Source organism: Triticum urartu, chromosome 7A (genome assembly GCF_056163025.1).
Source record: "Triticum urartu cultivar PI428250 chromosome 7A, HENAU_Tu73, whole genome shotgun sequence".
Lineage (NCBI taxonomy): Eukaryota > Viridiplantae > Streptophyta > Magnoliopsida > Poales > Poaceae > Triticum > Triticum urartu.
The window spans coordinates 165,391,987-165,464,075 of NC_141879.1; the positions used below are offsets into that span (position 1 = coordinate 165,391,987).

Consider the following 72,089-nt stretch of genomic DNA (forward strand, 5'->3'; position numbering starts at 1 on the left):
ATGGATCCTTTCTAGAGAAGGAGTTTCTCTCGAAAGAAGTAAGTGGGAGGAAAGTAGAACTTGATGAAGTATTACCTCTTGAACCGGAAAAGGGCACAACTCAAGAAAATGTTCCTGAGGTGTCTGCACCGACTAGAGAGGAAGTTAATGATGATGATCAAGATACTTCTGATCAAGCTCCTACTGAAATTCGTAGGTCCACAAGGACACGTTCCGCACCAGAGTGGTACGGCAACCCTGTCTTGGAAATCATGTTGTTAGACAACGGTGAACCTTCGAACTATGAAGAAGCGATGGCGGGCCTGGATTCCGACAAATGGCTAGAAGCCATGAAATCCGAGATAGGATCCATGTATGAAAACGAAGTATAGACTTTGACTGACTTGCCCGTTGAGTGGCGAGCCATAGAAAATAAATGGATCTTTAAGAAGAAGACAGACGTGGATGGTAATGTGACCATCTATAAAGCTCGGCTTGTCGCTAAGGGTTATAGACAAGTTCAAGGGGTTGACTACGATGAGACTTTCTCACCGGTAGCGAAGCTGAAGTCCGTCCGAATCATGTTAGCAATTGCCGCATTCTACGATTATGAGATATGGCAAATGGACGTCAAAACGGCATTCCTTAATGGTTTCCTTAAGGAAGAATTGTATATGATGCAGCCGGAAGGTTTTGTCGATCCTAAGAATGCTAACAAGGTGTGCAAGCTCCAACGCTCGATTTATGGGCTGGTGCAAGCATCTCGGAGTTGGAACATTCGCTTTGATGAGATGATCAAAGTGTTTGGGTTTACGCAGACTTATGGAGAAGCTTGCGTTTACAAGAAAGTGAGTGGGAGCTCTGTAGCATTTCTCATATTATATGTAGATGACATACTTTTGATGGGAAATGATATAGAGCTTTTGGACAGCATTAAGGCCTACTTGAATAAGAGTTTTTCAATGAAGGACCTTGGAGAAGTTGCTTATATATTAGGCATCAAGATCTATAGAGATAGATCGAGACGCCTCATAGGTCTTTCACAAAGCACATACCTTGATAAGATATTGAAGAAGTTCAATATGGATCAGTCTAAGAAGGGGTTCTTGCCTGTGCTGCAATGTGTGAAATTGAGCTCAGCTCAATGTCCGACCACGGCAGAAGATATAGAAGAGATGAGTGTCATCCCCTATGCCTTAGCCATAGGTTCTATTATGTATGCCATGCTGTGTACCAGACCTGATGTAAACCTTGCCGTAAGTTTGGTAGGTGGGTACCAAAGTAATCCCGGCAAGGAACACTGGACAACGGTCAAGAATATCCTGAAGTACCTGAAAAGGACTAAGGAAATGTTTCTCGTTTATGGAGGTGACGAAGAGCTCGTCGTAAAGGGTTACGTCGATGCTAGCTTCGACACAGATCTGGATGACTCAAAGTCACAAACCGGATACATGTATATTTTGAATGGTGGGGCAGTAAGCTGGTGCAGTTGCAAGCAGAGCGTTGTGGCGGGATCTACATGTGAAGCGGAGTACATGGCAGCCTCGGAGGCAGCACATGAAGCAATTTGGGTGAAGGAGTTCATCACCGACCTAGGAGTCATACCCAATGCGTCGGGGCCAATCAAACTCTTCTGTGACAACACTGGAGCTATTGCACTTGCCAAGGAGCCCAGGTTTCACAAGAAGACAAGGCACATCAAGTGTCGCTTCAACTCCATTCGTGAAAATGTTCAAGATGGAGACATAGATATTTGTAAAGTACATACGGACCTGAATGTAGCAGATCCGTTGACTAAACCTCTCCCTAGAGCAAAACATGATCAACACCAGAATTCCATGGGCGTTCGATTCATCACAATGTAACTAGATTATTGACTCTAGTGCAAGTGGGAGACTGTTGGAAATATGCCCTAGAGGCAATAATAAAAGCATTATTATTATATTTCCTTGTTCATGATAATTGTCTTTATTCATGCTATAATTGTGTTATCCGGAAATCGTAATACATGTGTGAATAATAGACACCAACATGTCCCTAGTAAGCCTCTAGTTGACTGGCTCGTTGATCAACAGATAGTCATGGTTTCCTGACTATGGACATTGGATGTCATTGATAACGGGATCACATCATTAGGAGAATGATGTGATGGACAAGACCCAATCCTAAACATAGCACAAGATCGTATAGTTCGTTTGCTAGAGTTTTCCAATGTCAAGTATTTTTTCCTTAGACCATGAGATCGTGTAACTCCCGGATACCGTAGGAGTGCTTTGGGTGTACCAAACGTCACAACGTAACTGGGTGACTATAAAGGTATACTACGGGTATCTCCGAAAGTGTCTGTTGGGTTGACATGGATCAAGACTGGGATTTGTCACTCCGTATGACGGAGAGGTATCACTGGGCCCACTCGGTAATGCATCATCATTATGAGCTCAAAGTGACCAAGTGTATGGTCACGGGATCATGCATTACGGTACGAGTAAAGTGACTTGCCAGTAACGAGATTGATCGAGGTATTGGGATACCGACGATTGAATCTCGGGCAAGTAACATACCGATTGACGAAGGGAATTGTATACGGGGTTGCTTGAATCCTCGACATCGTGGTTCATCCGATGAGATCATCGAGGAGCATGTGGGAGCTAACATGGGTATCCAGATCCCGCTGTTGGTTATTGACCGGAGAGCGATCTCGGTCATGTCTACATGTCTCCCGAACCCGTAGGGTCTACACACTTAAGGTTCGGTGACGCTAGGGTTGTAGGGATATGTATATGCAGTAACCCGAATGTTGTTCGGAGTCCTGGATGAGATCCCGGACGTCACGAGGAGTTCCGGAATGGTCCGGAGGTAAAGAATTATATATAGGAAGTGCTATTTCGGCCATCGGGACAAGTTTCGGGGTCACCGGTATTGTACCGGGACCACCGGAAGGGTCCCGGGGGTCCACCGGGTGGGGCCACCTGCCCCGGGGGGGCACATGGGCTGTAGGGGGTGCGCCTTGGCCTACATGGGCCAAGGGCACCAGCCCCAAGAGGCCCATGCGCCTAGGGTTCAAGGAAGGGAAGAGTCCCAAAGGGGGAAGGCACCTCCTAGGTGCCTTGGGGAGGAGGGATTCCTCCCTTGGCCGCACCCCCCGAGGAGATTGGATCTCCTAGGGCCGGCGCCCCCCTTGGACTCCCTATATATAGTGGGGAAGGAGGGCCTCTCATAACACATCTTTGGTGCCCCCCTCTCCCTCTCCAACACATCCTCCTCCTCCATAGTGCTTAGCGAAGCCCTGCCGGAGTACTGCAGCTCCATCACCACCACGCCGTCGTGCTGCTGCTAGAGCCATCTTCCTCAACCTCTCCTCCCCCTTGCTGGATCAAGAAGGAGGAGACGTTACGCTGACCGTACGTGTGTTGAACGCGGAGGTGCCGTCCGTTCGGCGCTAGGATCTTCGATGATTTGGATCACGTCGAGTACGCCTTCCTCATCCTCGTTCTTTGAATGCTTCCGCGCGTGATCTACAAAGGTATGTAGATGCAATCCAATCACTCGTTGCTAGATGAACTCATAGATGGATCTTGGTGAAACCGTAGGAAAATTTTTGTTTTCTGCAACGTTCCCCAACACCAAAATCATGTAAAAATATTATAAACATGGCATGAATACATCCAAAATTGTAGATACGTTGGAGACGTATCACTACAAAAGAAAAGAATATGTGATGAACATGTTAGGCAGCATTCCACATCAAAAATTATGTTTTTATCATTTACCTACTCGAGGACGAGCAGGAATTAAGCTTGAGATGTTGATACGTCTCCAACGTATCTATAATTTTTTTTATTGTTCCATGTTGTTATATTATCATTCATGGATGTTTTATAATTATTTTATAGGAACTTTACATCTTTTTTGGGACTAAACTATTGACATAGTGCCCAGTGCCAGTTGCTGTTTTTTGCTTGTTTTTTTCACAGAAAATCAATACCAAATAGAGTCCAAACGCAGCGAAACTTTTTGGAGAATTTTTTTGGACCAGGAGACACATGATGGGTCAAGGAAGTATCATAGGGGGCTTCGAGGGGAGAACAATCCATCTGGGCGCGCCTGGGGGCCCAGGCACGCCCTGGTGGGTTGTGCCCACCTCGACCGCCTCCCGCACCGCCTCTTTGCTCTATAAATACCCCGAAAATCCAAAATCCTAGGGGAGTCGACGAGACACAATTCTAACCGCCGCAAGTTTCAGAAACCACATATCCAATCTAGACACCATCATAAAGGGGTTCATCATCCTCATAGGTGCATCTTTAATGATGCGTGAGTAGTTCATTGTAGACCTACGGGTCCGTAGTTAGTAGCTAGATGGTTTCCTCTCTCTCTCTTGATTTTCAATACAATGGTCTCTTGGAGATCTATTTGATATAACTCTTTTTGCGGTGTGTTTGTTGGAATCCATGAATTTTGAGTTTATGATCAGATCTATTTTATCCATGAAAGTTATTTGAGTTTTGATCTCTTATATGCATGATTGCTTATAGCCTCGTACTTCTTCTTCGAAACTTTGATTTAGTTAGGCCAACTAGATCGATTTTTCTTGCCATGGGAAGAGGTGCTTTGTGATGGGTTCGATCTTACGATACTCAATCCCAGTGACAGGAGGGGACATGACACGTATGTATCGTTACTATTAAGGATAACAAGATGGGGTCTATTCCTACATGAATAGATCTTGTCTATATCATGTCATCGTTCTTATTGCATTACTCCATTTTTCCATGAACTAAATACACTAGATGCATGCTGGATAGCGGTCGATGTGTGAAGTAATAGTAGTAGATGCAGGCAGGAGTCGGTCTATTAATCTTGGACGTGATGCCTATATAATGATCATTGCCTGGATATCGTCATAATTATTTGAAGTTCTATCAATTGCCCAACAGTAATTTGTTTATCCGTCGTATGCTATTTTTCTCGAGAGAAGCCACTAGTAAAATCTACGCCCCCCAGGTCTATTCTTTATCATATTTGCCTTTAAGATATTTTTTATTCGCTTTTATTTTCAGATCTATTAATCCAAAAACCCAAAAATACATTGTTGCATTTTTTATTATTTATTTTATTTCACGTTCCCACGAGATCTATTTATCCAATCTACTACAAATTTATCTATCTTTTTATCCGGGAGGTATCGACAACCCCTCTTTCACGCCAAGTTGCAAGTATTTGTTCTTTGTGTGCAGGTACCGTTTACATAATGTTGCGTGGTTTTTCTACTGGTTCGATAACTTTGATCTCATTATTGAGGAAAATACCTACCGTAATTGTGCTGCATCATCCCTTCCTCTTTGGAAAAATACCGACGTAGTTCAAGCCGCATCATCTACCTCCACCGACGTAGCCAATTAGGATCTGTAATCCTAGGGCGCTTTTATGCTATATAAGTCATGATCCGAGCTATTCAACAATAAATTTACCAGTTTCATACCTTGTACCTTGTACATCCCTATCACAATAAACACAGATCATGAGTAGGTTTTTACCTCCATCAGAGGGCCCGAACATGTACAAAAACTTGTCTCTTTGTTACCATCCGACCTACTCACCTCTCCGGGATACCCAACCGAGGGATATGTCAGAATCGTCTTCGACAAAGGGCAAGCCTCTTCACATAGATACATGGTTGGATGAAGCTTAAGGGGTAGCCCATCTGGATGAACATGTGGCGATGAAGAAGATCAAGCTCGAGAAGAGAAAGCTTGAGATGAAGGCCACTTTTGTGGAGTATGGTTGAATTAAAAAAACTTATTGAACATTCGATGCTTTTGTTTAGGATTTAAGTGTATGCTTGAATTGCTATCAATTCAAAGTGAGCATGCATGACAGACATTTGGTTTGATATATTATATTATTATTTTGTAAAAGAGCGGACATCTTGTGTATAGAGTTAGATGGCCTACTCCGCTAACACTTTCAATGCACACGTCCAAATATGCCGGTGGATATTTGAGTGTTTGTTTTGATGGACAACTTCACATCCTAAACATCAAAAAAAAAAGGAGAGAAGCGAACTCCTTGTACAATTTTTGTTTCTCCTCTAAAATGCAACAGTTTTTCTTTTTAATAGAAATGTAACATGTTTTTTTTCTTGAACACAATACAAATGTAAGCGCTTATACATACGCATATACATTCACTTTTGTGACCGCACGCATGCATACTCTATCTTTATGAGCATTTTCGAAAAACTGAGTCGGTATATCATCTTGAAATTTATAAAGTCACGTAGACACCTCGTCGTCGATAAAAACATCTTCTTTCAATCAAAGCATGTTGCCAGAAATTTTAAAATAAAGTCAGGAATAATGCGACAGCCATAGCGCAATGTATTTGGCTCGGGTGTGCCTGAGCCTGTGTTTCACTCACAACTACTAATAGCGGATTGTTTTCCCGGAATTCGGGGGTTCAACCTCAACCCATGCCGCATGTCCAGCTCCGCCCCTAATCCATGGCGCCCCGCAGAGATCGAGGCGAGGCCAGCCATGGCCGCTCCACGTACTGCACCCTCTCCGCCCCACACCGCCTGCCTTCTACACATCCCCTTCCCCCTCCCCACTCCCCCGCTTTTGCACCGCACCACCACCTCTCCCTCCTCCGAGGCGCGCGGCGGCGACGACGGGACGACGAAGACGACGGCGTACGGAGGGGGTCCGGCGAGCACGAGCGCGGGGAAGAGGGATATGAGTTCGTCCGCCCCGTCGCCCACAGCGTCCAACTGATCATCCTCCACCGGCCGGCGAAATGGTAAACTCGCCTCGTGTGGTTTGCGACCGCTTGAGTAAAATGCAGTGGCAAAGCGGTGTTTAGCCAGGGTCGCGATTGTTCCCCTGTTTCCCCGGTCTGAATCGTGGTGATTGGTTGCATAGTTTTTACCCAAGGATTCGGTAGAGTTATGCCTAGCATTGCAATTGCATTGAATGGATGGAGACTAGATTCCTGATTGAGGCAATAGATTTCGGATCCAAGCGAATTCTTTCTTATTGTTATTACTTTCAGCTTTCGGCATTGTGAAATGCAAATGCATTGTCATCGTTTATTCAGAGGCTAGCATAATTGAGAGACGTATATTTTCATTTCCAGGGGACGAAAGTTAACATTATAGTAGGCTCACATGTGTGGGCTGAAGAGCCTGATGTTGCTTGGGTCGATGGAGAAGTTGTTAAGATCAATGGCGAAGAGGCTGAGATCCAAGTAGCCAATGGAAAAAAGGTAAGTTGTGCTGTATAATACTGGTACTTATGGGCATTCAGTTTGGTAAAATACCGATACTTATGTTTACTGTCACAATTTTAGATCGTTCAAAAATTGTCGAAATTATATCCCAAAGATATGGAAGCAGCTGCTGGTGGAGTTGATGACATGACAAAGCTCTCCTATCTCCATGAGCCAGGAGTTTTGCAGAATTTGGCCACCAGATATGAACTTAATGAAATCTATGTATGTTCATCTTTATTACTGCTTGCTGCTTGGCCACTTGCTCTAGATATGCCGTTATGTTAGCTGTACTGTCTTGAGTTTAATTTTTGGAACTCAGGTAATGTTTCTTATGACTGATATGTCTTTGTTTGGGCAGACATACACTGGAAATATTCTCATTGCTGTGAATCCTTTCCAAAGATTGCAACATTTATATGACTCACATATGATGCAACAGTACAAGGGTGCACCATTTGGTGAGTTAAGTCCGCATGTTTTTGCTGTCGCAGATGTTGCATACAGGTAAGTAAACATAGCCGAAAACTGTTTTAGTATTTCCTCAGAGGACTGGTTGATCTCATTGTTATATTTACATGTAATAGGGCTATGATTCATGAAGGAAGGAGCAACTCTATTCTCGTGAGTGGTGAGAGTGGTGCTGGTAAAACAGAAACAACAAAAATGCTTATGCAGTATCTTGCCTATTTGGGTGGCCGCGCTGCAACAGAAGGAAGAACAGTAGAACAACAAGTTCTTGAAGTAAGGCAGCCAGTACTTAGCCATGCAAGACAGTTGTAATGTTTAGTTATTAATGCATCAATTGAACTTTTCTATTTTAAATTCTTATATCTGCAGTCAAATCCAGTCCTTGAAGCTTTTGGCAATGCCAAGACTGTCAGAAATAACAATTCTAGGTAGGCCAGATTAGAAAAAAAAACTGCGTGTATAAGTTTACTTGCATGGTTCCAAATCATGGAGGTGTATATATATGTTCGGATCTCATTATTTGTCCCAATGTTTGGTGCAGTCGATTTGGTAAGTTTGTTGAGATTCAATTTGATAAGCATGGGAGGATCTCAGGTGCTGCTGTCAGAACATACCTGCTTGAAAGGTCACGAGTATGCCAAATTTCTGATCCTGAACGCAACTACCACTGCTTTTATCTCCTTTGTGCGGCACCACAGGAGGTAACGATCAATATTCTCCTTCGGTACTTCTTGTGGGTCTCAATGAACTCACTGTTGGTGTTTTCTTACACTAACTTGAGATTTGGTACCTAACACAAATAATCTGCACTGGCATTCAATTTTCAGGAACTTGATAAGTACAAATTAGAACATCCTAGGACTTATCATTATCTTAATAAATCAAATTGCTACGATTTGGTTGGGGTCAGTGATGCTCGTGAATATTTAGCTACCAGAAGAGCAATGGATATTGTTGGTATCAGTACCCAGGAACAGGTAACTCAATCCTATATGTTCTTTGATATGATTGGTGGCTGCCTGAACTGATTTTGTTTCTCACTTGCTTGCACTTAATTTGTCTTCAGGATGCTATTTTCAGGGTGGTTGCAGCTATTCTTCATATTGGCAACATTGAATTTGCCAAGGGGAAAGAAGCTGATTCCTCAGTTTTGAAAGATGACAAATCTAAGTTCCATCTTGAAACAGCTGCCGAACTCCTTATGTAACTACCTTTATTTAGTTCTTTCTCTAATGTATGGTATTAGTATTACTACGTGCAAGCTCCAATGATTGCCTTGTATTCTATGTCAGGTGTGATCCTGGAGCTTTGACAGATGCTCTCTGTAAGCGTGTCATGGTAACACCAGAGGAGGTTATAAAAAGGAGTCTTGATCCTTACAGCGCAACTATCAGCAGGGATGGTTTTGCAAAGACAATATATTCCCGCTTGTTCGATTGGTATAGAATAGTGTCCTTTTGTTCTTTATTACATATATATGTTACAAGTGTCCAAATTCCATTGCAACACAGGAGAAAGATTGCATTCATTGTTTCAACCCATCATTATATTGCAGGCTTGTTGATAAAATTAATAGTTCCATCGGGCAAGATGCTAACTCTAAATGTCTTATTGGTGTCCTGGATATCTATGGTTTTGAGAGCTTTAAGTCAAACAGGTAAAATTTACAGATTTACTGCTGTCCAGTATTGTATTTATAATCCACTAGATTGTTCTCACAAATTGGCAAATAATGTTTTCTGCAGTTTTGAACAGTTCTGTATTAATTATACAAATGAGAAATTACAGCAACATTTCAATCAGGTAACACTTGCTCACAAGAAATGGTTCATGTACACCAAACACCCATAGCCGTTTGACAACTAAAGAACATATATTTACTTGAAAGGTGCCTCTATGATCTTTTTCAGCACGTTTTTAAGATGGAGCAAGAGGAATACACTAAAGAACAAATTGATTGGAGCTATATTGAGTTTGTCGATAATCAAGATGTTCTTGATCTTATTGAGAAGGTATGTGTAACCATTGTACATGAATGGATAAAGGATTTGTAAGATCTTAATCAGTTTAATTGCATCCAGTATATTGATGGGAAATCTCAAGTATTGTAATAGGGTCGTGCTGCTGTAGAGTGCAATCCAATACTTCTCAGTTAGTGCCTATTTGGCCAAAGTTAAGCTTCACCTAATGGGCAAGGCTGGCAAGGTTAAAACAAGATCAATCATTTTTTCTCTCGATCAAATGAAGCACTCCATTTACAAACCAGTCATGCTGTCTTCGACCAAAAGACCAAAAATGAATAGAAGTTAAGAAAGAAACAATCGAGGCTAAACTAAGCAAGCCTAGAATAAGCAAAAGTAAGACCCCACATTGTCTGGAGGTCATGCATGCAGTGGCAGGGCTCGTAGAGCTTTAGTGCCGACTAGCCTCCACAAGTTTGCATAACCAGAGAAGCCCTATTTTAGGCAGGCAAATACACGTCTTTTTCTTGTGCTTATTTTACATCTTTTAAAATCAGTTTTGCAATTGATGCTCACTCATTTCTTTTGCATGTATTACTGAAATATCCCTCGGCAGAAACCTGGTGGCGTTATTGCACTTCTAGATGAGGCATGGTATGCTTACCATATCCTTGCTTTGTTCATTTAATCAATTCTATTTTACTGTGTATGTTTAGTTGAATATTTGAATTAATGTCTGTCGTTAAGATGCAAAACTATGTTATAATTGTTGTCTATTTAACTGTTCTTCAGTATGTTTCCCAAGTCAACACACGAGACCTTTGCCCAGAAGCTGTACCAGACTTTTCAAAAGCATAAACGGTTTGTCAAACCTAAGCTATCTCGCACAGATTTTGCAATCGCTCACTACGCTGGAGAGGTTAGCTTTTATTCATCAAATTCAATTGCTCCAGGATATTGTCGGGTTTTAACTGATACTTATACTTGCGGTATGCAGGTGATGTATCAGTCTGACCAATTCCTTGACAAAAACAAAGACTACGTTGTGGCAGAGCACCAGGAGCTACTGAGTGCTTCTAGATGCTCCTTTATCGCAGGATTATTTCCTCCTCCGCCAGAAGAAACATCAAAATCCTCGAAGTTTTCTTCGATTGGTGCACGCTTCAAGGTTTCCCCCCTCTTTCAGTTCTGCATGATTATCCTTTAGAATTTTCTGCCAGTTCTATATCTACCTATCAGCATCTCTATTTCTTCTTCAGTAATAATATTATGCATGACTAATTTTTACCAACCGCTGATTTTTTGTGTGGCAGCAACAACTTCAAGCTCTTATGGAAACATTAAATTCTACTGAACCTCATTATATCAGATGTGTTAAGCCAAACAATGTCCTAAAACCGGCAATTTTTGAGAATGTCAATGTTATGCAACAGTTGCGTTGTGGTGTAAGTGCCTCTGACCTAATATCTGTTTTTTTACTGTACTGCAATTTAATGGAGGTTTGATCTATCTCACAAAGTTACATTTAATTGCATGCCGTGTATCATCAGGGTGTACTTGAGGCAATCAGGATCAGTTGTGCCGGTTATCCTACACGTCGCACATTTTATGAGTTTTTGCATCGTTTTGGAATACTCGCTCCAGATACCATTGAAGGAAAGTAAGTTCTTATTAGTCATGCAGATTTGTAGTTAACATCACTGAATCATCATCAAGAGTTTTTATTTGCATATAAAAGTGACAATAGCTAAGATTTTTTTTTTGTATCTCAATAGTTGTGATGAAAAGGCTGCATGCAAGAGGATTCTGGAAAAGAAGGGTCTTGTAGGCTTTCAGGTAACTAACCTTAACTGTTCATCTCTGCCTTGGCACATTTCTTTCTATTAAATGTTCAATCTTCTGTTTCTTTTTTTGAACTGAAAATGTTCTATCTTCTTTGAATGCCTAGCATACATTGGATAAATATTAATGATCTGGTAAAGGAAATACTGTAACAAAACTGGTTTACTTGCTTCATTTGTAGCTTATATAGGTTTGAACTATCGGACTAATTTGTAGCTTATATAGGTTTGAACTGTCAGATTATCGCATGCAGGGTGGCCTTACAGTGCTAGCAGAAAAAAAGGGCAAATACAATATCGTCAGAATTTAATTATTTAGCTTACACTGTCACTTGTTTGTACTTTTCAGATAGGTAAAACAAAAGTTTTTCTGAGAGCCGGACAGATGGCTGAATTAGATGCTAGAAGAATTGAAGTTCTCAGTGTTGCTGCAAAAACAATTCAAGGGAAAATGCGAACACATATCATGCGGAAGAAGTTTGTTTCTTTGAGGAAGGCATCTGTATGTTTTCAGGCAGTTTGGAGAGGTCTGTTTGGCTTGTACTTAACTGTAGACCAGGTGAATTTTCATTTTACCAATAATGCTAAAACCACACTTTGTGTTTTAGGAACATTGGCTTGTAAACTCTATGATCGCATGCGGAGGCAAGCAGCTTCTGTCAAAATTCAGAAAAACCAACGTGGGCATCAGGCTAGGAGGTCCTACAAACTGCAAGTTTCTTCAGTTCTCGTAATACAAACAGCATTGCGTGCAATGGCAGCAAGGAATGGGTTCAGACATAAAAAGCGATCTAAGGCAGCGGTTACAATTCAGGTGCCCTTCAGTTCTTCCAAAATAATAAGACTACACAATTATGCAGCTCTTGTTTTTATCTGGGTTCGGTAAAATCCTAGGAGAACTGCTATGCAGCTTGTTACTGGCTCAACACATGATATATTCCTAAAGTCCTGATTCTCTGTTACAGGCTCGTTATAGGTGCCATCGAGCTCATTCATACCATAAGAAGTTAAAGGCTGCAGCCATTGTTGCACAATGCAGATGGCGGGGAAGGATTGCAAGGAAAGAACTCAGGAAACTTAAAATGGTATGTGTATTACCACAGTAAATTGAACTACGGAAAGGCTAAAAATCTGACTTCAGAATTTTAGACATGGCAAATCGAACGATTTTCTTTTCATGGCAATTTGTATTGGTGCGAGGATGGCAAATTCTCAGGGCATGTTTGGTTGCCATCCACACTTTGCCACACTTTTGTGCCAGAAGTGTGGCAAATTGAGGCAAATGTTTGGTTGCAGCCACAGTTGTGGCATGCCACACTTTTTCAGTCACATACCCCACTTGTCATAGACTCAGTTGCTAGCCAACTTTTGCCACAAGTGTGGCGACCAATTTGGCCACCACAAAAACTGTGGCATGCCACACTTGTGGCGCCGCAAGTGTGGCGACCAATTTGGCCACCACAAAAACTGTGGCATGCCACACTTGTGGCACACAAGTGTGGCAAAGTGTGGATGGCAACCAAACATTAAGTTTGCAAGCACGGCAGTTTCCTGGCAAAAAATGAACTGAGGCGGATTTGCCATGCTCGCCAACTAAAATTGCCATCCTCGGCGAACACAACTTGCCATGAAAAACATTTGTTTTGCCATGCCTAAAAATTTGGCGTTCGCTGGATATCCGGGTCCATGCACTATTGTTACATAGATATTAGTCATGATACAACATGAATAGCCAGTCCTTACTGGCGTGTCCACCTGGGACTGGTGCTGTGAATTTGATTCCTTTAATGGCTGGGCAGAGCGCCTATCATCAGATTTTTAAAGTTCCCTAGTCCTATTTATACCTGCTGTTTTTACGGTTTTATAACATTGTTATATAAGCCAACTCATGCTAATCCTATGTGATTATCCCTATGTGGCGTACTCATGCAACTGCCTTCTTCTTTTTGGGCATCAAATCATAATAGAACTTTTCCAAGAAAATTCTATTTGTGTTCTTGATGCCATGTACCTACGTATAAAATTGTGAGTTCAGACCCATTATGCATTAGAAGTAATCAAATTGACAAAAAAAAGTTAAGTGCTAAATTAAATCAGTAGGAAAAAGATGGAAAAGATAAATACCGCTATTCAAACAAACTTGCCCCTTTTTGTTTGTTATATTTGAAGTTGAAATTTGTGGAAGTGCTATAACACTGTAGACTACCTCGCTTTCAATGAATGGCCCCTTCCGCTTGCCATGGCCCTTGTGCCTCCTTGCACTGCAAGTACTTAATGCGGTAAGCAATCTGAGTAGATGTTGGGCAGCGGATAGTTTTAAAAGACGAGGACTACCAAAGCCACTGTGTGGTGCGCCATCAACATCATAGTCGACCCATCATCTTGGGAGGTTTCCTACAGAAAATGGCTGGTGAGACATGGTTCCACTCAGCCCACCTGGGTTTGAGTCTCCCATCTTCTTTAGGATGAAGGCTAGGGGGTTTCTTCCCCCTCATAGTTTAACCTTCATCTTTTCCAGTGTTAGTTGTTCACCAAATATGGGCACACATCATAGCATGGAGAAGTTCGCTGGCTGCACACCTCAGATTGCGGAGTCCTTTTAATCTTGACGGAATCAATCTTAAAAGTGTGTTCTTCAACACCACAGGAGAGTGTTTTGATGAATTGGAAGGAAGAAAGAATGAATTTACTTCGGTTCATTGTTTAGTCCAAGCAATCAAGAAAAAAAGCACATAATAGAGGCTGGCCAGAGTGAAATGCATAGATAGCTTCGGTTAAACAATGCTTAATAGCCTCTTGCAGTCCTGAATTTAGGGTTTCAGTTGTCATCCAACTTGTGAACTATTTTTCTTTTGTTTTAGGGCACTATACCTTTGCTTTTGGATCTATTAACGTGCTGTTTGCGTTACTTAAGTTTGTGACGTACTGATTTTGGTTTTCAATTCTCCCTTAATGAAGGGACATGCAAAATCATAATTTCTGTGCATTCAAAGCACAAAACCATTTATTGTTCATTACTATTATCTTCTTCAGGAAGCAAGAGTTATGTATTGTTAAGTTCACAAAATCAGTAATAAGGTTGCACCAACGCACAAAATTATCACTTCTATTCTAATGCACTGCTATTATCTTCTTATCAGGAAGCAAGGGAAACGGGTGCACTCAAGCAAGCAAAGGATAAACTTGAAAAGACAGTGGAAGAGCTTACATGGCGTGTGCAGTTAGAGAAGCGAATGCGGGTACAATGTTACTTATTTTGTTGTTGTATATCTTCCGCTTCATATAAACACTTAAAATAAGAAAAATGTGTTACAATCATGACTTGTTTTTCTATAATTTTGACCTGTTGCTTCACAGAAGTACTTTTGATGTGCAATGGGTCTATTGTTTCAATCATTTCACACAAATCAATTCATATGCATACAGACAGATTTGGAAGAAGCAAAAGCCCAGGAGTTATCAAAATTTCAGAGTTCCATGGATGCCCTGCAAGCTAAATTGGATGAGACAAATGCAGTGCTTCTAAAGGAACGAGAAGCTGCTAAAAAGGCTATCGCGGAAGCACCTCCTGTGGTAAAGGAAACTGAGGTTATAGTCCAAGACACTGAGAAGGTTCATACCTTGAAAGCAGAGGTAGATGAACTTAAGGTACGCAATCTACTAGACTATCACCATTGCAGTTGTTGACCAGAATTTCCTAATGTTTGGTTCATCCAGTAATTTTGCACAAATAAATACTATCAGATAACTAAGCACTTTCATTTGATGATTCACTTTCAATAATTTTGTGATGTACCCCAACTCATTTGCCTGTAGACCTCGCTTCAATCAGAAAAACAAAGAGCAGATGAATTAGAAAAGAAACGCTCCGAGGAAGCACAAGCAAATGAAGAAAAGCAAAAGAAGATAGAAGAGACTGAAGTAAAAATACGCCAATTTCAGGACTATCTGAGAAGGTTAAGCTTTTCACATGTTGCTTGTTATGCATACTGTAATCCCTTCTCTTTCTTCTCTATAGCGGACTCCGAATTACAGCCATGTTAATATCTAAGTACATTGTCATCATGTTATGCGACATTGAGTCTCTGCATATTCTCCTTCAGGCTAGAGGAGAAGTTATCTAATGTAGAATCTGAAAATAAAGTCCTTCGTCAGCAAGCTGTTTCAATGGCTCCAGCTAAAATTTTGTCGGGACGTTCCAAGTCGAATTTACAGGTGAGCCAGTTAGTAGTTATGTTTTATCCTTTGTTCCATCTTGGAGAATACATCGATAATATACATTGCTTTTTAATTTTTACAGAGGAATGCGGAAAGTGGTCATGTATCAGTTAGCGATTCAAAAATAACTCCTGTAAGTGGGCATGCTTGCTCTATATATGGGGGGGGGGGGGGGGGTTCCTGGACATCGCATCAAACTGATATCCATCTTTTTTTTAATCTTTTGGTGTTTCAGGAGTCCGCTGTTGTAGCCTCTCCTAAAAAGGAATATGACATAGACGATAAGCCACAGAAATCTCTAAATGAAAAGCAGCAGGAAAATCAAGATCTATTAATTAGGTGCATAGCCCAGCATTTGGGATTTGCTGGGAATCGGCCAGTTGCTGCTTGTATTATATACAAGTGCCTTCTTCATTGGAGATCATTTGAAGTAGAGCGGACAAGTGTTTTTGATCGGATTATTCAGACCATTGGACATGCAATTGAGGTTCTAACCATGTGATTCAACCTTACTATCAATTTATCATTATCTGCAGTAATGCTGAATTACCATTTTCTGTGTTTTATAGACACAGGACAATAACGAAGTCTTAGCATATTGGCTCTCAAATGCTTCAACGCTGTTGCTTTTGCTTCAGCGGACGCTGAAAGCGAGTGGATCAACAGGAATGGCTCCACAGCGTCGACGGTCGTCCTCTGCTACTCTTTTTGGAAGGATGACACAGGTACACAAGTTTTGCTTCTTTAACAGAAGCTTCATAATAGTTACTGAGTGATTCTGTTTTTCTCTTTCCAGAGCTTCAGAGGGACTCCACAAGGTGTAAATCTTGCTCTAATAAATGGAAGCATGGTTAGTGGAGTAGAGACACTGAGACAAGTGGAAGCCAAGTATCCCGCTTTACTGTTTAAACAGCAACTTACGGCATATGTAGAGAAGATATATGGAATGATACGGGATAATTTGAAGAAAGAGATCTCTCCTTTGCTCGGATTGTGCATTCAGGTGCCTATGCTTTCTAAGTTCAGAGAATGATAGTCATTTTACTAGCTTGACTTTTATTTGTGGAATAACAAATATGGGTACATTATTTCTGCTTAATTGGCATCATATTTGCTATTGTCGTCATCAATTCAGGCCCCAAGAACATCAAGAGCAAGCATGATGAAAGGATCTTCTCGTTCAAACACAAATACAGCTGCACAGCAAGCTTTGATTGCTCACTGGCAAGGGATTGTGAAAAGCCTCGGAAATTTCTTAAACATACTTAAAGTGAACAATGTTAGTTTGTTGTTTCCTTTTATTTCATGTATAACTAGCAATATCTTCAGCAGTTGTAAATTGTAATACCATTACTCATAATTATGTGTATGTTTATTTAACATGATTAAAGATGTATCTAATAAAATCCTACTTGTTTGTATCACTGCCCCAGGTTCCTCCATTCTTGGTGCGGAAAGTATTCACTCAGATATTCTCCTTCATCAATGTACAGCTATTTAACAGGTAAAATATATTTACATAATAAATGAACTACACCTGTTTGATTGCCTGTAAACACCAGAATTGGTTGACTGAGCTTCATATGATTATTATCTATCTTCAGTCTTCTATTAAGAAGGGAGTGCTGCTCATTCAGTAACGGCGAGTACGTAAAAGCAGGATTGGCTGAACTTGAGCATTGGTGCTATAGAGCTACTGACGAGGTAAATAAATAAGGGGCAGCAGAGCTACGGTAGCATCTATTTTTCTGAATGGGTTTTAGTCCTGCATATTGTTCTAGACCATATAGCTGTGCCTAAATCATGTTATGTTATTTACAGTGATCAACAGCAAAACGAAGTACAAATAAGATATTTTTGTCATGTTCATTACCCCAAGAAGTTTCTGAGTTGATTAATAGTTGTAAAAAAGCTGCCTCAAATATTGATTTCTCATCTAGTGTTTTTTTAGAGATTAACTCATCTAGTGTTTTCGTACTTGCAGTATGCAGGTTCAGCCTGGGATGAGCTTAAACATATTAGACAAGCTATTGGTTTCCTGGTATGACTTTTCATGTGCTCTTAGAACATGACTTCCACAAATATTTGTTCGGTAGAATAAGTATCTAGGCTATTGCTGATAAGATATGAGAAAATGATTGCAACATGACTCTGGAGTTCGGACTGAAACACCCCTTTGATTTTCTCTCACACACACCAAAATGCATATAATATTGTGTTAGAAGAATGGACACCCTTTTAGTTATTATTTTTCCTTTAAAAGTTTTCCTACCGAGAAAAAACCACAAGCCGGAATTTCGACTTTGCGGACATACTGCGGACCTCAACACTTGAGATACAAGAATTGATACAAATAATTGCAGTATTGTGCATTTGCCAAATTGCATGCACATGTCTCTCACATATATCATTTTTCCAGGTGATTCATCAAAAGCCAAAGAAAACGTTGGATGAAATAAGTCATGACCTCTGTCCAGTAAGTGGAGAAATACATTAAGTCTTTCATTACGCCCCTTTGTTTGAAAAGTTAGATTTCCTTGGAATTTTATAACAACCCTGAATATCCTGTTCAGGTACTTAGTATACAACAGCTATACAGGATCAGTACTATGTACTGGGATGACAAGTACGGAACACATAGCGTGTCCCCAGAGGTATGTTTCACAGTAGTCATACTTGTGCTCCATCTAACCAGATAAGAATTGATCACAGATGATTTTTTAAAATTAGGTCATATCAAACATGAGAGTATTGATGACAGAAGACTCCAACAATCCTGTAAGCAATTCGTTTCTACTGGATGATGACTCAAGGTTGCTACCTCTCTACTCCTATCAGTTGCATATACTATGACAACTCATCTCAAATGCCTCCTACTTAACCTTTCTGCACTTTGAAATGCAGCATACCGTTCTCCGTCGATGACATATCCAAATCAATGCAGCAGATTGACATATCTGATATCGAACCGCCCCCACTCATCCGGGAGAACTCGGGCTTTGTATTCTTGTTGCCGCCCCCTGAATAAAGCGTGTGTTGGCCAGAACAAAGCCTAAGGCATGGGATGCACTGGCCCTGACGGATAATTGGGCAGTCTATGCAGATTGAGTTTTCCTATTTAGCAGTGACCAGTGAAATGCAACACCTGGCATCCTTGTCTGAACTTTGGTGTTCTTTCCTGGTAGTAGCTAGGAAGTTGATGGCAGATGTGCATTGCCTGAGCTCACCTCAAAAGTAGTTTCACCTCAGTGCCACAGATTCTTTATTTTGTTTCTCTACTCATTGCCTTCCATTTATTCTTCTTAAGAACAGAGTGGTGACAATAGTTCCATTCAGCTAGACAGAAAGTTTTAGCAGATTCAGCTGAGATTCGTTCATTCCGTAGACCCTTGTGTAGTTTTAGAGCACTTTTGAGGTGAGTTTGCAAGAGCGGTGTAATAGGAAACATTTTCCCTTTGCTATTCAGTCATACACATTATGTGCAACCTTTGTACTAATCCTGTGTATAGCAGTATACAAAATTGATCTGCAGCTAATGATTCTTTGCTGTGTGAATTTTAGAGCTCATCTGCTTGTTCAGTGACAGACATTGGTCTGTCGGAGATTGTTTTCTGTGTCACTTTCGTTTGATCGCGTCTTCATTTTCCCCGTAGGATGTGTGAACTGTGACTTGTTATATCTTCTTGTGCTAGAAGCCTTGACTCAAGACTACCTTTGTTAATCCAGATTTTTTGTACATTGTTCGCCCCAAGAGAAGTCATTTTTTATACATCCTTGATGTCTTGAGTAGCTCTTGATATCGTTTTGTTGCAAAGTCAGGTGTAATTGATATTGTCATGATATTAATACATTACCTTTTTTGAGAAAAAAAACACAATGACACACACATACACAGATGATTAGGTACATTTTTTTACCTAGTTCATGAGAAAATCAAATCAATTCAACATGTGTTCATTTTTCTATCAAAAAAACTTATTTTTCGAAGACATTAGGAAAAAAATTGAGCTGTAATAGGAGGTATCTAGTTTTTCCAAGAGAAGTATACTTTTCCCCCTAAAATCCTCCTTGATAGGTCCATAACCCCTGAACTATAAAACCGAATTAGTTATACCCTAAACGTTTAGAAAACTGATAGAAATGTCACACCGGGTGATTTTGACGTGAATTCAAGATGGTTTTCGTCCTAATGGTGCCGACAGGGCTTTTTTCCCTTGATAATCGCCGCTGAAGCCACTTCTTCTTCTCCATCTTTCCACCGTTGTGTTTCCCTTGCCGGGGCGGCCGCCGCCTCCCATACCCAGATGATTATGGACAAGAGTTTTTTCAGCAGTGACGAAGTTGGCAGCGCCGGCAAGTCCTACTCAGACGACGCACTGAAAAGGCGTTGCCAAATTATTTGTATTGTCTTTGAGACATTTGTATGTTTCCTTTTGAGGGGGCCGAATTGTTTTTTCTTTTTCTTTTGAGAAGACCGAATTGTTTCTTTGCAGGCCGAAAAGGAGAACAAGAGAACGAAAGAAAGAAAACGGGAGAAATCACTCCGGCCTTCTTACGCAGCTAGGCCCGGCCCAGTTACCACTCAGCTTTGTCCCTTTATATTCCCCTCCCCTCCAAACCCTAAATCCTCAGCCCTCATTCGTCTCCAGCCGTAATCCCCCCTCGAGTCGAGTCCTCCATGCGAAATCACACCAGCCATTAGCCGTCTCACCGCGAATCCCCCTATGGTTCTTCGGTCTATTTCCTTCTCGCTGCATTTCTCAGCTTCTTCTCTTTTTGCTTCAATGCGTTCTTCGCTTTCCCCTTTGGTGTTGAGGGGATCTTATTTTTTGTGGAAGAGGATTAGGGTTTCGCCAAGAGCTGGCAGATGACGACAAGCAAGACAGGGACTCTGCAGCGCCCTCGATTTCAGATCGGGGGGCGCGAATGATGCATTCCGTCTAGGGGAATCTCCGATGCTATTCCCAATTTCCTCCCGCACCATCTTTGCTTTGTTTCTGCATAAATAGGCTGTAGTGTTTCGCCTCGTGAACAGATGAAACTAGCATATGACGATAAGCAAGACAGGGACTCTGCAGCGGCCCCGGCCGCGAATGATGCATTCGTCTAGGGGAATCTCTGATGCTAATCTAAGTCACGCCATCTTCTCTCTTGGTCTCGGCCTGAACGCACCTGAACCCCACTGGCGTTTGCTAGCTTTTTTTCCACTTTGTATTTTAATCTGATTTATGAATCTGTGCCGCAACAAATTTGGTACAAGCATAACTAGCATATGACGATAAGCAAGACAGGGACTCTGCAGCGCTCCTGATTTCAAATCGGGGGCGCGGATGATGCATCCGTCTAGGGGAATCTCTGATGCTATTTTCACTTCACTTGCTTTTTTCTCCCTGTTTTTTTGTCTTCTGTTGTTTTGATTTAGCTGCCTGTACCAGTGTTCAATACAGTATGAGCATTTCGCAGTGATTTCCTTTTAACTTGGCACCTTGTTGTTGCACTGAACTGTCAGCCTGATGATTATCCTCGAGAACGGAGATCTGAATCCATTTCTCCGTTGAAGCCCGCTTGGCCGCCGTGCTTGACCTGTCATGGCATTTGTTTCTTGGCTGGGTTTCTCTCAGGAGTAAATTGCAAAACCCCCAACATTCAACATGCATGCATGCATGCATCTCGCACACACACACACATACATGTATGCACGAAGCAGGCCGAATGGGCTCCGGGAATGGATGTGTAGAAGCAAAAGTTATGAAGGCTTTGGCAGATCGGGTGAATGCCCCCCACTAGATTCATGGTTTACTTGTTTATAAGTAGTGTTTGGTATCAGTTCACCTTTAATGGTTCAATGCCTGGTGGTTTGCTGTAGAAATCATCATGCGAATATTATTTGGATCTGAACATAACTTATGTGTGAATTGTAGTGCTTATGTTTGGACATAGCAAGATTAAAAGAAACGAGAACGAAGGCCAGAGTACGTAAAGAGTATTCATTTATCAAATACGGAACCTCGTGTGCTTGGCTAGCCTGATGATTACATTACCTTTGGATAAAGAATAAAGTTCTGAGATCTCAGCTCCGTTGAAGCTCACCTAGCTTAGGCTGCTGTGGTGGATCCTACTCCCTCCTTCCATAAATAATGTAGCAATTTGCTCTTGGGAGTAAATTGGAACATACATGCACAACACACATATGTATGTATATATATATATATATATATAATCTTCCACCAACCTGGCTGGCTGGGCTCCGGTGAGAGTGTTTGAAGCCACAAAAAGTATGAAGGCTTTGCAAATGCATAGTTCTTGGTTCTGTAATATTATTCTAGTTGAGTTGTCTGGCCTCTGTATTAGCTAATCTCAAATGCACAACTTATTTTAAATCGTTGCTTTTTCCTTGTTTCATGTTGATGTTTGCAGTTAGATATATTGGCTACATTGGAGCATTTTGATCTAGCTGCCTGTTAATGTAAATGCACTTCCCTGTTGAAGCCTGCTTGGCCACTCTGGTGCATTGGCAGTTCCAAGGTTTTATAGGAATTGAGATACATGTCATCTCACTTCATATGATTTTTCTATCCCCATGATATTCCTAACCAAAGGAGGCCTTAATTTCCTTTGACCGAGCTGACTGATCAAAAGAATGCTCTCCTATGTGTTTGTATAGAGTTTTGCAACTCTGATTGCTTAACTGCCATTTGGCTGTACTTTTGGAGGGTCAGTAGGGTGTTTCTGCAGTGCCCTTATTGTTGCTCTCATTGGTTTGTGCACCTTGAGATTATATTGTGTATGTCTCAGCTGTGGTTGCTGGTTTCTTGTGTTAATTTCTTCTGTAGTACTTCTGCCTGCATTTTTTATTGAATACAGTTTAAGCATTTTGGAATGGAAAATGCTCAGTCTTGAGGCATTTTGTTGTTGAGGTATGTGGTTGACTGAACTGCCAGCCTGATGAATAACCTAAGAATGAAGATCTGAATACAATTCTCCGTCAAAACCTGCTTGGACGCTGTGCTTTCTTTCTTTCTTCCATCTTGGCGGGGTTTCTTGGGTAATCTCTGATGCTATTCTCACTTTCCTCCCATGGAGTGTTTTGCCTTGTCAAATTTTGTTTTAGCATATGACGATAAGCAAGACAGGGACTCTGCAGCGGCTCTGGCTCAGATTGGGCCGTGAATGATGCATTCGTCTAGGGGAATCTCTGATGCTAATCTAAATTCACAGTATCTTTTCTCACTCTTCCACTGGTGTTTGCTATTCGTAGCTGTTTATCCTATGGATTTTAATCTGATGTTGTTTGCTAAATTTGCGTTGCAACAAATCCGGTACAAACATAATTGGCAAATGACAACAAGCAAGACAGGGACTCTGCAGCGCTCCCGTGAATGATGCATCCGTCTAGGGGAATCTCTGATGCTAATTTCCTTTTATCTTTTTTCTCCATGCATTTTATTATCTTGATTTAGGTGCTATTAACTGTGGTAAATACAGTGTGAGCATTTTCACAATGATTTCTTTTAGCTGGAGGCACTTCCTTGTTCAGATAAGTGGGGTTCCCTGATGATTATCCTCAAGAATGGAGATCTGAACCCACTTCTCCGTGGAAGCCTGCTTGGCCGCTGTGCTTGTTGAATATCCTGGTTTCTTGGCTGCCCACCCTCAATGGTTTAATGCCCTGGTGTTTTGCTGTAGAAATCATCATGGCAATATTTGTTGAGTTCTGAACATAACTTACCTTCAATGGTTTAATGCCCTGGTGTTTTGCTGTAGAAATCATCATGGCAATATTTGTTGGGTTCTGAACAAAACTTGTGTGAATCGTTGTACTTACGTTTGGACATAGCAAGATTAGCAGATACAGGAATCAAGGCCAGAATATGTAAGTATCTGTTTATCAAATACGGAACCTTGTGTGCTTGGCCAGCCTGATGATTACACCTCTTCATAAAGAATGAAGTTCTGAGGTCTGAATGCTCTTCTCAGCTCCGTTGAAGCTCGCCTAGCTTAGGTTGCTGTGGTGGATCCTACTCCCTCCTTTCCTAAATGATGTACTCCCTCCGTCCACAAATATAAGATGTGTACTCCCTCCTTGCTGAATTGGAACATGCATGCACACACGCATATATATTATCTTCCACCAACCTGGCTAGCTGGGCTCCGGTGAGAGTGCTTGGAGACACAAAAAGTATGAAGGCTTTGCTAATGCATAGAATTCTTGGTTTTGTATTAATGTTATAGTTGAGAAACTTGTTTGGACTTTGTCTCAAATGCACAACTTCTTTGAAATAGTTGCTTTTTTCTCATTTCATGTTGATGTTTGCATATATCTATTTGCTTTGTCATTGGAGCATTCTGATCTAGCTGTCTAATGATTACCATAGTGTGCATTAGACAGCTAGACCTAAATGACAGCTAGATCTAAATGCACTTTTCTGTTGAAGCCTGCTTGGCCACTCTGCTGCATTGGCAATTCCAGGTTTTTTTGGGGTATCTGCTAGAGATGCTCTTAACCTGCTGTTGCTGCTACCTCCATCACTGGTGTTCCTTTGAATGTTTTCCTTTGACTGAGCTGGCTAAGTGGACTCCAGGGAATAAATATGTTGAAACAAGAAGTATGAATGAAGATGCTTGTAATTTCCTTTGACTGAGCTGGCTAAGCGGACTCCAGGGAATAAATATGTTGAGACAAGAAGTATAAATGAAGGCTTGGCTGATCAAAAGAATGCTCCTATATGTTTCTATAGCGTTTTGCAACTCTGATTGCCTAATGCTCATTAGGGTATGTTTTGGAGGGCCATTGGGTGTTTCTGCAGTGCCCTTAAATTTCTATTCTTGTGATCTTTTCTGGCAACTGAATATTGTTGCTCTCATTGGTTTGTGCACGTTGAGATTTCCTTGTGTACCTCCACACATGGTTGCTGATTTCCTGTGTTAATTTCTTCTGTAGTACTTCTGCCTGGGTTTTTCATTGAAAAATTCTTAGCTGGAGCCATTTGTTGTTGATTGAGGTAGGTGGTTCAGTGAATCCCGCATGGCCTGCTGTGCTTGATTGATGCCTTCCCCCTCCTTTGTTTCTTGGCTGGGTTTCTCTTGGCAGTACATTACAAACACCCCCACACACACATGTACACACAAAGCAGCCTAAATGAGCTCTGGGAATGGATGTCTAGTAGCAAAAGCTAAAAGGCTTTGGCAGATTGGATGAATGCCCCCCACTAGATTCATGGTAAGGAAAGATTTGACCGGATCTGAACGTAACTTCTTTATGAATTGTAGTACTTATATTTGGACTCGAGCAAGATTAGCAGATATGAAAATCAAGGCCAGAATATCTGATAGTATTTGTTTGTCAAATACGGAACCTTGTGTGCTTGGCCAGCTTGATCAAGGCTAGAATGAATATCTGATAGTATTCGTTTCTCAGCTCCGTTGAAGCTAACGTAGCTTAGGCTGCTGTGGTGGTGGATCCTACTCCTTCTGTTCCTAAATAATGTAGCAATTTTTGGATTTGAATTGGAACATGTATGCACACTCTGGGCTCCTGTGATGGTGTTTGGAGATACAAAAAGTTTGATGGCTTTTGGCAAATGCACGGAATGCTGAGTTCTGTAATAGTATTATTCTAGTTGAGAACGTTGTTTGGGCTCTGTATTAGTTTTCTCAAATGCGCCGCTTTGAAATATTTTTTTCTTGTTTTGTGTTGATGTTTGCAGTTAATATATTTGCTTTGTCCGTTGAGCATTCTGGTCTAGCTGCCTGATGATTACCACTAAGAATGGAGATCTGAATTCCCTTCCCTGTTGAAGCTTGCTTGGCTGCTTTGGTCGATTGGCAATTACAAGGGTTTTTTGGGGTCCGTTGGAGCTGCTCTTAACCTCCTCCTGCTGCTGCTGCTGCTGCTTCTTCTACCACTACTACTACTACCATCACTTCAGTTCCTTGCATGCTTGGTACTACTCAACCCTCCTAAACTCTTAATTGCCTTTGACTGAGCTGGTTAAATGGACTCCAGGGAATAAATATGTTGATGCAAGAAGTATGAATGAAGGCTTGGCTGATCAAAAGAGTGCTCATATATGTTTTTATAGCATTTTGCAACTCTGTTTGCTTAATTGGTCATTAGGGTGTTTTTTGGATTAGGGTGTTTCTGCTAAGCTCTATTCTTCTGATCTTTTCTTGCAACTGAATGTTGTTCCTTTTTCTGTTTGGTATTGTCTTTTTTGGTTTGTGCACCTTGAAATTTCCTTGTACCTACATATTTGCTGATTTCATGTGTGTTTCCTCCGCCTGGGCTTTAGTCCGAGGCACTTGTTGTTGGGTGTTCGGTGGGGTTTGTCAAGTGAATTGCAAACCTGACAATTAGCCATAAAAATGGAGATCTGAATCCATTTCTCCGTCGCTTGGCCGTGTGCTTGGTTCATCCCATCCTTTGTTTCTTTCCTGGGTTTCTCTCAGTAGTAAATTGCAAAAACCCCAACATGCATGCATGCACACATGTACGCACAAAAAGTTTTGGCAGATCGTTGAATGCCCCCACTAGATTCATGTTATGCTTGTTTAAGGAGCATTTTAGCTTAGTTTGTGGCTGCCTGCTTTCCTTCCATGGTTTATTGCTTGATGTCTTGCTGTAGAAATCATCATGGAAATATTTGTTGTGTTCTGAACAGTTGCCGCCCTCATTGCATGCTTTGGTCCCTGTATTTTGCTGTGGTTATCATGGAAAGATTTGTTTGGATCTGAATCTTATGTTTGGGCTAGTATTTGTTTATCAGATACTAAACCTTTTGTGCTTGGCCGGCCTGATGATTACCTATGCATAAAGAATAGAGACCTGAATGCTCTTTGAAGCACACCTAGCTTATGCTGCTGTGGTGGATCCTACCCCCTCCATTCCTAAATAATGTAGCAGATTGGATATGCACAAAGCAGGCTAAATGGGCTCTGAGAATGTGTGTGTAGAATGGGCTAAATGGCCAGCCTGATGAAGGCCAGAATATCTAGGCTTTCTCAGCTCCTTTGTACCTTGCGGTGCTTAGGCTGCCGTGGTGGATCCTACTCCCTCCATTCCTAAATAATGTAGCAACTTGCTTTTAGGGAGTAATTTGGAACATGTATGCACACTATATCTCTCTCTGATCTTCCACCAACCGGTTAGGTGGGCTCTGGTGACGGTGTTTGGAGATACAAAAGTTTGAAGGCTTTTGGCAAATGCACAGAATGCTCAGTTCTGTCAAGTAGAAAGTTGTTGGTTTCTGTATTACTCCCTCCGTCCCCAAATTCTTGTCTTACATTTGTCTAAATACGGATGTATCTAGTTACGTTTTAGTATTAGATACATCCGTATCTAGACAAATCTAAGACAAGAATTTTGGGATGGAGGGAGTATTTTTCTAAAATGCACAACTTAGAATTTTTTTTCTTGTTTTGTGTTGATGTTTGAAGTTGAATATATTGGCCTTGTCCTTTTGAGCATTCTGGTCTAGCTGCCTGATGATTACCACAAAGAATGGAGATCTGAATGCACTTTCCTGTTGAAGCTCGCTTGGCCGCTTTGGTGCATAGGCAAATCCAAGGGATTTTTGGGAATCTGTTGGAGATGGTCTATACCTCCTGCTCCTGCTGCTGCTGCTCTAATACTACTTCCACCATCACTGGTGTTCCTTGCATGCCTGGAACTACTCAACCCTCCTGAACTCTTAATTTCTTTTGACTGAGCTGGCTAAGTGGACTCCAGGATTAAATATGTTGATGACAGAAGTAATAATGAAGGCTTGGCTGATTGAAAGAATGCTCCTATATGTTTGTATAGCGTTTTGCAGCTCTGTTTGCTTAATGATCAGGGTGTTTTTTTGGATTAGGGCGTTTCTGCAGTTTCATTAAAGCTCTTCTTCTGATCTTTTCTGACAACCGAATGTTGTTTCTTTTGCTGTTTTGGTTTTGTCTGTTTGGTTTGTGCACCTTGAGATTTCCTTGCGTACCTCTCAGACATGGTTGCTGATTTCTTGTGTGTAAACTGCCAGCCTGATGATTAGCCTAAGAATGGAGATCTCAATCCATTTCTCCCGTTGAAGCCTGCTTGGCTGCCATGTTTGATCCATCCCATCGATTGTTTCTTTGCTGGGTTTCTCTCAGGAGTAAGTTGCAAAAACCCCAACATGCATGCATGCACACATGTACATACATGGCAGTCTAAATGGGCTCCGGGAATGGATGTGTAGACTGTAGAAGCAAATGTTATGAAGGCTTTGCAGATCGATTAATGCCCCCACTAGATTCATGTTATGCTTGTTTAAGGAGCATTTGATCTTAGTTTGAGGCTGCGCGCATTCCTTCCATGGTTTATTGCTCGGTGTTTTGCTGTAGAAATCATCATGGAAGTATTTGTTGGGTTCTTAAGACATTAGCAAGATTAGCAGATACGAGAATCAAGTTAATAATATCTGTATAGTACTGTGTTTGTGTATCTAATAAGGTTAGTCATAGTGGGGAGTAACTTGGTGTCATGCATATGACACTAGTCTTCATAGACTATGGGTAGTATCATGGAAGCCTTATTTGCTTAGATGACTCATTTTCCCTTTGGTTGTGTTATGTTATGGTGACATTATGTTACCACAAACACCTCTCACTAACTACTTGACACATAAGCAAACTTGTCTTGGGGAGCGTTATGTTACTAGCTAAAGTTGCTCCCACTATGGCCAGCCCAAGGAGCAATATGTGCGTTGCCAGCCTGGTGATTAACCTTTGCACAAAGAATGGAGTGTCTGCTCCGATGAAGTTTAGCTTGGCTTTGCCTGCTGTGGTGGATCCTACTCCCTCGTCTAAATATTTGAAGCAATTTTCTCTTAGGAATAAATTGGATCATGCAAGCATATATTGATATGTACATACATCTCAGATCTTACACCAGCCTTGCTAGGTGGGCTCCGGTAAATGCACAGAATGCCCAGGTCTGTAACAATCCTAGATGATGAAGTTGTTTTGACTATCAACTTATCTCAAACACACAACTTCTTGGAAATAGTTGCTATGTTCTCTTCATGTTGAGATTTGCAGTTGAAAATATTTGGCTTTGTCATTGGAGCATTCTGATCTAGCTGCCTGATGATTTCCATTGTGTGCACTAAGAACTGGAGATTTGAATGCACTTCCCTGTGGAAGTCTGCTTGGCCACTCTGGTGGATTGGCTCTACTATTAGCTTGCTCTGCCTGCTGGTGGTACTATTATACCACTACTGCCACCACCAACACCATCAACTCTTATATTTCTTTACGGAGGGAGTAATTCTCAATCTTTCTGAACTCTTCTGCCGAGCTGGCTAAGTGGACTCCAGGGAACAAGTATGCTGAAGCAAGAAGTATGATGAAGGCTTGCAGATTGAAAGAATGTTCCAACTTGCCGTCCGCCAATGCTTTAATATTTTTTTGCAACTCTGCTGCTGAATGGTCATTGGTCTTTCTGCTGATGCTTTGCAACGTTGATTTACTTAATTGTCATATACTCCCTCTTTTATGTGATGTTTTTGCAAAATTGATTGCTGGGATGTTCATTGGTCTTTCTGCAGAGTGATTTATGGTTTTTTTGGTTATCTTCTTGAGCAAGCGAATATTGGTGCTCTTGCAGTTTTGTGGTGTTTTTTGCCTGTGTTGCTGTGTGTGCTTGATGAGATGTCCTTTTGTACCTCTACCAAACATGGTTGCTGACTACTCGTGTTAATTCATTGTGTTTTTAAAGTGTATTTTTCAGGCATTAGATGGTCCTCCATATGGGTCGAGGGTGGACTGAGAGCAAATAACAATGTGAAGTTGTGTCGTGGTATAAAAACCAGAGTATTTAACTCCAGTAAATGTTTAGGCTGATTTTGTATTTGATTCTTTGTGAATGTGATGTACAGTCTTAGCTTATAATGTACTCCCTCCGTTCTAAAATAGATGACCCAACTTTGTACTAAAGTTAGTACAAAGTTGAGTCATCTATTTTGGAACGGAGGGAGTACTTTGGTTTTAGATACATACCTCCTACTTTTGTAGATGGGTTTTCACAAATGAGCTACGATCTATGTGATCAAATTTCATAAGAACAGGTTGGTATGCAAGGTGGAAGCTTCAGTGCTCTGAATTTTGCAAGTATTTTATCATTCTAGTCCCCAAATGGAGTTCATTATTTCTCCAAATTAGGCTTTATAGCGTAGACGATCAGGTATATTTCATACCTAGAAGGACTTTGAAGATCTACTGGACTAGGTGCACGATGCAAAAAAAAGGGCAAAATAAATAATGGAGAAAAGTGACGTTGAAACGTGAGGCAAGGGAGCCTCATTTTTTTTGAGGGGAAGCCTTCGTGCCGCACTTTAAAGCTGGGAGGATTATTAGTCCAAAAAAAACAGAAGAATTTATGCCAAAATGGTCCACTCTTGGAATCTACGAAGTGGCTAAATGGCAACTCCGCCATTTTAAACTACAGTTCCGCCAACTCCGCTCCGGGAGCTGTGGAGCGGAGCATTGCCAAACAGCCCCGGTGTGTCTACCAAATTGTGGCCCACTACGTTAGAGATTGTACCAATACATTGTGCATAGGGAGCCTCATTTCACTAAGGTAAATGATTCCTTTTGATCGACCGACTAGGATTAATGCGGAGGCGTTACGTACGGTGGGCCCCATGCATTGCTTTTCTCGCCCGGCCCCTAATCGCTTCATGCGGGCCGCACCACATGTCATGGTCATGCCACTTTCTGCTGCGGGCCAATGTCGCTAAGAGCTGCGAATGGCGAAAGGGAGGGGCGGCGGTGCCGTGAGCACCCCTGATATGCGTTGTAAGATCGAGGGGGAGGAGTTGCAAGGTGCTACAACCGGCATAGCTATTGTTAGGATTTAATTAAATCCTATTAATCCCTGCTTTTCCTAATCCGGACGGGACGACCACGGCCATGGAGCAACAACAAGCTTCGATCCATATCCCTGTGCTCGATGGATTGAAATCAAGAAAGAGAGAAATCGGAGTCAAGAAGCAACCGAAGCCTTGATCTAATTGCTACGTACAAGAATCAAGGTGCTACCTTCCGATTTTAATTCTTTACGCAACAAACTGTCTTTAGGCATGCAGGCCATGGCCTTCGGCTGCCTTCCGGCATGCAGCAGCGGGAAGAACAACACACGACCAAGGCCTTCGGCCTCTGCGTGGGGCTTCCTAGCGCGGCTCCTCTGCAGCCCCGACTCCTCTTGGAGTGGAGACGGCCAACGGCTGACGCGGCGCTCTTTCTTCCGGTCGGCGAACCCATCTCGCTCGTCGGTTACTGCGGCGCTCGCGCCCACGCGGCACAAGGCTGTGGCGGTCGAAGGTAGCAGTGGCCAACGGCCATGGCCGCTCAGGCTGTGGCCGTCGCGGTGAAGCCTCCCGTCGCACGACGGGGACACCGCATCCGACGCGGAGCGACTTTCTCGATGGCCTCGCCTGTCGAGGGAATTGTGGCGGCTTCCGGCCGGCGACGCCTGAAGCGCGCGCGCCGCGGCGGCTCGTCCCTCAGGCGTTGGTGACTTGCTCCATGCGTGTCAGCAAAGCAAGGCAACGCTGGCGGCGCAACCACCTGGAGTGGTGGCAGCCCGAAACGGCGGCCATGGCGCGGCCTTCCCGGCCTCTTCCCCTGAGGGAGACCCAGCGCGCGGCGGCGCATGGTGCGGCCGTCTCCGGGCGGCGACGATTATCAGGGACGAGTCCCAATCGTAACTGCAGAAGAGAAAAAGGAAGAGAACCTTATCTCTTCGGCTGCTTTGACTTCAGCCCTTGCAGTTTCTCATAATCAAAAATGAGTTTCTGCAGTTTTCTCTTAAGCCTTCCTGCTTAGTTCATCACGCATGGTAGCCTATTTATCTGTTGAGTTTTTTTTAAAAAAATCCAGAAATATGTGGTTGTTGATGCTTGACATGTTCAATGTGTGTGCTTTTTAGCAATCCCTATAACATGTCCTATTAATACAACGACGCTGTTTTGCGATTGAGATTAAGTTTTCTCGCACATCCATATTGATTTGCGATTGAGAATTTTATTTTCTCGCAAAACAATCTCATAGCGATTGAGATTAATTTTCTCTCGCAAAATATTAATTCATCTTGCTGAATTATCTTGCAACTTGATACAGGATCATCTCATTTAATTTGGGATCTATACAATTCAAGTTTTTCACTTGAACATCAAGTTTGCAACATCATTACTATTCATTATAATAGTGGTGTATTTCTGTTGAGTACGATGTATTCCGGAATGTATGTATCTCCATGTCTGCTACATGTTGAGATTAATACGTCTATTTGTAATTGAGATTTTTAATTTCTTGCAAATAAGAATGCAAAATTCAAAGTGATTTCTTCAAATTGATGTATTGGGATCACAAGGTAGTCATTTAGATCTACTGCCTTCGCAGATTATCAATGACTACTGTTAAAGCTTATATTTTGTCATTTTGACATTATAATTGCTTTACAAAGTGCTCTCCCACGCATTTTACTAAGTCATGACATAAGGCATTACGAGTGAGTATCTACTGATTCCATCAGATTATACTCTCTAGTGCTGCGAGATCTACTCCATTTTGGAGATTATCTTCAAGGTGCCATATTTAGCAATTTTAGATTCACACTAATGATTTCAAGATAGCTTCTTGAAATACCCATTGATTTTGCTAAGTTCATTATAACATCAACCATGATGGTCTTTAATTTACTGGTTGTAAATTAATTATCTCTGGTTTACCCATAGAGGTAACATATGGCTATAGAGTTTGGGGCATTCGCCCTCAATGGCCACTACTGCCCTATCGGGGCCATGGACATCATGATCGCTCTTGTGTCTCGTGGGATAATGTGTGCAATCCAGGATTCACTTCTGGTCAGGATCACACTGCTAACAGAAAAATGTTGTCTTATACATTATAAGGCATTAAATTCAGATCTCAGAATCTGGTTATTCTGTATCAGCAATTCCTGGGATACAATGAACCTCAAGGGCAAAGGTTTGAATCTTACTTCAACCTTCAATCCGACAACACCAGCTGTGACGGGACCCTATGAGCACGGAGAACGTGATGGTTGAATATGCCTCAACCGACATGTTTGGAGACTTCTTCTAGTCTCTCAATCTCCTGAGTGGTCAACATAATTTATGTCAATTTACGATGTTCTAATAAGAACATAAGTATTGTTGTCATCATATATTATATATCACAATATATTGTATCAGCACTTTGATACACATACATTTGTATGCATTCTATATATCTGACAGTGATTTTCATATTGAAAATCTTCATGTCTATATATAGATTTATACGGGAGTCAATCCGATGAAAAATGATATGTGCCTTGTGGACATATGCACCACACACACTCTATACTCAGGGAAGTCCAATGTTTCCACTCTCATTGAGAGAAAGGAGATATTTTAAAATCGCTAGACGCGATGAGGTATTTGTTGGCTCAACTCGAGTCATATTTACTATCCCTGTGGGTACTTGAGTATCGTCAGGATGCTTTATTGCTTCCGGGTTTAGCTCGTACCCTACTAAACTATAGAGGTATCCGTCAAAGTAGTTTCCATAGCGAAACTTATGATGACAACAAAGAGGAATATCTTCTCTTTACCATATGCAACGGATATGGCAAGCACATTCTCTATGTATCATTGGCATTGCACTACACATACTACAAAACCCGTAGCACATGTTACGCACGAGATAGTTTTCCAGAGTGTCTTTTGCATGACAGACTTGGCATTCCTGCTTTGGTCATCATTGACATTGGGTTGAAACCGAAACTATCAACAATTCCAGTGGTTTATGATTATTATGATGCTACATTCTAACAATATTTGGATTTTATGTGCACTACATGTGACACACGGAGGAAAATTTTAAGGCTTGTACACCTTAAAGTGTATGCTGAACCACTCAGACTCCTTGAATGCATCAAGTCGAGGTACGTGGCTCTTCCCAACCATTGAGTAGACTATTCAGGTATTCCATGGTTCTAAAGGACATATCTACATGATGGTCTTAAGTGTGTGCTTTATTCACACAAAACCATTGGCTCATTATCTTGACATCGATTTCAAGCAAATCGAATGGATAACCTTACAGAATTCTCCTTGAGTGCCTTCTTTATGGCCCTTGGATTGAAGTTTAGCAATTTGTCCTAATGTCTAGACTCAAAATGGTTTGGTAGAATCCTATCCAAAGAGTTAAGCTCATTGCATAATCTTTACTTTGGAATTGCAACTTACCAACTTTATGTTGGAGTCATGCAGTCTTACACGCTCATGACCAAACTGCATTATATTATTCCCTCTATCTTTTATACGTGGAAATCTACCAAGTATTTCCTATCTGCAGTGATTCGGTTACACGCCGATATCACCACCCGGCATACATCATTGGCCCCTCAACATATAGTTGGGATCTATGTGAGGAATAACTGTATTTCCATCAATACCTCAAGCCCCTCGAATGGGGAGTTATTCAAGGCCAATATCTTGATTCAATGAGGAATATTTCCAGGCATTAGGGGGAGAATTCAAGTACCATAAAGATGTTGGGGAACGTTGCAGAAAACAAAAATTTTCCTACGGTTTCACCAAGATCCATCTATGAGTTCATCTAGCAACGAGTGATCGGATTGCATCTACATACCTTTGTAGATCACGCGCGGAAGCGTTCAAAGAGCGGGGATGAGGAAGTCGTACTCGACGTGATCCAAATCACCGGAGATCCTAGCGCCGAATGGACAGCACCTCCGTGTTCAACACACGTACGGTCAGCGTGACGTCTCCTCCTTCTTGATCCAGCAAGGGGGGAGGAGAGGTTGATGAAGATCCAGCAGCATGACGGCGTGGTGATGGATGCAGGGGTCACTGCAGCAGGGCTTCGCCGTTCTACTACGAGAGGGAGAGGTGTAGCAGGCGAGAGGGAGGCGCCAAGACTCAAGGGTGCGGCTGCCCCTCTCTCCCCCCTTTATATAGGCTCCCCTAGGGGGGACGCCGGCCCTAGGAGATGGGATCTCCTAGGGGGGGGGGGGGCGGCCAAGGGGTGGAGTGCCCCCCAAGCCAGGTGGGGCGCCCCCCACCCTAGGGTTCCCAACCCTAGGCGCATGGGGTGGGCCAAGGGGGGCGCACCAGCCCACTATGGGCTGGTTCCCCTCCCCACTTTGGCCCAATGAGGCCCTCCGGGATAGGTGGCCCCACCCGGTGGACCCCCGGGACCCTTCCGGTGGTCCCGGTACAATACCGGTGACCCCGAAAACTCTCCCGATGGCCGAAACGGCACTTCCTATATATAATTCTTCACCTCCGGACCATTCCGGAACTCCTCGTGACGTCCGGGATCTCATCCGGGACTCCGAACAACTTTCGGGTTACTGCATATTCATATCTCTACAACCCTAGCGTCACCGAACCTTAAGTGTGTAGACCCTACGGGTTCGGGAGACATGTAGACATGACCGAGATGGCTCTCCGGTCAATAACTAACAGCGGGATCTGGATACCCATGTTGGCTCCCACATGCTCCTCGATGATCTCATTGGATGAACCACGATGTCGAGGATTCAAGCAACCCCGTATACAATTCCCTTTGTCAATCGGTATGTTACTTGCCCGAGATTCGATCGTCGATATCCCAATACCTCGTTCAATCTCGTTACCGGCAAGTCACTTTACTCGTACCGTAATGCATGATCCCGTGACCAGACACTTGGTCACTTTGAGCTCATTATGATGATGCATTACCGAGTGGGCCCAGAGATACCTCTCCATCATACGGAGTGACAAATCCCAGTCTTGATCCGTGTCAACCCAACAGACACTTTCGGAGATACCCGTAGTATACCTTTATAGTCACCCAGTTATGTTGTGACGTTTGGTACACCCAAAGCACTCCTATGGTATCCGGGAGTTACACAATCTCATGGTCTAAGGAAAAAATACTTGACATTGGAAAAACTCTAGCAAACGAACTATACGATCTTGTGCTATGTTTAGGATTGGGTCTTGTCCATCACATCATTCTCCTAATGATGTGATCTCGCTATCAATGACATCCAATGTCCATAGTCAGGAAACCATGACTATCTGTTGATCAACGAGCTAGTCAACTAGAGGCTTACTAGGGACATGTTGGTGTCTATGTATTCACACATGTATTATGATTTCCAGATAACACAATTATAGCATGAATAAAAGACAATTATCATGAACAAGGAAATATAATAATAATCCTTTTATTATTGCCTCTAGGGCATATTTCCAACAGTCTCCCACTTGCACTAGAGTCAATAATCTAGTTACATTGTGATGAATCGAACACCCATGGAATTCTGGTGTTGATCATGTTTTGCTCTAGGGAGATGTTTAGTCAACGGATCTGCTACATTCAGGTCCGTATGTACTTTACAAATATCTATGTCTCCATCTTGAACATTTTCACGAATGGAGTTGAAGCGACGCTTGATGTGCCTGGTCTTCTTGTGAAACCTGGGCTCCTTGGCAAGTGCAATAGCTCCAGTGTTGTTACAGAAGAGCTTGATCGGCCCCGACGCATTGGGTATGACTCCTAGGTCGGTGATGAACTCCTTCACCCAGATTGCTTCATGTGCTGCCTCCGAGGCCGCCATGTACTCCGCTTCACATGTAGATCCCGCCACGACGCTCTGCTTGCAACTGCACCAGCTTACTGCTCCACCATTCAACATATACACGTATCCGGTTTGTGACTTAGAGTCATCCAGATCTGTGTCGAAGCTAGCATCGACGTAACCCTTTACGACGAGCTCTTCGTCACCTCCATAAACGAGAAACATGTCCTTAGTCCTTTTCAGGTACTTCAGGATATTCTTGACCGCTGTCCAGTGTTCCTTGCCGGGATTACTTTGGTACCTACCTACCAAACTTACGGCAAGGTTTACATCAGGTCTGGTACACAGCATGGCATACATAATAGACCCTATGGCTGAGGCATAGGGGATGACACTCATCTCTTCTATATCTTCTGCCGTGGTCGGACATTGAGCTGAGCTCAATTTCACACCTTGCAACACAGGCAAGAACCCCTTCTTAGACTGATCCATATTGAACTTCTTTAATATCTTATCAAGGTATGTGCTTTGTGAAAGACCTATGAGGTGTCTCGATCTATCTCTATAGATCTTGATGCCTAATATATAAGTAGCTTCTCCAAGGTCCTTCATTGAAAAACTCTTATTCAAGTAGGCCTTAATGTTGTCCAAAAGTTCTATATCATTTCCCATCAAAAGTATGTCATCTACATATAATATGAGAAATGCTACAGAGCTCCCACTCACTTTCTTGTAAACGCAGGCTTCTCCATAAGTTTGCATAAACCCAAACGCTTTGATCATCTCATCAAAGCGAATATTCCAACTCTGAGATGCTTGCACCAGCCCATAAATGGATCGCTCGAGCTTGCATACCTTGTTAGCATTCTTAGGGTCAACAAAACCTTCCGGCTGCATCATATACAATTCTTCCTTAAGGAAACCATTAAGGAATGCCGTTTTGACGTCCATTTGCCATATCTCATAATCATAGTATGCGGCAATTGCTAACATAATTCGAACGGACTTCAGCTTCGCTACGGGAGAGAAAGTCTCATCGTAGTCAACCCCTTGAACCTGCCGATAACCCTTAGCGACAAGTCGAGCTTTATAGATGGTAACATTACCATCCGCGTCCATCTTCTTCTTAAAGATCCATTTGTTTTCTATCGCTCCGATCATCGGGCAAGTCTGTCAAAGTCCATACTTTGTTTTCATACATGGATCCTATCTCGGATTGCATGGCTTCAAGCCATTTGTCGGAATCAGGGCCCGCCATCGCTTCTTCATAGTTCGAAGGTTCACCGTTGTCTAACAACATGATTCCCAAGACAGGGTTGCCGTACCACTCTGGTGCGGAACGTGTCCTTGTGGACCTACGAAGTTCAGTAGCAACTTGATCTGAAGTTTCATGATCATCATCATTAACTTCCTCTCTAATTGGTGCAGGCACCACAGGAACATTTTCCTGAGTTGCGCCACTTTCCGGTTCAAGAGGTAATACTTCATCAAGTTCTACTTTCCTCCCACTTACTTCTTTCGAGAGAAACTCTTTCTCTAGAAAGGATCCATTCTTGGCAACAAAGATCTTGCCTTCGGATATGAGGTAGAAGGTATACCCAATAGTTTCTTTAGGGTATCCTATGAAGACGCATTTTTCTGACTTGGGTTCGAGCTTTTCAGGTTGAAGTTTCTTGACATAAGCATCGCATCCCCAAACTTTTAGAAACGACAGCTTAGGTTTCTTCCCAAACCATAATTCATACGGTGTCGTCACAACGGATTTCGACGGAGCCCTATTTAAAGTGAATGCGGCGGTCTCTAAAGCATAGCCCCAAAATGATAGCGGTAAATCGGTAAGAGACATCATAGATCGCACCATATCTAATAGAGTGCGATTACGACGTTCGGACACACCATTACGCTGAGGTGTTCCAGGCGGCGTGAGTTGTGAAACTATTCCACATTTTCTGAAGTGTGTGCCAAATTCATGACTCAAGTATTCTCCTCCACGATCTGATCGCAGGAACTTGATTTTCCTGTCACGTTGATTCTCAACCTCACTCTGAAATTCCTTGAACCTTTCAAAGGTCTCAGACTTGTGTTTCATTAAGTAGACATACCCATATCTACTCAAGTCATCAGTGAGGGTGAGAACATAACGATAACCACCGCGAGCCTCAACACTCATTGGACCGCACACATCAGTATGTATGATTTCCAATAAGTTGGTTGCTCGCTCCATTGTTCCTGAGAACGGAGTCTTGGTCATTTTACCCATGAGGCATGGTTCGCATGTGTCAAATGATTCGTAATCAAGAGACTCTAAAAGTCCATCTGCATGGAGCTTCTTCATGCGTTTGACACCTATGTGACCAAGGCGGCAGTGCCACAAGTATGTGGGACTATCATTATCAATCTTACATCTTTTGGTACTCACACTATGAACATGTGTAGCATTACGCTCGAGATTCATTAAGAATAAACCATTCACCATCGGAGCATGACCATAAAACATATCTCTCATATAAATAGAACAACCATTATTCTCGGATTTAAATGAGTAGCCGTCTCGAATTAAACGAGATCCTGATACAATGTTCATGCTCAAAGCTGGCACTAAATAACAATTATTAAGGTTTAAAACTAATCCGGAAGGTAAATGTAGAGGTAGCGTGCCGACGGCGATCACATTGACCTTGGAACCATTCCCGACGCGCATCGTCACCTCGTCCTTCGCCAGTCTCCGCTTATTCCGCAGCTCCTGTTTTGAGTTACAAATGTGAGCAACCGCACCGGTATCAAATACCCAGGAGCTACTACGAGTACTGGTAAGGTACACCTCAATTACATGTATATCACATATACCTTTCGTTTTGCCGGTCTTCTTGTCCGCTAAGTATTTGGGGCAGTTCCACTTCCAGTGACCACTTTCCTTGCAATAAAAACACTCAGTCTCGGGCTTGGGTCCATTCTTTGGCTTCTTCCCGGTAGCTTGCTTGCCGGGCGCGGCAACTCCCTTGCCATCCTTCTTGAAGTTCTTCTTACCCTTGCCTTTCTTGAACTTAGTGGTTTTATTCACCATCAACACTTGATGTTCCTTTTTGACTTCTACCTCTGCTGATTTCAGCATTGCAAATACTTCAGGAATGGTCTTTTCCATCCCCTGCATATTGAAGTTCATCACAAAGCTCTTGTAGCTCGGTGGAAGCGACTGAAGGATTCTGTCAATGACCGCGTCATCTGGGAGATTAACTCCCAGCTGAGTCAAGCGGTTATGTAACCCAGACATAGTGAGTATGTGCTCACTGACAGAACTGTTTTCCTCCATCTTACAGCTGAAGAACTTGTCGGAGACTTCATATCTCTCGACCCGGGCATGAGCTTGAAAAACCATTTTTAGCTCTTCGAACATCTCATATGCTCCGTGTCTCTCAAAACGCTTTTGGAGCCCCGGCTCTAAGCGGTAAAGCATGCCACACTGAACGAGGGAGTAATCATCGGTACGTGTCTGCCAAGCGTTCATAACGTCTTGTTCTGCAGGGAGAGCAGGTGCTTCACCTAGCGGTGCTTGTAGGACATAGTATTTCTTGGCAGCTATGAGGATGATCCTCAGGTTCCGGACCCAGTCCGTATAGTTGCTGCCATCGTCTTTCAGCTTGGTTTTCTCTAGGAACGCGTTGAAGTTGAGGACAACGTTGGCCATTTGATCTACAATACATGTTGTAAAGATTTTAGACTAAGTTCATGATAATTAAGTTCATCTAATCAAATTATTCAATGAACTCCCACTTAGATAGACATCCCTCCAGTCATCTAAGTATAACATGATCCGAGTTAACTAGGCCGTGTCCGATCATCACGTGAGACGGACTAGTCAACATCGGTGAACATCTTCATGTTGATCGTATCTTCTATACGACTCATGCTCGACCTTTCGGTTTTTTGTGTTCCGAGGCCATGTCTGTACATGCTAGGCTCGTCAAGTCAACCTAAGTGTTTGCATGTGTAAATCTGTCTTACACCCGTTGTATGTGAACGTTGGAATCTATCACACCCGATCATCACGTGGTGCTTCGAAACAACGAACTGTCGCAACGGTGCACAGTTAGGGGGAACACTTTCTTGAAATTATTATGAGGGATCATCTTATTTACTACCATCGTTCTAAGTAAACAAGATGCAAAAACACGATAAACATCACATGCAATCAAATAATAATAGTGACATGATATGGCCAATATCACATAGCTCCTTTGATCTCCATCTTGGGGCTCCATGATCATCTTGTCACCGGCTTGACACCATGATCTCCATCATCGTGTCTCCATGAAGTTGCTCGCCAACTATTACTTCTACTACTATGGCTAACACGTTTAGCAATAAACTAAAGTAATTTACATGGCGTTTCTCAATGACACGCAGGTCATACAAAAAATAAAGACAACTCCTATGGCTCCTGCCGGTTGTCATACTCATCGACATGCAAGTCGTGATTCCTATTACAATAGTATGAACATCTCATACATCACATATATATCATTCATCATTCATCACAACTTTGGCCATATCACATCACAAAACACTTGCTGCAAAAACAAGTTAGACGTCCTCTAATTGTTGTTGCAAGTTTTACGTGGCTGCAAGAGGGTTCTAGCAAGAATGTTTTCTTACCTACGTTAAAGCCACAATGTGATTTGTAAACTTCTATTTACCCTTCATAAGGACCCTTTTTATCAAATCCGCTCCAACTAAAGTGGGAGAGACAGACACCCGCCAGCCACCTTATGCAACTAGTGCATGTCAGTCGGTGGAACCGGTCTCACGTAAGCGTACATGTAAGGTTGGTCCGGGCCGCTTCATCCCACAATACCGTTGAAGCAAAATAATACTAGTAGAGGCAAGAAAGTTGACAACATCTATGCCCACAACAAATTGTGTTCTACTCGTGCAAAAAGAACTACGCATAGACCTAGCTCATGATGCCACTGTTGGGGAACGTTGCAGAAAACAAAAATTTTCCTACGGTTTCACCAAGATCCATCTATGAGTTCATCTAGCAACGAGTGATCGGATTGCATCTACATACCTTTGTAGATCACGCGCGGAAGCGTTCAAAGAGCGGGGATGAGGAAGTCGTACTCGACGTGATCCAAATCACCGGAGATCCTAGCGCCGAATGGACAGCACCTCCGTGTTCAACACACGTACGGTCAGCGTGACGTCTCCTCCTTCTTGATCCAGCAAGGGGGGAGGAGAGGTTGATGAAGATCCAGCAGCATGACGGCGTGGTGATGGATGCAGGGGTCACTGCAGCAGGGCTTCGCCGTTCTACTACGAGAGGGAGAGGTGTAGCAGGGGAGAGGGAGGCGCCAAGACTCAAGGGTGCGGCTGCCCCTCTCTCCCCCCCTTTATATAGGCTCCCCTAGGGGGGGGGGACGCCGGCCCTAGGAGATGGGATCTCCTAGGGGGGGGGGCGGCCAAGGGGTGGAGTGCCCCCCAAGCCAGGTGGGGCGCCCCCCACCCTAGGGTTCCCAACCCTAGGCGCATGGGGTGGGCCAAGGGGGGCGCACCAACCCACTATGGGCTGGTTCCCCTCCCCACTTTGGCCCAATGGGGCCCTCCGGGATGGGTGGCCCCACCCGGTGGACCCCCGGGACCCTTCTGGTGGTCCCGGTACAATACCGGTGACCCCCGAAACTCTCCCGATGGCCGAAACGGCACTTCCTATATATAATTCTTCACCTCCGGACCATTCCGGAACTCCTCGTGACGTCCGGGATCTCATCCGGGACTCCGAACAACTTTCGGGTTACTGCATATTCATATCTCTACAACCCTAGCGTCACTGAACCTTAAGTGTGTAGACCCTACGGGTTCGGGAGACATGTAGACATGACCGAGATGGCTCTCTGGTCAATAACCAACAGCGGGATCTGGATACCCATGTTGGCTCCCACATGCTCCTCGATGATCTCATCGGATGAACCATGATGTCGAGGATTCAAGCAACCCCGTATACAATTCCCTTTGTCAATTGGTATGTTACTTGCCCGAGATTCGATCGTCGGTATCCCAATACCTCGTTTAATATCGTTACCGGCAAGTCACTTTACTTGTACCGTAATGCATGATCCCGTGACCAGACACTTGGTCACTTTGAGCTCATTATGATGATGCATTACTGAGTGGGCCCAGAGATACCTCTCCGTCATACGGAGTGACAAATCCCAGTCTTGATCCGTGTCAACCCAACAGACACTTTCGGAGATACCCGTAGTATACCTTTATAGTCACCCAGTTACGTGGTGACATTTGGTACACCCAAAGCACTCCTACGGTATCCGGGAGTTACACGATCTCATGGTCTAAGGAAAAAATACTTGACATTGGAAAAACTCTAGCAAACAAACTATACGATCTTGTGCTATGTTTAGGATTGGGTCTTGTCCATCACATCATTCTCCTAATGATGTGATCTCGCTATCAATGACATCCAATGTCCATAGTCAGGAAACCATGACTATCTGTTGATCAACGAGCTAGTCAACTAGAGGCTTACTAGGGACATGTTGGTGTCTATGTATTCACACATGTATTACGATTTCCGGATGACACAATTATAGCATGAATAAAAGACAATTATCATGAACAAGGAAATATAATAATAATCCTTTTATTATTGCCTCTAGGGCATATTTCCAACAAAAGAATGCTAGGAAATTAGTGGAATGTTGAACACATTTCTGCCTTAAATCCACGTACTCAAAGATCTGAACCGTGCGTTCAGAAGATTTGCAACACATTGCAAATAACCTACCAGATTCATTTACTGACTATAAAGGTGTCACACAATCCTACAATCCCGCAAAAGTACGCCTGAAAGAGTGGAGGTAGCAACAAAATTCACTCCACTCCCCGTTCAAAGCAACAGGGGGAGATGTAAGGCAGAAGTACATCAGGATTCAGCTTCTTGCAAGTAAGGATATCAAGGCCTGTGAATCAGTAAATGCAAGTCAACTTCACGTTGATAGACACCTAATGGGTAGTATACACCCAGTGGACGGGAAACCTCCACCAACCCAGGTCATAGTGCACATAATGACCAGGACATCGGAATACCTGACTCAATCGCATTGGGAAATCGCGAGCAGTCACCATGGGTAACGATATTTCCATCAACTATATATTGATATATAGATTCTGGAGAATCATATAACCAAAAGTCTACCATTGTTGACATACATTTCTCAACTAGATTGCAAAAACCTTTCAAATGATTCAGATCCAAAGACCATGGCCATGGCAAAGTGTGAACAACACTCGGACTGAACTCAAGCAAAGGGTATAATCTAGGTAGAAATGATCTTGCTCAATAATGGGAAGGTATTCATAAGCAATACCTACACCAATTTTTTTTCTGGAAACAGAATTGAGAACAATGAGGTGGTGAAACAAAGAGCAAGTATTGTAGCACAAGGGTTCACGCAGATACCCAACTATTATCCAGAGGTGGAATCTCTTTCCGATAACTTATATCATTGGCAATACAAAATCATCTATCTCTGCAGTTGATAGATGTAGTGATTACATATCCATGTGGATCACTAGATTCAGACATATATGATTGATTTCCGATGGAATATCAATTCTGAATCGAAATACAAAATGCAACATACATTGTGTAAAACTAGTAAGTCACCATACGACTTATTGTGGTCGGTACATATGGTACAACCGACGTAGTGAGTTCCTTATACAAAAGGGTTACTCCTGCAAAGATGATTATGCATGTTTGTATGTCTGCAATGACGACACATGTAATCATCTAATGACGGAGTTTAAATGAAGGATTTGGGTAAACCAAAACACCACTCGTTACTACAACTTGAGCACCTTCATTCATACATTATGGTATACTATGTTGTCTATATCCAAGATATATTGGAGAAATTCATTGTGGAAAAATATTATCAATCCATAACTCTCATGGTAGTTCATTCTCTAGACATAGAGAATGATCTATTTAGACCAAGAGATGATGGAAATGAGATATTGGGACTCAATGTTCCATATGCCATTGGACCGACCAAACACAATTGGTTGGTACTCAAGAATATCTTTCGATATCTTCAAGGCATGAAACATCTTATCCTGGTTTTTCAGTTTTGGAGAAATCTGAACACCAATATCATTGGATACATCGATCAGATCCCCACTATGTCAGATCGTAGACAAGTTTAGTGTTCCTACTAGGTGTGGTAGCCCTCTCATGAAGAGTCTTCGAAACAGACCTCATGGCTGCATCCACCAACCATTATCTCAACGATAATGTTTCTTGTGTTGCTCGGATGCAAACAGGTTACATAATAAGCAATATCACTATATTGCATATCTTGCAAGTCAAATCAATGCGACTGATTTGTTCAGCGGGTCTCTACTAACTTCTATGTTTTGGTATGTGACGGCTTCGAATTTTGCAAGAATCAGGGGGAGTATCTTCCTGAATTTTTCCTGTTCAATGCATCATATTATAATCTTTTTCCCTTCATGAGTTTACTTTACAGGTTCTCATAAAGGTTTTTAATGAGGTAATATCAACATGAGATCATATGTCATACTTCCTGTTTTCCCCACCGGGGTTTTGGGAAAGTATATATGACACATTTATTGTCCTCTAAACTCTATGAGTTTTTCTCGTATTGAGTTAAAAGAGATAATGACCATTATATGTTGTATCATTTTCTCCTTATTTTTCCCACTGGGTTTGAAGGAGTTTTAGCAACATATCAAACATCTATCTCCTCATATTTTTCCCACATGGTTTTTGGAGGAGCTTCTCAAGATGATGATACTTACACTAACAAGCATGTATTAGGGGGAGTGTTAGGATTTAATTAATCCTATTAATCCCTGCTTTTCCTAATTAAGGCGGTTGTCTCGTGTCCCTTCGGACGTACCCCTTCGGGGGCTATATATATGTAATCCCATCATCAATGAGAACAACTATTCTACTACTTGTCATTTGCCTCTTGCAATTACTTCGAACAGCTATAAGCTTAACTGCAGGCACGCAACCACGTCGGCGATCACGCTGACGACTGCCGATGTTGCAACTGGCGAAGCTAAACGCGACGATCGGCGAAATCAAAAGCTATAATCGGCAGGCCATGCGGAGTTGCTATGACAACGACGACTGGGTGGTGCAATCGACCACTGGCGTGCTACGACGGGCATTGCAAGGGGTTAGAACTGGGCTACCGAGGGTGCTACAAGGACGACGACGAGCTGCAACTAGAGGAGTGCTTGGTGTTGCAACCAGCTCGACGACAAGCTGGAACCAGCATGCTGGCGAGATGCAACCAAAGGCGCACGATGCTACAACCGACACACAGCAAGCTGGAACCAGAGGGCACCCGATTTTGCAAAAGTCATGGGGGCAAAGCTGGAACCGAGCATGCCTGGTGCTGCAACCGGTGCGGTGCAAGCAACTGTGATAAGCGAGGACCTCGAGCATCGGTGAGCGGTGGTGTGTCTGATGCTAGTTTGGCAAAGAGGGGTGCCGCCGACCATGAGCGTGGCGGGCGTCGATTTGCGAGCAGAATGGACGTGCTGGTGCCGGGCTACGCATGGGGTTGGGGAACACCTGCTTGGGATCACCGATCCAGTGGCAGTTATGCACTTAATCGTGTGATTGCAGTGCGACCGGCCGGTCGGCGCCTAGCGCCGCCTTTTCACTAATGATACGTCTTCTTTGCTAGTGTTTTGTTTTACAGGCACAAGAAAAGTGGCTCTAGACGTAGGGTTTCTGCTCCCGAGCTCAAATGCATCCCATGAACAGTAAAATTAAAAAAAGTAAAATGTTTAAAAAGTTGTGATTTTTTTCAATAAACATTGTTAAATGTTTTTGGACGTGCATATTTCTTGAAGAAAAAACATTCCTAATGATATGGAAAAAATGATGCTCAAAAAGACTATTGTTGAAAGTATTTTGGAGTGTTGATTTTGTTATTTTTGCCTAGAACTCTATGAATGTGATTTCATCAGGAAAATGTGCACGCAAGAAGAAAACTAAGCACATTATACAAGTCAATACAACATGTATTTTTTTGGGGGCGGTACAACATGTATTACGTTGTACTCCTATTACTTGATAATAATGTTTACGGTTAAAGTTTTAAAAGCTTTATAAGACATGCCCAAAACAACATCTACTTATGACATGAAGAGATTATCGAAATTGTTAACTTCCGAACTTTCGGCATTTGTCATTAGATCCGAATGATTCGTGGGGCATCGATGCCCATGGCCCGCGCACATCACTCGCTCGTGCAAAAATTATTGTGGTGAGGAGGATTCCTATGACTATGAGATTATGCAACTCCCGAATACCAAATGAACACTTAGTGTGCTATCAAACGTCACAACGTAACTGGGTGATTATAAAGATGCTCTACAGGTGTCTCCGATGGTGTTTGTTGAGTTGGCATAGATCGAGATTAGGATTTGTCACTCTGATTGTCGGAGAGGTATCTCTAGGCCCTCTCGGTAATGCACATCACTATGAGCCTTGCAAGCAATGTGACTAATGAGTTAGTTACGGGATGATGCATTACGGAATGAGTAAAGAGACTTGCCGGTAACGAGATTGAACTAGGTATGATGATACCGACGATCGAATCTTGGGCAAGTAACATACCGATGACAAAGGGAACAACGTATGTTGTTATGCGGTTAGACCAATAAAGATCTTCGTAGAATATGTGGGAACCAATATGAGCATCCAGGTTCCGCTATTGGTTATTGACCAGAGATGAGTCCCGGTCATGTCTACATAGTTCTCGAACCCATAGGGTCTGCACGTGTAACGCCCTCGATGCGACTATATCTCCCACATGTCGAAGCACGACTTAGAGGCATAACCGCATTGAAATCAATGTCGCAAGTGAGGTAATCTTCACACAACCCATGTAATACATAAGGAAAAAGATACATAGTTGGCTTACAATCGCCACTTCACACAATACATGAATAAAGCATTACATCATCCAAATACAATCAAGGTCCGACTAAGGAACCAAAATAAAAGAAGAACCCCAAATGCGACAAAGGTCCCCGATCGACCCCAACTGGGCTCCACTACTGATCAACTAGAACGAAACAACACAAAGGACAAGGTCTTCATCGAGCTCCTCCTGAGCTTGGTTGCGTCATCTGCACGGACTCATCGGCACCTGCAAGCTGGTTTTGGAAGTATCTGTGAGCCACAGGGACTCAGCAATCTCGCACCCTCGCGATCAAGACTATTTAAGCTCATGGGTAAGGTAAAAGGTATGAGGTGGAGCTGCAGCAAGCGACTAGCATATATGGTGGCTAACATACGCAAATGAGAGCGAGAAGAGAAGGCAAAGCACGGTCGATACAAGTATGATCAAGAAGTGATCCTAAAACAACCTACGTCAAGCATAACTCCAACACCGTGTTCACTTCCCGGACTCCGCCGGAAAGAGACCATCACGGTAACACACGCGGTTGATTCATTTTAATTAAGGTCAACTTCAGGTTTTCTACAACCGGACATTAACAAATTCCCATCTGCCCATAACCGCGGGCACGGCTTTCGAAAGTTCAAATCCCTGCAGGGGTGTCCCAACTTAGCCCATCACAAGCTCTCACGGTCAACGAAGGAATAGACCTCCTCCCGAGACATTCCGATCAGACTCGGTATCCCGGTACAACAAGACATTTCGACAGGGTAAAACTAAACTAGCAACACCGCCCGAATGTGCCGACAAATCCCGATAGGAGCTGCACATATCTCTTTCTCAGGGCACACCGGATCGTCCTAACTTCCGGTAGGCCAGCCCAGAGTTGCCCCTGGTGGCCACCGGCGGCTGACAAGTTGGACCAACACTCAGAGGAGCACTGGCCCGGGGGGGTAAAATAATGATGACCCTTGGGCGCGCGACCCCCAAGGAAAAAGAAAAAGGCTGGGTGGCGAATGGTAAAACCAATGTTGGGCATTGCTGGAAGAGTTTTACTCAAGGCGAACTGTCAAGGGGTTCCCATTATAGCCCAACCGCGTAAGGGACGCAAAATCCGGGAACATAACACTGATATGATGGAAACTAGGGCGGCAGGAGTGGAACAAAACACCAGGCATAAGGCCGAGCCTTCCACCCTTTACCAAGTATATAGATGCATTAATTAAATAAGATATATTGTGATATCCCAACAAGTAAACATGTTCCAACCAGGAACAACATCTCCATGTTCCAACAAGGAACAAAACTTCAATCTTCACCTGCAACTAACAACGCTATAAGAGGGGCTGAGCAAAGCGGTAACATAGCCAATCAACGGTTTGCTAGGACAAGGTGGGTTAGAGGCTTGACATGGCAATTTGGGAGGCTTGAAAGCAAGTGGTAGGCATCGTAGCATTGACATAGCAAAAGAGCGAGCAAATCTAGCATAGCAAAGATAGTAGTGATTTCGAGGGTATGATCATCTTGCCTGAAATCCCGCAAGGAAGAAGAACGAGTCCATGAAGAAGACAAACGGATGTAGACGAACGGGTCCTCACAAACGCGACGTTACCGGAACCAACCCGAAGAAGCAACACCGGAAAGAAGCACACAACATAGTAAACAACCACCACAAAATCATGGCATGATGCACAACCAAGTATGATGCATGACCGGTTTAAAGAAGCATGGCATGGCAAAGTGCACAAACAATCCTACAAATTAAGTGGAGCAAAATATGCAACGGAGTTGCATATTAAAGAAAACACCACATGACTTATCTAGTTCTCTCTCGTTTAGGTAACCAACAAGATTAAATGTTGTTAACATGGCAAGAGGGTGAAGCAAAGTAAAACTACCTATCTAGTCAAGTTTAAATGAGGCCGGAAGCAACGAACAACAATTCCGGTAAATCCCCATAGCATATTTTTGATTTGGTGCAGTTCTGCCCTAAACACAATTTTAGAGTTAATAAACATGCAACACAAGTAGACCATGTTAAACTAGGCAAAATTCCACCCCATTTACATATAAAGTTTATTAAATTCGGAGTTACGGTTATTTAGTTATGAATTAAAGCATTTTAGCATGGCATAGGAGTAAATTTAACCAAACATCATTTTAAACATTTTAAACATGGATGAAAGTGACATATTATTAAACTAGACAAAATTCTGAGCAAGTTTCATATATAAATTATTTACATGCGATGCACGGTTTGTGAGTTAGGATATGCATGAAACTTAGGGGGTTTTCTGTAAAACAGGCGTTCTCTGGAATAATAGGAAAAACACATGGACAGAAAAAAAAACACAGTCGGGCCAAAACTGGCTGGCCCAATAGAGCAGAGGGGCTAGAGGGGCTGCTCCCCCATGGGCTTCGGCCCAAGGCGGTGAAGCAGGTCGGCGGGGCTGCGGGCTTGGCGTGGCGCTGGGCTGCGCGTGGAGACGAATCGTGGCGAGCTGGGCCTTGGCACGGATCTGGCCCAAGGGGAGGTGAAGCAGGTCAACGAAGCAGAGGATCGAGCGGGCCGCGCTTTGCCTTGGAGCAGGACAACGGCGGCGGCCTAGCGCGGCTCCGGCGAGGTCCAGGGCGCGGGACGGCTGGGGAGGCGGATCCGTAGCGATGGAGACTGGATCCACTCATTCCCGGCACGAAACGACAGCGACGGAGCTAGCTGGAGCAGCCATGGAGGTCTCCTGTGAGCAAAAAAAATAGAGAGAGGGAGAGGAAGATGTGAGATACGAGCGGGAGAGCCACGAGGAAGAAAGGTTAGAGGCGAGGGGGGGAATCCGGTCTGGCGGCAGTTGCTGCTGTACCATCGAGGCCACCGGCGGGTGATGGAGCTTGGGGTCGAGGCGCTCGGGATCTCAGCAGCCAGATCGAGCGGGGGCGAGGGAGCTGCGGCCGGGAGGCAGGGACGAACGCTGGGGCGTTGGGGAGCCTCCTAGGCCGTCGGATCTGTGATCTAGCGGTCCAAAACGAGTGGGTGGTGGCTTCGTTGGTTGGTGGAGTGGATCTGAAAACAAGGAACGAAGGTGATTGGCTCGGCGGGGAACACGAGGAGGAGACAGTGGGCTAGCGGCGGCGGAGGGATGGGACAAGGGGGAGGATTTTTAGGGTTTGATCTGATATATATATATATATATATATATAACAAGTGGATTTTTGGATAGGGGCATTTGGTCCCTCTGATCTTAATCAGATAGTCGCGAAAAAATAGCTAGGGATACCAAATAAGAAAACGGTGACGTTTTGTAGATGTTTGGGGATGACCCGGATCCAACGGTGACGACTGTCCGGGTTGGGTTCGGGTAAGTTTTGGACGCGCGTGAGGGGGGCTGTGGGCTGACGAGAGAGGTTAGGTTAGACCTGGCGGTAGGTAGTGAGCTGTGTAGACGGTCTCGAGCTGAGAGAAGAGAAGAGAGGGAGGCCCGGCGACTGTTTCCGGAGACCGAAAACGTCCGACGTTAGACCGACTATAATGTCGCTATAGTTATCCATTGGGCTATCAAACGAACTCCGAATGCGATGAAACTTGGCAGACGGCCTACCTACAACATAACAACACCACATGCCAACTTTCAACCCATTCCGATAACATTTTCTGGCCACTTATAAAATAATATTTCGGACATGCCGCGGGCGCGTGCAAGTGTGTCTGGGCTCAGAACGGACAACGGACGAAACTGGGAGAACCCGGGCTAATGCAAGTTTTGAAAACATGATGATGCAATGCACATGATGACATGTAAATATGCAACACGCAAGCAAATGACATGGCAACGACAACGAATAACTAAAATACACCTGGCACATCGGTCTCGGGGCGTCACAACACGCTTAACGTTCGATGGCGATATGTATTGTTAGTTATGTTATTTGATGTACCGAAGGTTGTTCGGAGTCCCGGATGTGATCACAAACATGACGAGGAGTCTCGAAATGGCCGAGACACGAAGATTGATATATTGAAAGGTTATGTTTGGACACCGGAAAGATTTCGGATAGGTTCGGGCATCTTTCGGAGTACCGGGGGTTACCGGAACCCCGCGGGGGGTTAATGGACCTTCATGGGCTTTAGTGGAAAAGAGGAGGAGGCGGCCAAGAGGAGGGACGCGCCCCCCAAGCCCAATCCGAATTGGGGAGGGGGCCGCCCCCTTTCCTTCTTCCCCTCTTCCCTTTCCTTCCCCTCCTAGTTGGACTAGGAAAGGGGGGAACCTACTCCTAGTAGGAGTAGGATTCCCCCCCTTGGGGCGCGCCCTATGAGGCCGGCCGGCCCCCTCCCCCACTCTTTTATATATGGGGCAGGGGGCACCCCATAGACACACAAGTTGATTTCTTAGCCGTGTGCGGTGCCCCCCTCCACAGATTTCCACCTCGGTCATATTGTGGTAGTGCTTAGGCGAAGCCCTGCGTTGGTAACTTCATCATCACCGTCAACACGCCGTCGTGCTGGCGAAACTCTCCCTCGACCTCAGCTAGATCTAGAGTTCGAGGGACGTCACCGAGCTGAAGGTGTGCAGATCGCGGAGATGTCATGCGTTCAGTACTTGATCGGTTGGATCGCGAAGACGTTCGACTAAATCAACCGTGTTACTCAACGCTTCCACTTTCAGTCTACGAGGGTACGTAGACACACTCTCCCCTCTCGTTTCTATGCATTTCCTAGATAGATCTTGCATGATCGTAGGAATTATTTTTGAAATACTGCGTTCCCCAACAGTGGCATCCGAGCCAGGTCTATGCGTAGATGTTATATGCACGAGTAGAACACAAAGGTGTAGGATCAAAAGTATGTTTAGAGGGGGTGATTAGACTACTTGACCAAATAAAAATCTAGCCTTTTCTCAATTTTAATTCTTGGCATATTTTAGCAACTTAGCACAAGTCAAGCAAACAACCTACACATGCAGTTATAAGAGTATAGCAGTGGAATGTAAAACAATTGCATATGAAGGTAAATGGAGTACTTTGGAGGGAGCAAAAGCAATGTAGACACGGAGATTTTTGGTGTGGTTTTGATTGGTGGTGCTATCATACATCCACTTTGATGGAGACTTCAACCCACGAAGGGTTACGATTGCGCGAGTCCACGGAGGGCTCCACCCACGAAGGGTCCACGAAGAAGCAACCTTGTCTATCCCACCATGGCCATCGCCCACGAAGGACTTGCCTCACTAGGGTAGATCTTCACGAAGTAGGCAATCTCCTTGCCCGTACAAACTCCTTGGTTCAACTCCACAATCTTGACGGAGGCTCCCAAGTGACACCTAACCAATCTAGGAGACACCACTCTCTAAGAGGTAACAAATGGTGTGTTGATGATAAACTCCTTGCTCTTGTGCTTCAAATGATAGTCTCCCCAAGACTCAACTCTCTCCCATAGGATAGGATTTGGTGGAAAGATGATTTGAGTGGAAAGCAACTTGGGGAAGGCTAGAGATCAAGATTTATATGGTTGGAATGGAATATCTTGACCTTAACACAAGTGTAGGTGGTTCTCTCTCAGAAAATGTATGTTGGAAGTATAGGCATGTTCTGATGGCTCTCTCCACGAATGAAGAGTGGGTGGAGGGGTATATATAGTCTCCACACAAAATCTAACCGTTACATACAAATCACCAAACTCGGTGGGACCGAATCATACAACTCGGCCAGACCGATTTAGTTCATAATGTGACCGTTAGGGTTTTCGGTGGGACCGACATGTCAACTCGGTGGGACCGATATCATTAGGGTTAGGGCATAACGTAATCTCGGTGAGACCGATTACACAAACTCGATGAGACCGATTTTGGTAATAGACTAACCAGAGAGTTGGTCAGGCAATCTCGGTGGGACGATTCGCTCCTTCGGTAGGACCAAAACGTTACAAAAGGGAAAAAGAGAGTTTGCATTGCAATCTCGGTGGGACCGATCGCTCATCTCGGTTGGGCCGAAACGTTATGAAGGGAAACAGAGAGATTACAATCCCATCTCGGTGAGACCGAGATCCCTATCGGTAGGACCGGAAAGACTAGGGTTTGTGGCAGTGGCTATGTCAAGTGAACTCGGTGGCGCCGGATAGATCAAATTGGTGGGGCTGAGTTTGACTTTTGGTTTGGGATATATTTGGATATGAGAAAGTAGTTGAGGGGTTTTGGAGCATATCACTAAAATTTTTGAGCAAGAACCTCATTAAGCAACATCTCACCCCCTCTTAATAGTATTGGCTTTTCCTATGGACTCAATGTGATCTTGGATCACTAAAAATAAAATGTAGAGTCTTGTGCTTTGAGCTTGAGCCAATCCTTTTGTCCTTAGCATTTTGAGGGGTCCACTTTCCAATCCATGCCATGCCAATCATTGAGCTTTTGCTGAAATATTTATCTTCAAGTAGCATTAGCTCAATGAGCTATATGTTGTTAGGAATTACCAAAACCACCCAGGGATAGTTGCACTTTCAATCTCCCCTTTTTGGTAATTGATGACAACATATAGATCAAAGCTTCGACAAATGATTATAAGATTGAAAAACATCGTCGCTTTGAGAAGTATGTGATAAGCAAGAGCTCCCCCTAAATTTGTGCATTATTTAAAATTTGCTTTTGAATGCAAATGCACAATCGATTAGGATCATGGGTTACTCTTCCATGTCACATACATCTTGGTGGAGTGCTCAAAATGATAGAAATTAAAAGCATGCACTCATCACCAAGCAAGTGAATGATCATATATGGAATATAAAGGATAGCATCATTCAACCAAACATTAAGGTAACATATGATCAACCACATGATCATATGAGTATCTCACAAGGACATAAAGTATCTCACACAAGCACACAATAAAGTACTTCAACCAAAATAGCAAGAGAGACAAAAAGCAAGACACTCTCTCTTGAAGCCTATGATCTATACATGTTTCTCCCCCTTTGGCAACAAGTTACCAAAAAGTTTGAAAATGCATAGTGCTATATGTCTCTCAGGCTTGGTCTTCGGGAGGTGGTGTAGATAGAACTCCAAGGACGAAGGCTTCTGATGATGTAGTTGGAGCTGATGGAGTGGGTGCTGGAGGTGGCACTGGAGCTGTAGCTGCTGGTGCTGACACTGAAGCTCTAGCATCTGAGACTGGCACTGCAACAGACCTTGGACCTCGTGGCACATGCTTAAAAGCATCAGTGGTTGCTTTTCCTCTCCTCTCCTCTGCTTCCTCCTGAAGCTGCTCAACTGCAGTCTGAATCTCAGTCACCTTTAGATCAAGATAATAGAATTTTGTTTCCACAATCCTCTCCAGGCTCTCCTGAGTCTGAGTCAGGGTGGCCAAGCCCTTCTCAATCCTCAGTGTAGCTTGAATCAGATAGCCTAACTGATCTTGCTTGCTCTTCAGGAAGACTCGAGATGCCTCTTCAACACTTGGCATCTGGGCAGCTTTCTCATCCTTTTCCTTAGCTCTCTTCTCCTGGACTTGATCTGATGATGGTTCTTCCTCATTCATCACAACAGTGTTGTCTTCAAACTTAGGATATAGAGGTAGATGCTCCTTGTACAGCAAGTAAGTCCCTGTTCCCATCTTAGAGTTGATGAGCTCCTGAATATGTGGAGCATATCCACAACTCCTCTTTTGATCAGCAACAGTCCTTTTGATCGTTTCTACAATCAAGCTCATAACTTTGAATTTCTGAGGAACATCAAAAATTTGCAGCATGTTGATGGAGTGTCCTCTGATCATCTTGTGATCTCCTGACTTGGTTAGCAATGTGTGCCTTAAGATCCAGTTAATGGTAGGCAGACCAGACAACAAGAAATGCACAGATCCAAGCTTGTAAGTTTCTAAAGCCTTATCAGGGATCTCCTTGTACATGTTTGTCATTGAGTTGTGGTCTTTCTTCTTGGTGGCATACACATCCAAGTCATCTTCATGTTCCTCTAGGGCATTGATTAGCTTGGCCCATTCATCAACCGTGGACTGGTATCTGGTACCCTCAGACATCCAAACTATCCTCCCATCTGGATAGAAGTGGGCAGTGGAGTAGAACTGCATGATCAACTCATCATTCCATTTGGTGAGCTTTTTTCCAACGAATTCATCTACTCCACAAGCCTTAAAGCTGTCATACACTCTAGGGAAGTGATCTTCATTTTCCTGGATGAACTCCCAGTCCACCCATTTCATGTCACACACTATGGGCTTCTTGTCAAGCAGAATAGTCTCATAGAAATCTTGTTGTTCCTTTGTATGGAACCTATAGTCAACTACAGTCCTCCTCCTAATAGCATAGGGATCAGACTGTCGCCACAACCTCAGTCCTGCATCTTTCCTGATGTGCATGTCCTCAGCGACTGGGTGAGCATCATTGTGGTCAGGAATTTTGGGCTTCAACTTCCTCAAAACAAGAGAATCATCATCATCTTCTTCTTCTTCAGCTTCATGCACTGGGGCCTTGTTCTTCTCCTCAGCAGGTATACTCCCGGTGTTCCTCTTGGGTTTTGGGGGTTTCTAAGGAGCAGCCTTGGGAGCAGACTTGGGCTTAGATGGAGCAGCCCCTGACTTGATTGCATCTCCCATAAGCTTCTGAGCCTTAGGAGCTGGTGCAGCATCCTCTTCCTCCTCCTCTTCTTCTGAATCTCTCATAATGAAGGATCTACCAAGTACTCTGGTAGTGGTCTTCTTGACCTTTTTTTTTCTTTTCTTTCCTTCTCTAACTGCCTCTTCAGTTGGCTTGGAGGTTTCAGCAGTTGAGGCTCTGGCCTTTGACATGGGAATCCTCTTTGTTGGGGCCTTCTTGTGCATCCCTGGCTTTGTTGTAGCAGCTGAGCCATACTCTTTCTTCAGCACCTTTTTCTTGGAGCTGACTTCTTCCTCAACAGCCACATAATCCTCATCCTCAGAATTTGAGGTCTTCTTCTTCCTTGTTCTGGTGGCTGCCCTGGGCAAGTTGCTTGGTGTGCTCCTGCTGCCCTCATCAGAAGTGCTAGAGGGACTAGTGTCCTCACTCATATGAACCTGCTCCTCAGACTTGTTTTGGCTGTCACTTTGATCAGACATCTTGCATGCAAACTGTCAGCAAACCCTGTGAATAGGTTGTAGATGAGGTAGAGTAGATGAGCATCACAAAGTGCAGATTTTTTGCAAAACAGATGACTTAAAAACTTAGTTTTAGTTCTTCACAAAAAGCATTTCGGATCTACCGATTTGCAAACTTGGTGATACCGAAGCAGCTTTTGGAACCTAAACTAGTGAACCCGGTCAGACCGAGTCACAGTTCGGTGGCACCGAGACTGCTAGGGTTTCACAGAGAATCGAACTCGGTCACACCGATTTGCAATTTTTGGTCAGACCGAAAACGCATGTGCAATGGCCTAAGCCAAATCGACGAGACCGATTTCTACAACTCGGTCGGTCCGAGATGAGTTCGGCGGAGACCTAATCCTAAATTTTCAAATCAAATCAAATCTACGGGATGCTTTCGCTAGACAGGATAATTTCATACGTGGCAAGAATCATGGCAAAGCAATGTGCTACGAATCGGAGTTAAGGAATAGCACAAAGATCAAGTTCATACCCTACTTCGGCGGTGAACTTGCTACGGCAGCAACGGTGGGGCAGATTGCCATTGGCGGCGACGGAGACCAGCGGTGGGAGGTCGCTGGCAGCGAGAGGACGATCCGGAGACCCGAGGAGGCAGAGCAGGTCACACGCGGGTGAAAGGTTTTGGAAAAATTTCCAAAATTTGACCCATTAGTATATATAACCTGACCCTGTCGGTGTGACCGAGTGGAACAACTCGGTGGCATCGAGATGCAGAACTGCAAGCGGTTACTGCAACTCGGTGTGACCGAAAAGTTCTAGTCGGTTGCACCGAGATTGAAAACCTAGATCAACTTAGTGATCTCGGTATGACCGAAATGGATGACTCGGTCATACCAAAATGCACAAAGAGGTTTTGGAAGTTTAAGTCTATGACAAATCGGGGACTCCGAGTGCTCCTCACACAGAGTGGTTCGAATCTGACTTGATCAAACTTTGTGATGTAGCATGAATAGAGTTTGAGACGAGGAAAGCATAGATAGCTAGAGGGATTTATTAGGCATTCTTGTCCATCCATTTGGCAAAAGAGAAAAAGCCAAACAATCAAAGCAACAAATGAATGTCCTTGAATGAGTAAAATATGCAACCAACATGCTCACACAATAAGATGGCAAAAGAAATATGTGACCAAGCATGCACAAACACTCTAGCATCTATCAAGCAATTTAGCGATGACTAGGTCATCTATATACGAGTATATTGACTTAGGAGTCAAATGAGAACATTTGATCGTAGGTCATACTCATCGTTTAAGCACAAGCGGGGTTGCCACTTTTACATAAAGCATTGTTGTGTTCACACCATTAGAGTTGCTTTAGCTCAATTAATTAGAGTAAAGCTCCCCCTAGATGTGATATCCCCCCTAAGAGGGATGAACTAACCTTGGGTTTTGTCGATGATGACTTCATGTAGGTGTTGAAGATGTAGATGCTCAATGTTGATGTAGATCAATCGGAGCAATCCATTGGAGTGAGTTGCACTTTCAATACCTACACGGGTTAGTCCCACAATGAACAAACAAGGATATCCATAGACATAGAGTGATATTCACATGAGATAATGTCCATGAATGCATTAGGTTACCTTGTCCCTTGTCTTACCAACAAGAGGGTTTGTGACTCCTTGAACTAGTGCAAGATATGGAAGTTGTTTGCACTTGTCCTCGCCAAAATGATATGAGTGAAGTGTGTTGGCGGAGTCACCCTCAAGAACTCTCTAGTTCTTCTTCTTCGGGATCCACACCATCTTGATGGGGATCCTTGGAGTTCTAGTCGTACTTGATGAAGTAGAACTTGATGTAGTCTTGGGAACCCACTTGACCAAGGCTTTGGGAGCTTCTTCAAATTCATCAATCTCCTCTTGAAGATTGTCCTTGCCTTTTTTGCTTGTGGTGGAAGATCATCTTGAACTTGTGTTCCTTGGAAAGAAGTAGGATCAGACTTCTCTTGTTGAGGAACAAACTTCGTCTTGGGGTATTAATATTCTTCCCACTCAACTCCATTGGCATTGACATTTCTTTCAAAACCAACACCTTGATTCTTCCGGTGTCTTCCTTGCTTGCGTACAATTTCCTACTTCCGGCAAGGCTCTTGTAAACACCTTTCTCTATAATTCCCTTCAATAAGATATTTTCTTGATCAAGTGTAACTTGAGTAAGAGAATCATTAGTGGAATCAAGAGAACTACTAGAAGCAACATCATTGGGTTTAGCATGATTATTGTTACTACTAGAAGAAGAATCTTTCTTGTTCTTGTTGCTAGATTTAACTTGTGACATGTAAGTAGACAAGATTAAATGCTTGGCAATGTAAGAACAACTCTTCTTGCGAAGATCATCATTGATTGCCTTTAAGAACTCATGCTCTTGCTCAAGGTTGAGCTTTTCAAAGCATAACTTCTCATGAGTCTTTAAAAGCTCTCGATGATTTTCCAAGGTAGTTGAGCTAACTTAAGAGTGTTTAGCTCTTTAGTTAGACGCTCAATATCCTTCTTATCATCGTAATTCGTTTTGTCTTGATTAGCATGATTAATAGCAAGTTCATCATAGTTTTCATCACTAGAATTGTCAACAAGTAAATCATCATCACCTAGCAAGTAATCTTCATCACTATTGAAATCAACATACTCGGGGTGTGATACCTTTGGGCCTTTAGACATGAATCATCTTCCAATTCCTTCATTTGGTGACTCAAATATGTCATAGGAGTTGGTTGACACAAGTGCTAGACCGGCAAAACCTTCATCTTGAGTATATTTGGAGTCGGAGTGATAGCTTCTCTCGGAGTGATCGTCGGAGCCGGATACCCATTCACCAACGTGAGCTTGATGTCTTCGTTTTGTGTAGCCCCTTGATGATCTGTCCTTCCTTTCCGAATCCTTGCTTCTCCGTGATGTTCTTCGTTCATAACGGTCATCTCTACTCCTTCTCTCTCTTGGTGGTGATTCTTCTCTTCTTTTGTAGGGAGTCGTACACTCATTGGAGTAGTGTCAGGGTCTTCCACGATTGTAGCAATTTCGTTCATGACTTGAGGATCTTTTGTCATTGTAGGACCTTGACTTGGAACTTCTTTCCTTGCTTCTACTCTTGTAGAACTTGTTGAAGTTGTTCACCATTAGGCTCAATTCTTCATTGAAGTTTTGTTTCTCACTTGATGATGTTGGAGCATCATATGAGGCTTTGTAAGCACCACTTGACTTGTTGTGAAGCTCTTCCTTATCCTTGAGTGACATCTCATGAGCAACAATCCTTCCAATGACTTCCGTTGGCTTGAGATCTTTGTAATTGGGCATCATTTGGATCAATGTGCACACGGTATCATATTTTCCATCCAAGGCTCTTAGGATCTTCTTGATGATGAATCTATCGGTCATCTCTTCACTTCCTAAGCTGGCAATCTCATTTGTGATGAGAGCAAGCCTAGAGTACATTTCAGCGACGCCTTCACCATCCTTCATTTTGAACTTGTCAAGTTGACTTCGAAGCACATCCAATTTGGATTCCTTGACGGAGTCGGTACCTTCGTGCATATCAATCAAAGTATCCCAAATTTCCTTTGCATTCTCAAGACAGCTGATTTTGTTGAATTCTTCGGGGCATAATCCGTTGAAGAGAATATCACAAGCTTGCAGCATCTTCAACTCTTCCGCGCTAGCCTCACGGTTCGGTTCCCTCCCATCAAAGAATTCACCTTGCAAGCCAATACACACAATAGCCCAAATGGCGGGGTTATGTCCAAGAATATGCATTTTCATCTTATGCTTCCAACTAGCAAAATTAGTACCATCAAAGTAAGGACCTCTACGGTGGTAATTTCCCTCACTAGACGCCATACTCTCCTAGGTTGTGAAACCAAGGCTATGATCACCAAAGCTATGGAAATCAAGGCAAATTGAGACCAAAGCTCTGATACCACTTGTAGGATCGAAAATATGTTTAGAGGGGGGGTGATTAGACTACTTGACCAAATAAAAATCTAGCCTTTTCCCAATTTTAATTCTTGGCAGATTTTAGCAACTTAGCACAAGTCAAGCAAACAACCTACACATGCAATTCTAATAGTATAGCAGCGGAATGTAAAACAATTGCATATGAAGGTAAAGGGAGGAGTTTGGAGGGAGCAAACGCAATGTAGACACGAAGATTTTTGGCGTGGTCCCGATAGGTGGTGCTATTGTACATCCACGTTGATGGAGACTTCACCCCACGAAGGGTAACGATTGCGCGAGTCCACGAAGGGCTCCACCTACGAAGGGTCCACGAAGAAGCAACCTTGTCTATCCCACCATGGCCATCGCCCACGAAGGACTTGCCTCACTAGGGTAGATCTTCACGAATTAGGCAATCTCCTTGCCCGTACAAACTCCTTGGTTCAACTCCACAATCTTGACGGAAGCTCCCAAGTGACACCTAACCAATCTAGGAGACACCACTCTCCAAGAGGTAACAAATGGTGTGTTGATGATGAACTCCTTGCTCTTGTGCTTCAAATGATAGTCTCCCCAACACTCAACTCTCTCTCATAGGATAGGATTTGGTGGAAAGATGATTTGAGTGGAAAGCAACTTGGGGAAGGCTAGAGATCAAGATTTATGTGCTTGGAATGGAATATCTTGACCTCAACACAAGTGTAGGTGGTTCTCTCTCAGAAAATGTATGTTGGAAGTATAGGCATGTTCTGATGGCTCTCTCCACGAATGAAGAGTGGGTGGAGGGGTATATATAGTCTCCACACAAAATCTAACCGTTACACACAAATCACCAAACTCGGTGGGACCGAATCATACAACTCGGTCAGACCGATTTAGTTCATAATGTGACCGTTAGGGTTTTTGGTGGGACCGACATGTCAACTCGGTGGGACCGATATCATTAGGGTTAGGGCATAACTAATCTCGATGAGACCGATTACACAAACTCGGTGAGACCGATTTTGGTAATAGGCTAACCAGAGAGTTGGTCAGGCAATCTCGGTGGGACCGATTCGCTCTTTCGGTAGGACCGAAAAGTTATGAAAGGGAAACAGAGAGTTTGCATTGCAATCTCGGTGGGACCGATTGCTCATCTCGGTTGGACCGAAACGTTACAAAAGGAAACAAAGAGATTACAATCCCATCTCGGTGAGACTGAGATCCCTATCGGTAGGACCGAAAAGACTAGGGTTTGTGGCAGTGGCTATGTCAAGTAAACTCGGTGGCGCCGGATAGATCAAATTGGTGGGGCCGAGTTTGACTTTTGGTTTGCGATATATTTGGATATGAGAAAGTAGTTGAGGGGTTTTGGAGCATATCACTAAGCATTTTGAGCAAGAACCTCATTAAGCAACACCTCACCCCCTCTTAATAGTATTGGCTTTTCCTATGGACTCAATGTGATCTTGGATCACTAAAAATTAAATGTAGAGTCTTGTGCTTTGAGCTTGAGCCAATCCTTTTGTCCTTAGCATTTTGAGGGGTCCACTTTCCAATCCATGCCATGCCAAGCATTGAGCTTTTGCTGAAATATTTATCTTCAAGTAGCATTAGCTCAATGAGCTATATGTTGTTAGGAATTACCAAAACCACCCAGGGATAGTTGCACTTTCAAAAGGAGTTGTGGGCGTGGGTATATACATATTGCTTGCCGTCACTAGTTGTTTCTTGATTCAGAAGTATTGTTGGATGAAGCGGCCTGGACCGACATTACATGATCGCATTGATGAGACTGGTTCTACCGACGTGCTTTGCACACAGGTGGCTGGAGGGTGTCAGTTTCTCCAACTTTAGTTGAATCGGATTCAATGAACATGGTTCTTTCTGAAGATCAAAAAGCAATCACTATACCGCGTTGTGGTTTTTGATGCGTAGGTAAGAACGGTTCTTGCTAAGCCCGTAGCAGCCACATAAAACTTGCAACAACAAAGTAGAGGACGTCTAGCTTGTTTTTGCAGGGCATGTTGTGATGTGATCTGGTCAAGGCATGATTATATAAATTGTTGTATGAGATGATCATGTTTTGTAACACAGTTATCGGCAACTGGCAGGAGCCATATGGTTGTCGCTTTAATGTATGAATTGCAATCGCCATGTAATTGCTTTACTTTATCACTAAGCGATAGCAATAGTCGTGGAAGAAATAGTTGGCGAGACGACAATGATGCTACGATGGAGATCAAGGTGTCAAGCCGGTGACGATGGTGATCATATCGGTGCTTTGGAGATCGAGATCAAAGGCACAAGATGATGATGGCCATATCACATCACTCATATTGATTGCATGTGATGTTTATCCTTTATGCATCTTATTTTGCTTAGTACGGCGGTAGCATTATAAGATGATCTCTCACTAAATTTCAAGGTATAAGTGTTCTCCCTGAGTATGCACTGTTGCTACAGTTCGTCGTGTCGAGACACCACGTGATGATCGGGTGTGATAAGCTCTATGTTCACATACAATGGATGCAAGCCAGTTTTGTACAAGCAGAATACTCGTGTTAAACTTGACAAGCCTAGCATATGCATATATGGCGTCGGAACACTGAGACCGAAAGGTCAAGCGTGAATCATATAGTAGATATGATCAACATAGTGATGCTCACCATTGAAAACTACTCCATCTCACGTGATGATCGGACATGGTTTAGTTGATATGGATCACGTGATCACTTAGATGATTAGAGGGATGTCTATCTAAGTGGGAGTTGTTAAGTAATATGATTAATTGAACTTTAATTTATCATGAACTTAGTACCTGATAGTATTTTGCATGTCTATGTTGTTGTAGATAAATGGCCAGTGCTATTGTTCCGTTGACTTTTAATGCGTTCATAGAGAAAGCTAAGTTGAAATATGATGGTAGCAACTACACGGACTGGGTCCGTAACTTGAGGATTATCCTCATTGCTGCACAAAAGAATTACGTCCTAGAAGCACTGCTAGGTGCCAAACCCGCTGCAGGAGCAACTCCAGATGTTATGAACACCTGGCAGAGCAAAGCTGGTGACTACTCGATAGTTCAGTGTGCCATGCTTTACGGCTTAGAACCGGGACTTCAACGACGTTTCGAATGTCATGGAGCACATGAGATGTTCCAGGAGTTGAAGTTAATATTTCAAGCAAATGCCCGGATTGAGAGATATGAAGTCTCCAATAAAAGTTCTACAGCTGCAAAATGGAGGAGAATAGTTTTGTTAGTGAACACATACTCAGAATGTCTGGGTACCACAATCACTCGACTCAACTGGGAATTAATCTTTCGGTTGATAGTGTCATTAACAGAGTTCTTCAATCACTGCCACCAATCTACAAAAGCTTTGTGATGAACTATAATATGCAAGGGATGGATAAGACAATTCCCGAGCTCTTCGCAATGCTAAAGGCTGCGGAGGTAGAAATCAAGAAGGAGCATCAAGTGTTGATGGTCAACAAGACCACCAGTTTCAAGAAGAAGGGCAAAGGGAAGAAAGGGAACTTCAAGAAGAATGGCAAGCAAGTTGCTGCTCAAGTAAAGAAGCCCAAGTCTAGACCTAAGCCTGACACTAAGTGCTTCTACTGCAAAGGGACTGGTCACTGGAAGCAGAACTGTCCCAAGTATTTGGCGGATAAGAAGGATGGCAAAGTGAAAGGTATATTTGATATACATGTTATTGATGTGTACCTTGCTAATGCTCGCAGTAGCGCCTGGTATTTGATACGGGTTCTGTTGCTAATATTTGCAACTCGAAACATGGGCTATGGATTAAGCGAATATTGGCTAAGGACGAGGTGACGATGCGCGTGGGAAATGGTTCCAAAGTCGATGTGATCGCCGTCGGCATGTTACCTCTAAATCTACCTTCGGGATTAGTTTTAGACCTAAATAATTGTTATTTGGTGCCAGCGTTAAGCATGAACATTATATCTGGATCTTGTTTGATGCGAGCTGGTTATTCATTTAAATCAGAGAATAATGGTTGTTCTATTTATATGAGTAATATCTTTTATGGTCATGCACCCTTGATGAGTGGTCTATTTTTGTTGAATCTCGATAATAGTGATACACATATTCATAGTATTGAAGCCAAAAGATAAAAATTTAATAATGATAGTGCAACTTATTTGTGGCACTACCGTTTAGGTCATATTGGTGTAAAGGGCATGAAGAAACTCCATGCTGATGGACTTTTGGAATCACTTGATTATGAATCACTTGATGCTTGCGAACCATGCCTCATGGGAAAGATGACTAAGACTCCGTTCTCTGGAACAATAGAGTGAGCAATAGACTTGTTGGAAATAATACATACTGATGTATGCAGTCTGATGAGTGTTGAGGCTCGCGGCGGTTATCGTTATTTTCTGACCTTCACAGATGATTTGAGCAGATACGGGTATATCTACTTGATGAAACATAAGTCTGAAACATTTGAAAAGTTCAAAGAATTTTAGAGTGAAGTGGAAAATCATCGTAACAAGAAAATAAAATTTCTACGATCTGATCGTGGAGGTGAATATTTGAGTTATGAGTTTGGTCTTCATTTGAAACAATGCGGAATAGTTTCGCAACTCATGCCACCTAGAACACCACAAGGAATCCAGATTTCACAAGAGAACCAAGCACATCAAGAGATGCTTCAGTTCCATCTGCGATCAAGGCAAGGAGGGAGACATAGAGATTTGCAAGATACATACGGATCTGAATGTTGCAGACCCGTTGACTAAGCCTCTCTCACGAGCAAAACATGATCAGCACCAACACTCCATGGGTGTTAGAATCATTACTATGTAATCTAGATTATTGACTCTAGTGCAAGTGAGAGACTGAAGGAAATATGCCCTAGAGGCAATAATGAAGTTGTTATTTATATTTCCTTATATCATGATAAATGTTTATTATTCATGCTAGAGTTGTATTAACCGGAAACTTAGTACATGTGTGAATACATAGACAAACAGAGTGTCCCAAGTATGCCCCTACTAGACTAGCTCGTCAATCAAAGATGGTTAAGTTTCCTAGCCATAGACATGTGTTGTCATTTGATGAACGAGATCACATCATTAGAAAATGATGTGATGGACTGATACGTCCATTTTGCATCATGCTTTTATATCGATATTTATTGCATTATGGGCTGTTATTACACATTATGTCAGGATACTTATGCCTATTCTCTCTTATTTTACAAGGTTTACATGAAGAGGGGGAATGCCGGCAGCTGGAATTCTGGGCTGGAAAAGGAGCAAATATTAGATACCTATTCTGCACATCTCCAAAAGTCCTGAAACTCCATGGGAATTATTTTCAGAATATATAAAAAATATTGGGCGAAAGAAGTACCAGAGAGGGGACACCCACCATCCATGAGGGTGGGGGGAGGGGCGCCCTACCCCCTGGGTGCGCCCCCTTGCCTCGTGGGCCCCCAGGTGGCCCTCCGATGCCCATCTTTGGCTATATGGAGTCTTTCGCCAAGGAAAAAATCATAAGCAAGCTCACGGGATGAAACTCCGCCGCCATGAGGCGGAACCTTGGCGGAATCAATCTAGGGCTCCGGCGGAGCTGTTCTGCCAGGGAAACTTCCCTCCGGGAGGGGGAAATCATCACCATCGTCATCACCAACGATCCTCTCATCAGGAGGGGGTCAATCTCCATCAACATCTTCACCAGCACCATGTCATATCAAACCCTAGTTCATCTCTTGTATCCAATCTTTGTATGCAAACCTCAGATTGGTACCTGTGGGTTGCTAGCAGTGTTGATTACTCCTTGTAGTTGATGCTAGTTGGTTTACTTGGTGGAAGATCATATGTTCTGATCCATTATGCATATTAATACCCCTCTGATTATGAACATGAATATTATTTGTCAGTATTTATGTTTTTTCCCGAGGACATGGGAGAATCTTGCTATAAGTAGTCATGTGAATTTGGTATTCGTTCGATATTTTGATGAGATGTATGTTGTCATCCCTCTAGTGGTGTCATGTGAACGTCGACTACATGACACTTCACCATTGTTTGGGCCTAGAGGGAGGCATTGGGGAGTAATAAGTAGATGATGGGTTGCTAGAGTGACAGAAGCTTAAACCCTAGTTTATGCGTTGCTTCGTAAGGGGCTGATTTGGATCGATATGTTTCATGCTATGGTTAGGTTTACCTTAATACTTTTGTTGTAGTTGCGGGTGCTTGTAATAGGGGTTAATCATAAGTGGGATGCTTGTCCAAGTAAGGACAATACCCAAGCACCGGTCCACCCACATATCAAATTATCAAAGTACCGAACGCGAATCATATGAACGTGATGAAAACTAGCTTGACGATAATTCCCATGTGTCCTCGGGAGCGCTTTCCTTCATATAAGAGTTTGTCCAGGCTTGTCCTTTGCTACAAAAAGGATTGAGCCATCTTGCTGCACCTTATTCACTTTATTTACTTGCTACCCGCTACAAATTATCTTATCACAAAACTATCTGTTACTGACAATTTCAGTGCTTGCAGAGAATACCTTACTGAAAACTGCTTATCATTTCCTTCTGCTCCTCGTTGGGTTCGACACTCTTACTTATCGAAAAGGCTACGATAGATCCCCTACACTTGTGGGTCATCAAGACTCTTTTCTGGCGCCGTTGCCGGGAGTGAAGCGCCTTTGGTAGGTGGAATTTGGTAAGAAAAAATTTATATAGTGTGCTGAAATTTACTGTTACTTGTTACTATGGAACATAATCCTTTGAGGGGCTTGTTCGGGGTATCTTCACCCCGACCAGTGGAGAAAAGAGTTGCTCCTCAACCTACTGAAAATGTTTACTTTGAAATTCCTTCGGGTATGGTAGAGAAACCGCTAGCTAATCCTTTCACAGGTGATGGAACATTACATCCCGATTTGCACCTAATCTATGTGGATTAAGTTTGTGGATTATTTAAGCTTGCAGGTATGCCTGAGGATGTTATCAAGAAGAAGGTCTTCCCTTTATCTTTGAAGGGAGATGCATTTACATGGTTGAGGCTATGTGATGATATTGGATCATGGAACTACCAACGATTGAAATTGGAATTTCATCAGAAGTTTTATCCTATGCATCTTGTTCATCATGATCGTAATTATATATATAATTTTTGGCCTCGCGAAGGAGAAAGCATCGCTCAAGCTTGGGGGAGGCTTAAGTCAATGTTATATTCATGCCCCAATCATGAGCTCTCAAAAGAAATGCTTATTCAAAAAATTTATGCTCGGCTTTCTCTCAGTAATCGCTCCATGCTCGATACTTCTTGTACTAGATCTTTTATGATGAAGACTATTGAATTCAAATGGGATTAATTGGAAAGAATTAAACACAACTTCGAAGATTGGGACCTCAACGAAGGTAAGGAGTCAGGTATAACACCTAAGTTTGATTGTGTTAAATCTTTTATGGATACCAATGCTTTCCGTGAATTTAGCACTAAATATGGACTTGACTCTGAGATAGTAGCTTATTTCTGTGAATCCTTTGCTACTCATGTTGATCTCCCTAAGGAGAAGAGGTTTAAATATAATCCTCCCATTGAAGTAAAAGTAGTTGCACCTATTCAAGTTGAAGAAAAGACTATCACTTATAATGATCCTATTGTTCCTACTGCTTATATTGAGAAACCACCTTTCCCTGTTAGAATAAAGGATCATGCTAAAGCTTTAACTGTGGTCAACAAGAGTAATATTAAGACACCCAAACCTTCTGAACAAATTAAAGTTGAACCTAGTGTTGCTATGGTTAAAGATCTCTTGGTTGATAATATTGATGGGGATGTTATTTACTTCTGCAATGAATCTGCTAGAATTGCTAGACACTACAAAAAAAAGACACATCCGTGACATTTTGGGCCGAACGAATTTTTTTCTGTCATACATATGACACTTCTATGATGATAATTGTGACAAAACCTGGTATCATCATAGATGTGGTGGGCTCCTACTTCTATGACAAAAAATCATGACAAAAATGGGCTTTTCGTCCTGGGCGGGCCGGAGACGCAGCTGCATGACATTCTTTGGGCCGTCCATGACGGAAAAAACCGTGGTAGAAGCGAGGGCGAGGAAAATTTCACGGAGTTCCCGATTACTGTGGGAGGTCGGGGGCCGAGCGATGCGCGTTTCTCTCGTACACGTACGCGCGTGTGTGCGAGGCATTGGCTCTAAATGAACCCGAGCGAGGCGTTGGGCTCTAACTGAACCCGAGCGATTGCACTGCAGGCTACGCGTTACTGAACCCGAGAAATCGATCGATGGCTGTTAACTGAACCCGATCGAGCGATTCCTTCGCTACTGCTGCTAACTGAAGTCGATCGATGCTGCATCTGGGCTGAACAGTGAGTGTTGCGGGAGGTTTTGGATGAACAATGAGCGGTGGCGTTGCCTCTGGATGAACAGGACCCCATGGTGTGGTGGAGGTCTGGATGAACAGTAGACGGTGGAGGGGTGCCCGCGGAGGGGTGGTTGAACAGGACCCCGTGGTGTGGAGGGCTGGATGAACAGTAGACGGTGGAGGGGTGCCTGTGGAGGGGTGGTTGAACAGGACCCCATGGTGTGGAGGGCTGGATGAACAGTAGACGGTGGAGGGGTGATTGAACAGTAGCCGGTGGAGTAGCACGCGGTGGAGGCTGGATGAACAGGAGCCCGTGGAGACTGGAGGAGGTCGACGGTAGCCCGTGGAGGCTGGAGGAGGTCGACGGTGGAGATGAACAGTATCCCGTGGAGTCCCGTTTTGCGGTGCGCCACACCCCTCCCGATGAACAGGACCCCCATTTCGACTGTAGCGCTCCAACACAAGTCTGTTTCGTCCGTTTTGCGGTACGCCACACCCCTCCCGATCAACAAGACCCCCGTTTCGACCGTAGGAGGTCCGTTTCGTCCGTTTTGTGGTACGCCACACCCCTCCCGATCAACAGGACCCCGTTTCGACCGTAGGAGGTTCGTTTCCTCCGTTCTGCGGTACGCCAGGCCTCGTTTCCATTGGCTGTTCCGTCTAAGCCCTCCCGATGAACACGAGCACGCATTCCGTTCTGACCCAGCCGGTTGGCTCCCACGCATTTTGTTGCCTCCCGATGAACACGACGCATTCCGTTGCCTCCCCATGAACACGACGCAATCCTTTGCCTCCCCATGAACACGACGCATTCCGTTGCCTCCCCATGAACACGATGACAACGCTGTTTCTCCGTTCCGACCCAGCCATGTACACGAGCCCTGGCCGTACGTATGCGCGAGTAGGCGTTCGAGACCCCGCCCGTATGTACACATACGTGGCCGTATTTTCTTTATTGCACCCTGGCTATTGTACGTACGTGTACATGCTACGTGTGCGCCTCTACTACGACACGTGCGCGCCTCTACTATGACACGTGCGCGCCTCTATATCGACCAGTATGTACGTACACGTTCGCGACCAGAATGACAACGCTACGTACGCTTCGACCAGGTGGGTCCCGACTGTCAGGCACTTCCTTGCGTGCGAAGATGTAGCTGGTGGGTCCCAGCAATCAGGGGGGCGAATCGTTTTGTTTTTGTTTTTGCCCAGACGCACTTCCTTGCGTGCGAAGGTGTAGCTGGTGGGTCCCAGCAGTCAGGGGGAAACGTTTTTTTCGTGAAATACGGTGGCCCGTCTGGTGGGTCCCCACTATCAGGTGGAGGAATAATTATTTTGCACGTAATAAGAAGGTACTTCCTTGCTGCGGCCATGGACCCAGATGTCAGCCTCTCCACGTACAGTCCACGTCCGATGGAAGCCGTTACTTGACCACGTTGACCATGCCACGCTGAGAGCACCAGGGCGGTGGACGACGGCGAGGCCTAGGAAGGGGACGACGCGGAGTCGGGGAAGACGCGGCAGTGGATGCCCACGCGTAGAGGAGTATGAGGGTTCACTGGTTCGCTACGGTGTGAGGCTGCCTTCGCCGTAGAATAACAGGGGGTGTGGGTGAGTAGAGGGATGGCCTGGCCAGCGGTGGGAGTAGTAGGGGGCGGTGAGGCCTCCGCCGCATCACAGCCGGCCACGGGAGGCAGGAGCACGAGGCACGACCGGCGCTGGTTTGGGCGGCTGGAGCAAGAAGACCAGAGGTTGAAGAAGCACTACGGCCGTTGGATGGACATCGTACGGTCACTGGAGCTAAAATCATGCATATTGACTAAGTTGACAAAGCCCTCCGTCCCCGTCAACTTAGTAGGCCCACAAGTCAGTCTGCCACTATACTGGGTCCCAACTAACAGGGGGAGTATTCATTTTTTTGTGCGTAATAAGGAGGCACTTCCTTGCGTGCGAAGATATAGCTGGTGGGTCCGAGCTGTCAGCGGCGGTAACGTTTTTTTCACGAAATACAGAGGCCCTTTCGGTGGGTCCCTGATGTCAGGTGGAGGAATCATTATTTTTCGCGTAATAAGGAGGCATTTCCTTGCGTGCGGCCGTGGACCCAGCTGTCGGCCTCTCCACGTACAGTCCACTTCAGATGCATGTCGGTCGTTGACCATGTTGACTAGGCCGCGTCGAGAGCACAAGGGCGGTGGACGATGGCGAGGCCTAGGAAGGGAACGACACGGAGGCAGGGAAGACTCGGCAGTTGTTTCCCACGCGGAGGGGAGTACGACCGTACGAGGGTTTACTGGTTCGTCTGCCATCGCCGGAGAATAACAGTAGGTGTGGGTGAGTAGAGGGATGGCTAGGCCAGCGATGGGAGTACGGTGGGGCGGTGAGGCCTACGCGGCAGCAGAGCCGGCCGCGGGGAGGAGGGAGCAGGCAGTCCCGCCGGCGCTTGTTTGAGCGGCTGGAGCAGGAAGAGCAGAGATTGAAGAAGCACGACGGTCGTTGGATCGATATCATACGGTCACTGGAGCTAGAATCGTTCATATTGACTAAGTTGACAAAGCCCTCCGTCCCCGTCAACTTAGTAGGCCCACAAGTCAGCCTCCCACCATGGTGGATCCTAGCTAGCAGGGGGAGTATTCATTTTTCTATGCATAATAAGGAGGCACTTCTGGTGGGTCCGAGCTGATAGCGTGGGGAACGTTTGTTTCGCGAAATATGATGGTTCGTTCGATGGGTCCCAGCAGTCAAGGGCAAACGTTTTTTTCGCGAAATAAGGTGGCCCGTCCGGTGGGTCCTAGCAGTAAGGGGGGAAATGTTTTTTCCGCGAAATACTGGTGGCCCGTCCGGTGGGTCCCTGCTGTCAGGTGGAGGAATAATTATTTTGCGCGTAATAAGGAGGCACTTCCTTGCGGCTGCCGTGGACCCAGCTGCCAGCCTCTCCACGTACAATACTCTTCCGATGGAAGTCGGTCGTTGACCACATTGACCACGCCACGCCGAGAGCAGCACGGAGGTGGACGACGGCGAGGCCTAGGAAGGGGACGACGTGGAGCCGGGGAAGACGCAGCAGTGGATGCCCACGCAGAGAGGAGTACGAGGGTTCACTAGTTCGGCTGCGGTGTGAGGCTGCCGTCACCACAGAATAACAGGGGGAGTGGGTGAGTGAAGGGATGGCCTAGCCAGCGGTGGGAGTAGTATGGGGACGGTGAGGCCTCCGCGACAGCACAGCCGGCCACGGGAGGCAGGAGCATGCGGCACGACCGGCGCTGTTTTGGGCGGCTGGGGCAAGGAGACCAGAGGTTGAAGAAGCACTACGGCCGTTGGATGGACATCGTTGACCACGCCGTGCCGAGAGCACCAGGGCGGTGGACGACGGCGAG

General features: G+C 43.8%; 1 protein-coding gene, 1 long non-coding RNA gene, 1 other non-coding gene and 4 pseudogenes across 3 annotated transcripts; all 7 read left to right on the forward strand.

Annotated features, from left to right (window-relative positions):
- Positions 1-6,416: 6,416 nt before the first annotated feature.
- Positions 6,417-19,291, forward strand: LOC125526012 (myosin-11). Its single transcript, XM_048691031.2, has 38 exons — positions 6,417-6,777; positions 7,114-7,242; positions 7,327-7,470; positions 7,607-7,752; positions 7,833-7,989; positions 8,086-8,144; positions 8,258-8,417; positions 8,544-8,693; positions 8,783-8,919; positions 9,009-9,155; positions 9,272-9,373; positions 9,462-9,519; positions 9,627-9,728; positions 10,294-10,331; positions 10,470-10,596; positions 10,675-10,845; positions 10,991-11,122; positions 11,228-11,337; positions 11,453-11,513; positions 11,868-12,045; positions 12,127-12,332; positions 12,484-12,603; positions 14,659-14,757; positions 14,945-15,166; positions 15,335-15,474; positions 15,622-15,733; positions 15,819-15,869; positions 15,972-16,223; positions 16,306-16,461; positions 16,533-16,739; positions 16,872-17,015; positions 17,170-17,240; positions 17,341-17,440; positions 17,721-17,777; positions 18,156-18,212; positions 18,310-18,390; positions 18,467-18,549; positions 18,641-19,291. Exons 1-38 carry the CDS (start codon positions 6,775-6,777, stop codon positions 18,762-18,764), a joined length of 4,593 nt encoding a protein of 1,530 aa, XP_048546988.1. The 5' UTR covers positions 6,417-6,774; the 3' UTR covers positions 18,765-19,291.
- A 1,052-nt stretch (positions 19,292-20,343) lies between these two features.
- Positions 20,344-29,633, forward strand: LOC147958780 (uncharacterized). Its single transcript, XR_015611954.1, has 2 exons — positions 20,344-24,956; positions 25,444-29,633. It is a non-coding gene; the product is annotated as an uncharacterized LOC147958780 (long non-coding RNA).
- On the forward strand, positions 20,597-20,698 carry LOC125526175 (small nucleolar RNA R44/J54/Z268 family; annotated as a pseudogene).
- On the forward strand, positions 20,778-20,864 carry LOC125526174 (small nucleolar RNA R44/J54/Z268 family; annotated as a pseudogene).
- LOC125526172 (small nucleolar RNA R44/J54/Z268 family) lies at positions 21,002-21,101 on the forward strand (annotated as a pseudogene).
- On the forward strand, positions 22,844-22,941 carry LOC125526171 (small nucleolar RNA R44/J54/Z268 family). The gene has a single exon (XR_007291591.2). It is a non-coding gene; the product is annotated as a small nucleolar RNA R44/J54/Z268 family (small nucleolar RNA).
- On the forward strand, positions 23,068-23,150 carry LOC125526176 (small nucleolar RNA R44/J54/Z268 family; annotated as a pseudogene).
- Positions 29,634-72,089: the final 42,456 nt, after the last annotated feature.

Coding starts and splice junctions, on each gene's coding strand:
- LOC125526012 (XM_048691031.2), top strand. Junction 12,046..12,126: donor TTTTCAGGCAGTTTGGAGAG/GTCTGTTTGGCT, acceptor TTTGTGTTTTAG/GAACATTGGCTTGTAAACTC. Junction 16,224..16,305: donor CCATTGGACATGCAATTGAG/GTTCTAACCATG, acceptor TGTGTTTTATAG/ACACAGGACAATAACGAAGT.